The 64,127-nt window shown below is 42.1% G+C and overlaps 1 protein-coding gene and 1 pseudogene across 1 annotated transcript; both read right to left on the bottom strand.

Moving 5' to 3' along the window:
* Positions 1-6,875: 6,875 nt before the first annotated feature.
* Positions 6,876-37,358, bottom strand: LOC133028170 (vesicle-fusing ATPase-like; annotated as a pseudogene).
* Positions 37,359-50,527: 13,169 nt separating this feature from the next.
* Positions 50,528-52,213, bottom strand: LOC133028344 (tripartite motif-containing protein 16-like). Its single transcript, XM_061095540.1, has one exon. It carries the CDS (start codon positions 52,211-52,213, stop codon positions 50,528-50,530), a length of 1,686 nt encoding a protein of 561 aa, XP_060951523.1.
* Positions 52,214-64,127: the final 11,914 nt, after the last annotated feature.

The following is a 64,127-nucleotide window of genomic DNA, read 5'->3' as shown; positions in this document are numbered from 1 at the left end:
ACATATACACATACTACATATTACATTCTTAGGGGTTCTTACTGTAGACTGCCGTATGTTGTTGCTGAATGTCCCACCTGAAGAATAACTGTGTGTCTTGGACAGGAGAAACCAGTCTGTATCCACCCACAAAAAGGGGAAGAGCTTAACTACATATTAGCCTGCACCTTAACCCAGAGTGATAATAATAATCATGATCATGAAATCTCCAACTTTTCCACATCGAAATGAATGTAATTGTAAGTGTTGTATTATGAAAACATTTTGCTATCGAAATAGTCAATAAAAAAATCCTATAGAGACACATATTGAGGACTGTATTGAGCACAGTGTTATGCTCATATAAAGGCCATTATAACCCTGGCATGTCACTTTAATATTTTTATATGAAGTTGGATGTTTAAATCAATTCCAGCCTATGGCTTAGATAATGTAAGAACTTAAGTCCTCAATATGTTGCAACACCGGGGAAAGAATTTATCCATTGTGGTGGAAATTGGTAAATAAACGTGGTTCTAAGACAAGCTGTGTTTGAAAGTGTAATTGCAAAGCTTTCTTCAGAAAGGATCACACAGTCAGGGGGGATCCTGAATGAGATGCAAAAGTGAAGTATCTGTGCGTATTTAGCGAACCTGACCACAAACAAGAGGTGGTTGAATGCAAAGGTACATTCATTTATTCCACTTAAAGAGGACCAACAGTTTACAGAGGTACAAAGCAGATGAGTAAGCAGTTTGAAATTTAAACAGGGTTTTATTTACTTCCAGCTAAAGCAGCATTGACACTGTACAGTATGTTCCTCCTTCTACCAAAATTTAAAGTTCTCTTTATGTGGAGCTGAGGTTACAGATATCAAGGGCTTTCATATTCAAATTAAATCAGCATGTCAAACCATGAATAATTTTTTTTAAATAATGCACTAGCTAGTCTTTAAAAGAACACACACATCAAGCGTATAAAATGTTTTTATACACAGATTACTAAGTACGTGAAATAACAATATTGTAAGAATATTGAGATGACTTTATTCATCACTCATCATACAGGATGTGTTTCCTCTTGTGAATATAATAATTATCAACAAGTGAATTATTTAGATTTGTTGTTCAACTAGAATCAAACCAACCCAATGATTTTTTCAAATTGCCTTTACCTTCTGTTCTCAGACAACATTTAAAGCTTGAACACCTCATTAAGGCCACAAAACTGCATCATCAGCACAAGTTCAAGTCACAGTAGCATCACATCTACAGTGTGGTAGGAAAACCACTGCAGTCTGAATATCTGCAGAAATAAACTGCTGATTGGTAATGTACTCTCTTTTGTTTACAGGCAAAAATAGATGTTAACATTATAACATACACAGTGTTTCCCCTAGGTTTACAGCTTTGGGGGGGGGGGGGGGACAAACACGGACACAAAAACTTAAAGGAATCATGATGTTAATGTGTTTCTTTTAATGATTTTGAACTGTACATTGGATTACGGCGCTGACAGGCTATTCTGTAGTGCTCAGACGTCATGTGTTTGTCCAGTTTGTCCCTTCTGTAGGACTGGAAGGGAGACTATAAATGGCCGGGTCTGGTTTCCTCTCACAACTGCCTGTTTATGCTGTCTACGTATTCGAGAGAACATTCCTAAAACCAGTGGTGTATAAAGTACTTGAAAGCCATACTTGAGTAAAAGTACAGATATCTTACTTGACAGTGACTCCGGTTAAAGTAAAAGTCACCCGTCAGAAAATGACTTGAGTTAAAGTCTTAGAGTGAGTTGCTCATATTAAATGTACTTAAGTATCAAAAGTATCTGGTGTTGAAATGTACTTAAGTATCAAAAGTAAAAGTACAAGTACCAAATTTTATTTCAACTGACTAAAAAATTATAACAACACTATATATATAATGTATAATTTTACAAATTTTGAACCCGAGATGCTGAGGTTAAAATAGTATTGGACAATCGATCTGAACTTCTAGCGACAACAAAGAATCAACACAACAGAATAAACAAGTGCCTCTTGATTCTACCTAAGAACAAGAATAGACCAAATTAACCTTTTGTGTCTATTAGCTGTATTTTGCATTTTAACTGCCTGGATGTTAACCTGCCTGTAATCCTGCCCGCCAGCTTGTCCACGCATCTACATGTAAGCCTGTTTATTTATCATTAGACTATCTTCACTGAATGGGCCTGGGGTTGTGTTTGCATTTGTTTCCAGCAGGGTGACAATACACCTGTAGGGTATCTTGCCTGTAGGGACGACAAAGTGAAGACACTCTAAGTTGGGTTGAGTCAGCACAAAGGGCGTCTAAGGATTGGAATTGGCAATATATAGATATATAATATCTTTGCAAAAATTATATTGGCATTATAGTGAGTGGAAAAAATGGGCCTGATTACCCAGGGTTCCATTTGGGAGGTCCATTAAATAAATGAATTGTGTGCGTGAATATGCAGTAGTAGTAGTCCATGACACAGTGTTTGTTTTTGGTTGTGTTGGCTGAAAGTTGTTTTTGCGTTTGCTTATATAATTGGTTGTGTTGTTTGTTTTTCCATCTCGACTTGTTTTAAATCTGTTTGTTTTGTTTACGTGGACGTGTAAGACTAAGTAGACACAGCCAACCAATGATAGTCTATTTGCCAACAGTTTTTGTTTAAACCAACTACTTCCAATATTTTCTTTAAGAAAAGTTAACCACTTGCTGCTTCGAGCTATGTATTTATGTGCAGATGTTGACACGAAGCAGGAAAGGGAAAACGAATGTGAATTGAAAAAGGAATACCTTCAAAAAATTATGTAAAGTCACCTAATAAAAGCCCTCAAAAAGCCAATTCATTTGCCTGAATAATAATCCTTACATTTTCAACAGGGCCACATGTCTGTCAGTGCCTGGGCCCTAATAATAAAGACTGAACCGAGCTCCTGCAGGAGCAAGAGAGCGAGAGAGAGGTGCGCCGTGCGTAAAGCTGCACGTTCCGCCAACCTCCGCTGCTCAAGTAACGAGCCAGTTTTGAGAATGTAAGAAGTAGAAAGTACAGCTATTTGTGCTCAAATGTAGCGAGTAAAAGTTAAAAGTCGTCAGGAAAATAAATACTCAAGTAAAGTACAGATATGTGAAAAATCTACTTAACTACTTAAGTACTTCCCACCACTGCCTAAAACCAAAAAGAAAACTGAAATAATCCCCAACTAATTCTCTATGAACTGTAATTTATCTATCTATCTATCTATCTGGCTATCTATTTATTTATGCATGCATGTATATATGTATTTCTTTCTTATTATTATTATTCAGGCAAATGAATTGGCTTTTTGAGGGCTTTAACATGCTCAACTTCTTACCAAAATTTGCAGAAAGTTAGAAAGTGGTGAAAATTTACGTATTCTGAACGAATTTTCAATGGGCGTCGCAAAATGGCTCAACGGTGCCCCCCGAGACCCCCGGAAGGTGTTCACATTGACCGGTCTTCACAAAAATCGATATACAGGTGTATCATGACCAGACAAACAAAAAAGTCTTTAGTTGCAATTGGAAAAACACAACAGGAAGCCTGCTATTTTGCATTTAGTGGCCATTTTGGCCATATTCCACATTTTTACTTTGATACACTTGTACCAGGGTTTTCATCGGATCAACTTCAAATTGAGATGAGTGTCATCACGACAAGATGGAGATAAAAACTGACTGACGGATTTTTTTTTAATCACACGGTGTGACCGTGGCGTGGCGTCAAAGTTTGATTACACGCCATTAAAACACGATGTTCTGTAACGCGGACATACATGAACCATGAATCCTTTGATTTCAGTCTTCCTAGATCAAAGGAAACTTTATGTCTTGCAAAGGTTACGTCTCTTTCAGACAAAAAGCATGCAACGCTTCATTATTTTTGTTTTTTCAGACAAAAAGCATGCAACACTTCAAAATGGATGTGCTCGGGCCCACCCAGTGCTGCTTTGCAGCCCTAAAAAATTTATTTATTATTATTATTATTCAGGCAAATTAATTGGCTTTTTGAGGACTTTAACATGCTCAACTTCTTACCAAAATTTGCAGAAAGTTAGAAAGTGGTGAAAATTTACGTATTCTGAAGGAATTTTCAATTATAATTAAATTTGTCATGTGCGAGTTAAAGGTTCAGTCTGTAAGATTTATGTTAAAGGGGTCTATTGGGAAAAATTGATTATAAATTAATCCCAGGGATGTTTTCACTTGTGTGTTTCATCTAAATTGTACATTTACCTTTAAATACTTTATATTTTATTATTATTATTATTCAGGCAAATGAATTGGCTTTTTGAGGGCTTTAATTGTTGCTTGTAAGTTGTTATAAGTGTGTATGTAAACTTACATGGTGTCATTAGGCCAGTTTGGAGTGATGTCTTGAAGTTCTGGTTCTGGTTTTGAACTTTGCATTGGTGAATAAATCTGTATATTATCGGCATCACAAACATTACAAAGTATTCCAATCTTCCACGTGGCTACTTTAAAGGAATTGTTCAACACATTTGGGAACATGCTTTTAAGCTTTCTTGTTGACACTAGGACAAGAGTATGAAGCTGGCTCCATAGATTAGTTTAGCATAAAGACTGGAAACAGATAACAGATTATATTTATTATTATTATTATTATTATTATTCAGGCAAATGAATTGGCTTTTTGAGGGCTTTAACATGCTCAACTTCTTACCAAAATTTGCAGAAAGTTAGAAAGTGGTGAAAATTTACGTATTCTGAAGGAATTTTCAATGGGCGTCGCAAAATGGCTCAACGGTGCCCCCAGAGACAGCCCGAGACCCCCGGAAGGTGTTCCCATTGACCGATCTTCACAAAAATCGATATACAGGTGTATCATGACCAGACAAACAAAAAAGTCTCTTGGTGCAATTGGAAAAACACAACAGGAAGCCTGCTATTTTGCATTTAGTGGCCATTTTGGCCATATTCCACATTTTTTCTTTGATACACTTGTACCAGGGTTTTCATCGGATCAACTTCAAATTGAGATGAGTGTCATCACAACAAGATGGAGATAAAAACTGACTGACAGATTTTTTTTTATTATTATTATTATTATTCAGGCAAATGAATTGGCTTTTTGAGGGCTTTAACATGCTCAACTTCTTACCAAAATTTGCAGAAAGTTAGAAAGTGGTGAAAATTTACGTATTCTGAAGGAATTTTCAATGGGCATCGCAAAATGGCTCAACGGTGCCCCCCGAGACAGCCCGAGACCCCCGGAAGGTGTTCCCATTGACCGATCTTCACAAAAATCATTATTTCTTATTATTAGGGCCCGAGCACTGATCAAAGGTCAGGGAGGACCCTATTGTTATTGTAAGGATTATTTATTCTTCTTATTATTATTATTATTCAGGCAAATGAATTGGCTTTTTGAGGGCTTTAACATGCTCAACTTCTTACCAAAATTTGCAGAAAGTTAGAAAGTGGTGAAAATTTACGTATTCTGATGGCATTTTCAATGGGCGTCGCAAAATGGCTCAATGGTGCCCCGAGACCCCTGGAACGTGTTCACATTGACCGGTCTTCACAAAAATATATATATATACAGGTGTATCATGACCAGACAAACAAAAAAGTCTTTAGGTGCAATTGGAAAAACACAACAGGAAGCCTGCTATCTTGCATTAAGTGGCCATATTCCACATTTTTTCTTTGATACACTTGTACCAGGGTTTTCATCAGATCAACTTCAAATTGAGATGAGTGTCATCACAACAAGATGGAGATAAAAACTGACTGACGGATTTTTTTTTAATCACACGGTGTGACCGTGGCGTGGCGTCAAAGTTTGATTACACGCCATTAAAACAGGATGTTCTGTAACGCGGAGATACATGGACCATGAATCCTTTGATTTCAGTCTTCCTAGATCAAAGGAAACTTTATGTCTTGCAAAGGTCACGTGTCTTTCTCTCTCAGAACTGGTTATTTTTGTTTTTTCAGACAAAAAGCATGCAACGCTTCAAAATGGATGTGCTCGTTGTGTTTTTTATTTCATTTCATGCAAAAAACAATGCTCCCAAGTTGCAGTCTGCGCTTTCTCAAGTAGGAGCAGCTTTTTTATGACAATCCACAGAGTCCCCTCATTAGGTGGTGAAGAGTGACGCTGGACAATAGTGTCTCGCCGTCCAATCACATCAGATCTACTTAAAGGACAGATCTCTCCACTCCTGGAGACATTTTTTTTGTTTTGATTGATGAGATGCTTCTCTGTATTCCAGGTGGATAATTGCATAACACATGAAGATTATAAATTCAGCCAGGGTGTAGAAACACAGGGTACATATATGGAAGCTGTAATTACATGTTTGGTAACATAGTTTTTCTAATGATAGAAGATTGATTGCAGTAAGAACCTGGATAAACAATCATGTGTCTGTAAACTGTAAAGGGTCCTCACCCTCTTCTGCTCCTCCTCAGCGTCTGCAAACAGCAGCCTCACATTGGCCTCCGACCCACTTGTCTAAGATCTCGGGGCCGTTGACGAGCCTCACATTTTTTATCCCAAGCCTGCTGCCTTTTACCCTGGCAATTGATGTCTTGCCACAGCCTGGGGGTCCGTAGAGCAGGACCCCCTTCACATGCGGTCCTCTAAAACTATTTTCACCCGGTCGCCCCGTTGTGGACGTGAAGTGATGAGTGAGCCTTGCTTTTCACATTTTAAAGACACCCATGTCAACTTCACCTTTTCTATCGCAAATCACATTAGATTTATATATAAAAAAACATCTCGGAGCCTGTAAATGTGATTATTGGACTGACGCACGGTGGTGCCTCAAGCTAACGTCAACATGCTAACATGCGCTCATAGCATGCTGATGCTTAGCAAATATAATTCACCATCTTCCTTTAGCATCTTAGCACCATCATCTGCTGAATAGTGCAGACCTGGCAACCCACCAGGTCAGCGAGAGCCCCTGTCAGGCCCCAAACCAGCAGAACAACGACTGCCATCACTGCAGCAGGTTCAGGAAACACAGCTAAAACCAAAGAGATGCTCTTTCTCACCACCTGCATGGACATTCTCATTAGAAGGATAAGTTTTTTTATCCCAATCCATAGAAGAGTTTTTTTCTGAGCATTTAGCAGAACCTGGTCCTGATGCTTCTGGAAACTGCCCAGCAGCTGTGGGGAGAGGGCAAAGAGAGAGGGGGCACTTAAACCTGTGAATTCATTAATTCAATTGGGAAATGCATTTAGAAATTGCACATTTAAAAGGATAAAAACTATAGAACTGTTGCCCGGTCTGAACAGCATCAGCAAGTGTTCAGCGTGGGCACGCGTCGGTGTGTGTTTTGCGCCTGCTTCTGTTTTGGTGTGTGCACAGTTTGTCTCGTTACCTCCAGAGCCTCCACCAGCTGCTCCCCACTGGAGATGTTGGGAATGTGGATGGTGGTGCTGAAAGCATCCAACATTCCCATTTCCTGGAGGACGTCTTTTCGGCTGGTGGTGCCAATTATGAGCAGTTTATGGCCCTGAAAGAGAAGCAAATTAATTTATAGATTATTCATTCATTCATACACTTCAGATGTTCTTTCGTCAGGGGTCGATGTAAACTGGATTATATGCCAGCAGAGTTACGTTCTTTACTGTCATGGACTCATGGAGTTCTTAGAAACCAAATACACTGTCGCACAGGAGAAGCACGTCTTAAACAGAAGAACAACTTCTTATACACAGAATCAGTTTGTGTTAAACTGCTGAACCTTGACTGAGGATGTGTGTGTTCATGTCCACGAGTTCTACCTTCCAGGAGCACGGAGACGAGGGGCGTGCGGTCACTGTTCATGGCTTGCTTCACGAGCAGCTGCCCGTCCTATCCATTGGTTCAATACTGATTAGAGTTATGTAATAACATGTCACAGCAGCTAAACTTGAATATACTGCATTTTCTGAAATGAAAAAGAATTTCTATATCAAACATGGTTGTTTTCGTGTTTACAATGAATTTCAATCTGTCAATCATTTCCGTGGCTCAACTCCTGGTGGTGTCCTTCCGTCAATTCCTTAAAGTTTCAGCTTTGCAACCATACTCCCCCCAGAACCCAAAGACTTTACAGACACCTCTTTCTGCCACCTGAGGACTAGCAACGCCTCAGAGGGTAGAAAACAAGAGTCTATTACCTTAGGAGGAGTTTTCTTGATCAACACCAGCAGAGCTTGTAACACCAGGTTGGAGAAAATTGGACCAATTGGTTCATAGTCTGATGACACATATTAACAATAAATCATTATCTTCCACCTGGACAAGATAAAATACTGTAGATGTTATTGGCAGCAGAATATGAAATGTGTTTTTTCACTTACCCAACAAGCGTTCGATGTTGTCCACGACCACACAGCACATCTGGCACCTATAGGCATCTCGGAAAATCTCTGATGGCTTGGCATTTGGCGATCTCTGATTATCCGATCATTTTGTCGGGGGAGATAAACATGATTGGAAACTCAGAGTTTTCAGCAATCTTGGCGGCCAGCGCCGTTTTGCCGCTGTTAGGTGGATCTGTGAATGATCAAATAAACTAGGACATACTGCAGTTCAGTTTGTGTTAAACTGCTGAACATTGACTGAGGACGTGTGTGCTCATGTCCACGTGTTCTACCGTCCAGGAGCACGGAGACGAGATCCTGCGGTCACTGTTCATGGTTTGCTTCACGAGCAGCTGCCCGTCCTTTCCACTGGTTCAATACTGATTATAGTTATGTAATAACATGTCACAGCAGCTTAACTTGAACATTTTCTGAAACGTGAAGTGATGAGTGAGCCACCCATGTCAACTTGACCTTTTCTATCTGAAACCGTATCACATTTATCATAACAAAACATCTCAGAGCCTGTAAATGTGACTTTTAAGATGTACTTGGCAGTAGAATGTGAAATGTGTTTTTACTATGGCTGTGAAATGATTACAAATTTTAATCAAATTAATCACAGGTTTCTGTGGATTAATCATGATTAATCACATATTACCGATTTTCACGGTATATTTTTGTGAGAACAAAAAGATTCATGACAAAAGACAGATATATACATTTAACATGTATTCTTTTTTTATTCATAAAAAAACAAGCAGTGGTGCTGCAACTCAGCAGTACTTTAGCAGTTCTCTTTTCTATTCCATATGGAACATTAATATAATCTTCATCTTAAAGCAGAATTCGGGCTTCTTAGCCATTGTAAAGTTGAACTAGAAAATTCCTCCTGCCGAGAAATTTCGAATGGGTCCCTTCTGCGGCCGGGTTGGAAAGTGACTTTTTTTTTTTCTGGGGGAAGAGAGTTATTCTGAAGAGCACATTTGATTTATATTTAAAACAATATAAATAATGTTGTATATTAAGGAGAAATTAATCCAAACAGAGAAAAAGGAATGATTTCTCCTCCCCAAATATATATAGGCCTAGTTATATCATTTACATAGGCTGACTGTTCTTCATGCGAGGTGGGGTGGCTCTTAAAAGAGCCGTTTTGTGGTCCTTACAAGGACCGTTACAGCTCGACCAGGGCAGAGCGGATGTTCTCCAGGAGCAGACGGTTGCCTGCTGCAGAGAGATGAACCCCATCACTGCAAAGGTGACGCAGGGTAATAGCTACGTGCTCGATAGAGTGCTGCCCCAGATCCTACATGAACCCGTGCAGGCTGCTTTTAAGCCACCGTTGGGTTCTGTCAATAGCGTACCCACTGGCCGCTCGCTGTCCCCGCCACCATCTTTGCGGGAGGATGTCGGAGAACACCAGCCGAGTGCTAGGCAAGAGAGCCGCGACCTGCCTGATGTTGTCCTTCATCAATAGCATAAGCTCCCGCCTCCCCCCACCGCGGGAGCAAATGCTATTCCCTCCAAGATGGATAACGAGGACGTCTGGGGCAACAGCACGCTGCGCCCGCTGCTGCCACAGGAAGGGAAGAAGGTCTTCCCACCGCCGACCTCCTCTCCCGAACCAGGACACCTGCAGACACGGTGCTAGGTTCGGGTCCCTCTGCTCGCGCTGGATATGAGCCCAGAGCCGCGAGATGATCGAGCTTCCTGCTATCCAAACGGTAGTCCGTGCAGCCATGGTGAATACAGACCTCAGCCATTAACCCTGTTATTTATATATCCCGGTGGAAGCGTCAACCTGCCGCGCAAATGTGTCTTATTTATAAATATGTAGACTCCAGTGATTGGTGGATTCGATTCACTCCCAGTGATGGTACCTCTATGACAGCAGCGATGTCTTCTCTCGCTCCCTCTTGCTCCGAGTGTCAAATGTTCACTGACTCCTCCGCCTCCATTAACAGTAGTGCTACATGTAATAAATGCAGTGTGTTGGTAGCGATGGAAGCGAGAGGCTTGGCGACCTAGAAGCTCGGCTCCGCAGCTTAGAACCTCCGTTAGCTTTAGTTAGCCGGCCCCCGCTAGCCGCGGAGTCACCTAGCTTAGCACGTAGCTTAGCAACAACTAGCAGCCCCTCGTCTTGTCCCGTGCAGCCGGGAGCCCAGGGAATATGGGCTATACAAATACATTTTGATTGATTGAATGCAAAGCCCCTTTGGGGAATCACTTATCATTTAGTGATGTTGGTGTGAATGTTTACTTACACTTACTCTGTAAGGCTTGTCCTTAATAGCCCTGGATATATTTGTTTGCAAGGTTTGTATGTTGTAGCTATAATCCTGAATTCTTTGGAACTATTTTCCTTCCTCAATGACCTTTTGTAGGTCAGGTTTTTTATATTATAAATTATATATGCATGAACTGAATTGATGTGCATGGAATGAATTAATTTGTCTGAACAGAAATAATGTTAATGAGCTGAAATTAACTGAGAAATATTTATTTTTGTTGAACCTTTGTATTACTGCTTTTTTGTTAAGTACAAATACAAATTATATTTAAAAGCTACCTTTGTCTCCTGTATCTTGACATTCATACATTGAGCTCCAACAAAACCTAGTAGTGCGCAATCCAGTGTTTCCCCTAGGTTTACAGCTTTGGGGGGGGGGGGCGCCACGGTGGCGGCAGAGCGTCACGGGGGGGGGACACAAAAACTTAAAGGAATCGTGATGTTAATGTGTTTCTTTTAATGATTTTGAACTTTACATTGGATTTCTAACCGGCGCTGACAGGCTATTCTGTGATGCTCAGACGTCATGTGTTTGTCCAGGTTGTCCTTTCTGTAGGACTGGCAGGGAGACTCTAAATGGCCGGGTCTGGTTTCCTCTCACAACTGGCTGTTTATGCTGTCTATGTATTCAACAGAACATTCCTAAAACCAAAAAGAAAACTGAAATAATCCCCTATTCATTCTCTATGAACTGTAATTTATCAATCTATCTATTAATTTATGCATGCATGTATATATGTATGTATGTAATGTATGTATTTACTGACTTCCATATGTAACCTGGATTGCCGGAATCCGGAAACATTTTTGGATCGGTACTTATGTTTATCGCGTTTACACGAAGCCTTGTCACGAAAACACGGAAACGCTCCGCACTTGAGGTCATCCTTTGTTGTCTGTAGTAGTAGGTGTTCACCCAGCGCTGTAGCCAAGTTCAATATAATGTCAAAAGACTGATCCAGTGATTGAAGAAGAAAAATAACGTTTGTCAACATTATTTGTTTAATAATAAAAGATTGATTGAAGTAAAAACCTGTATAAACACTGATGTGACTGTAAACTGTAAAGGGTCCTCACCCTCTTCTGCTCCTCCTCAGCGTCTGCAAACAGCAGCCGCACATTGGCCTCAGACTCCCCAACATATTTGTTGAGGATCTCGGGGCCGTTGGCTATTACACTTTACGTGCCTGGCCTTCAGCAATTTGCCAATAACCCTGGCAATGGTTGTTTTACCACAGCCTGGGGGTCCGTAGAGCAGGACTCCCTTCACATGGTTAATGCCTGGAGACAGACGAACAAGGGAGAGACACTGATCACCGGGGCAGCAAATGTTTCTACTCATCATAAAGCTCCAGCAGTTCTGAAGCAGGACTGAACTTGAAAACTTGTTTCCACTGGTTCAATACTAGTTATAGTTATGTAATAACATGTCACAGCAGCTTAACTTGAACATTTTCTGAAATGAAAAAGAAAATCTATATCACACATGGTTGTTTTCCTGTTTACAATGAATTTCAATCTGTCAATCCTTTCCGTGGTTCAACTCCTGGTGGTGCCTTTCCGTCAATTCCTTTAACTTTCAGCTTTGCAACCATACTCCCCCAGAACCCGAAGACTTTGGTTTTGCTTCTGTTGAGATATCTATGTTTTGTTCTCTATCTTATGACTATATTTTACCTACATTTATATCCTGTGAATCAATATTAGCTGTATAGTCTGTAGAATCAACAATACAACTGTTTCTTTTAATTGGAGTGATGTATAACTTCTTGACTCAGATGCAGGGTCAGACACAGAGCACAACCACACAGAGCACATGAGAGAGGACGTGCCAGAACTAACACAATGAACTATTTCATGAAATATTATGAGAAAAAGATATGAAAACCTCCTCTAAGTCTAATCTGCTGTGTCTCTCCACTGTGAGAGACTCCCTGTTTGATAAGGGCACAGTGGTGGGACACCTGGTGGAGTGGACTTTCTCTCAACAGTGATATGCTTGCAAAAAACTGCACTTTGAGGAAACAGTATACATCTGGCCAATTGCTTATTTCCATCAAAGAAAATAACCACCTCTGTGTTGCACCCTGTGTCTTGATAAATACTGTGGACTTAAGGCAAATTTATGCTTGTAAGTATTTTTTAAAACGGATAGATAAGACCGCCCTATCCGTCGTGGAACGCCCTCTCCGTTCGCCTCGGACAGCTTTTCGTACACCTCTGATTTTTCTAACTATCCGTCTTCATGTCAGAGACCCCACGGACAGCTCTTGGCTGTGATTGGTCCGCGGACGACATCATTTCCGTACAACGTCATTTCTGTTTGACGTCATTTCCGGACCTCAAACTTCCTGTTTACTTCCCTGTAGCATCAAACCCAAACACAACTACGATTCTACGATTAATGTGACGTGTGTGTTAAGCCAGCGGAGTTGTCCGGCTGACGGTGGCTCGTTAGAGCACTGACGGCATGTGTGCACGGTCACATACGGTTAGAACGAGCTTTCAAAACGGCGCTAGCGGGCTAGCCACCATGCTAACTGCGGTGATAACAGTGCAAGAACCCGCCGTCACGACTTTAATTCCACTTCTATCATGACAATGTTTCTATAATACCGCCAGGTTAGAAGCAAACACTGGGTAATAGTTAGTGTCGGGAGTCCCTGCTGTCACGCCCAGTATATCAATATATAAGCTATGTACGCACTTTGTGTAAGCGCCATTTTTCCCTGAGCAGCTTACTGCGTATGATTAGTGGTCCATGCATGACCATTTGCTGGACACCGCAATTTTCCTGACCTGTGACCTCTGAATAAACCTTCTAAATTTTACCTTGAGAACGACGACTCCTGCCTTTGATTTCCACCCGCAACAAGATGAAAGGTTGTTGACCGATTCGGACGAGTAAGAAACACATTTCCATGTGTCCTTGAGTTTGTTGTTCACAGTGACCGGTCTGATAAATCAGGTGAGGAGGAACCCTTTTCATAAAATCCTCTGTATTGAAGACTCTAAAAAACTGTGAATAATCAACGAAACAGACACGTAGTCAAAACCAAATTTATAAGATCAACTAAAAGCATTGTAAAGTGTTCAAAGGTTTCTTGAATGGTCGATTCTTCGGTTAAAGTCCGATAGTAAATGGTCAATTCTTGGGTTAAAGTCAGATAGTTAATGTTTGATTCTTCGGTTAAAGTCCGATAGTTAATGGTCGATTCTTCGGTTAAAGTCCGATAGTTAATGGTCAATTCTTGGGTTAAAGTCCGATAGTTAATGGTCGATTCTTTGGTTAAAGTCCGATAGTTAATGGTCGATTCTTCGGTTAAAGTCCGATAGTTAATGGTCGATTCTTCGGTTAAAGTCCGATAGTTAATGGTCGATTCTTCGGTTAAAGTCCGATAGTTAATGGTCGATTCTTCGGTTAAAGTCCAATAGTTAATGGTCGATTCTTGGGTTAAAGTCCGAAGTGAATGGTCAATTCTACGGTTAAAGTCCGTGTGTATGGGAAAAGAAATGTTTGGGTGGGTCCTGTAAATTGTCGGTATATTACCAACACAAAGAGTGTAAGACAGGGGTCTTCAACGTTTTTCAGGCCAAGGACCCCCAAACAGGTGGAGATGGAGCAGGGACCCCCTACTATATATATTGTATAAAATTGTGTTTTATATTAAATTGGGCCTAGTGCCATGTATAAACATAACTACCCTGATATTGTGCATTCAATACTAAGCTATTCAAATATTACACGGGTTCATATATTCATGTTTTTAATTTAAAAATTTAAAAATTAAAGATAATTTGAAAAAAATGAAAAAACGATAGCATACTCAAGGTTTTTAGGAAATTCTTTTTTTTATCTGACATACTTCTTGAACTTACAGCTGTAGGGATTTGAAATTAAAAATACATCTATAAAAGTCTAGATATAAATATCCAATATATTGACAAAATATACTTAAACAAGGTGACATTGATTCATGCCTTTCATAAAAAAAAATTAAAAAAATGGACTCACAGCTTGTTACCTGAAAAGGTCATACATGAATAATTTATTTTTGGAACATAATTGACATTTTGGAACACAGACACTAACAGACCACAAATATAATAGCTTTTATGGACATCTTGAATTTTTTTTCAACATAATCATAATATTTCCTCAAACTTGATTACTTGCTATCCAACAAAGAACTCGAAAACAGGGGTTTCAGTGACCTTCAATTTGGGTTTCCTGAATCTTCAACTGCACAGGAGTTGATGACTGGGGTTTCAGGCATGTCTTCAACTGGGGTCTCTGGAATCTCCTCCTCTCCTCCTGGTGGAAGAGGAGTCTCTTCAACCTGAGCTTCCAGAATCGCCCACCATCCTCCTCCCTCTTCAACCGGGGTTTCTGGAATCTACTCCTCCACTCCTCTGGGTGGAAGAGGACTCTCTTTAACCTGAGCTTCCAGAATCTCCCCCCTTCCTACTTCCTCTTCAAACAGGGTTTCTGGAATCTCCTCCTTCACTCCTTCCTCTTCAACCGGGGTTTCTGGAATCTCCTCCTCCACTCCTCTGGGTGGAAGAGGAGTCTCTTCAACCAGGGTTTTCACAATCTGCCCCCTTCCTACTTCCTCTTCAACCAGGGTTTCTGGAATCTCCTCTCTTCCTCCTAGGGGTGGAAGACGACTCTTCTTAAAAGTTGACTTCAACTTTTGTGCTCTTCCTCCAACCTTCTGAATTTTGCCTTTCTTTTGTTTAAATAGAAGTTTTCAAAAGATCTCTTCATCCGTTCCACTGACACAAAACACTTCGAAGGTGAAACTACCACAAGATGTGACATCCTTTTTTGGACTGAACAGTCGGTTGAGAAGTCCAACTTCTTATTGGACTTTTGACTTGAAGGAGCTGGAAAAGATGGGGGCTCATCCTCTGATGATTCGTCCTCAGGTTCAGAAATCCCATAAAGCCTCTTGTTTCTTCTATTCATCAATGTCAACTTCTCGTCAGAGGACAATGATGAGCTTGACTCAGGTGCTTCATCAAAGATGACTTCCTCATCATCTGAGCTTGTCTCCGGTGTATCCTCAGATTTGTCATCTGGTAAGGCTAAGGAGTCATCAGTGTCATTGTTAACTTGCGAGGATTTAGCAAAAGCCTCCTTGAGGGCTTTCATCCTCAGTTTTCTGGTTTGGTATGCAATTTCTTTGTCTGGCAGAGCTACATATAATTTTTCTGCTGTAGTGGGGTCTTGGCACATCGCATGAGCCACCTCCTTCCTCTCCTTCTCAGTGAGGTGATTCTTGGCCTGTGAACCCAAATGAAGAAATATGTGTAACATAATCTGAAATTCCAAATTCCCACCTACGACATACAGATTCAGATCAAACAGATGGAAATCTGGAAATTATCGATGAAATTGTGAAATACTTGGCTATACTTCAGGCACTCCTAACACGTATCACTTTCCTGAGTACTTACACGGAGACGAGAGGCTTGCGTTCACAGTTCATGGTTTGCTTCACGAGCAACTGCCCGTCCTTTCCACTAGTTCAATACTGATTATAGTTATGTTATAACATGTCACAGCAGCTAAACTTGAATATACTGCATTTTCTGAAATGAAAAAGAAAATCTATATCAAACATGGTTGTTTTCCTGTTTACAATGAATTTCAATATCAATCTTTTCCGTGGCTCAACTCCTGGTGGTGCCCTTCCGTCAATTCCTTAAAGTTTCAGCTTTGCAATCACACTCCCCCCAGAACCCAAAGACTTTACAGACACCTCTTTCTGTCACCTGAGGACTAGCAACGCCACAGAGGGTAGAAAATAAGAGTCTATTACCTTAGGAGGAGTTTTCTTGACCAGCAGCCGCAGAGCTTGCAACACAAGGTTGGAGAATTGAGGACCGAGTGGGACATAGTCTGATGACACATATTAACAATAAATCATTACCTTCCTATTACTATTTTAATCAAATTAATCACAGGTTTCTGTGGATTAATCATGATTAATCACATATTACCGATTTTCACAGTATATTTTTGTGAGAACAAAAAGATTCATGACAAAAGACGGATATATACATTTAACATGTATTCTTTTTTTATTCATAAAAAAACAAACAGTGGTGCTGCAACTCAGCAGTACTTTAGCAGTTCTCTTTTCTATTCCATATGGAACATTAATATAATCTTCATCTTAAAAAAGAATTCGGGCTTCTTAGCCATTGTAAGGTTGAATAAAACAGCAGCTGAGGATTCTGAACGTTAGATATTGCCTTACTGTCTGGACTGGGCAGCCCTAACCAGACCCTCCAGTTTGGCAGCGGTGAAGTGGTTCGTCTTCGCGACCAGATCCTCAACATTCACGTCCTCCAGCATGTTGTTCTTTAACATCAGTGCTAGGTGGATGTTGAGGATCTCTCTTCGGCCCTTTTCATCCGGTAACCTTGACAGAAAACGATAATGGAAGTTTAATTGTAAATTGTACTTGAATTGGTGCATTAGGTCATTGTTGTTGCCTGTCTAGATTATAGACTGTAAATAAAGATGGATGTTGAATCCTCCTGTTGTACATCAAAGAAAAAATATACCAATACAAGTGCTGCCATCTTGAAATTGTGGTTCTTTTCTCACCAATCTCTATTTGCACCTCTAAACGGCCTGGTCTTAAAAAGGCCTTGTCCATTTTATCCATCCTGTTGGTCATCCCTGAGGCAGGAGCAGATGGACAGATCGGGAAAAAGAAGGGAAAGCAGAGGGGAGAAGACGAATGAGACAGAGGAGATAAGTGCACATGACATCAGAGAGTCTTTGTGTGTGTGTTTGTTGAGCACCTATGACCAGGATGTTGTTGAGCTGCTCCACTCCGTCCATCTTGGCCAGCAGCTGGTTGACCACCCCTTGTCTTGCCTCGCTGTTGCTGCTGACCATGCTGCGCTTCCTGCAGATCGCATCGATCTCATCGAAGATGATGAGGTAGAGGTCGCTGCTTGCACCGAGCTGCTCAGCAGAGAGACGAGGATGATAAAGATAATAGTGACTATATGCAACATGAAAACATGTGTTTACAGCAGCCACAGAGCTTGAAGCATGACTGTTGACATTGATGACTGATGACCCAACAAGCCCTCAATGTCGTCCATCACAATACAGCACAGCTGGGATCTGTAGGCATCTCGAAATATCTCTTACAGGAAAATAAAAGTTCAATCAGGTCTAAATCAAACCAACACAACTGGAATTATGTATCATCAGGACGCACAAAAAGTAATGGTTTTAGTAAAGATTTGTTAGTTATGATTCCAAAGCTGTTTCTATAAAAAAAAAACAACGTACGTAAGATATTTGTCTTTGTGGCCTTTTCACGACTCCCATATTTAAAAAAAAACCTGAACTTTTCTAGACATTTGTTTCAGGACTTTCAGGAGAACATTTGAAAAATATCCAGGTGTCAAGTGTTACCTCTTCCATGGCTTGGCATTTTCTGATCTCTGAGTATCAGATCATGTTGTCGGGGGAAATAAACATGATCGGAAACTCCGAGTATTCCGCAATCTTAGCTTCCAGCACTGTTTTACCGCTGTTCGGTGTACGTGTGAATGATCAAATAGAACAGGACATACTGCAGTTCAGTTTGTGTTAAACAGCTGAACATTGACTGACGATGTGTGTGCTCATGTCCACGTGTTCTACCTTCCAGGAGCACGGAGACGAGGGCCGTGTGTTTGCCAGATGATACCATTCATGATATGTCCGCCAAAGTCCTCCTGGTTGGTACCAAACGCCTGGAGGAGAGGAAGACGTGTTGTTAATTTAAGTTTTCCTCGGGGCCATTGACAATCTTTGGCTCTCGGATTTTGAGCATCTTGCCAATCTTTCTTAAGCTAAACCTAGAAAAATTTAAACTGTGGCCGAATTCGCCCGTACAGATATTAACAGGTTGCTTTTGTTTGTCCGGTTCTTTTTCCTCACTCAATAACCCCCCCCCTCAAAAGAAACTTTCAATGCGTAATCTCAGAGTAGCCAGCAGCTACGTGCCAACTTTGACTTATTTTCCATTCTAACTTCTGTTAGCAAGTAAACAAAGCAGCTCTCTGGATATCAAAATGGTGGCTGCACTCTGAACTTTAGATTGACAGCTCATTCGACCCAATTGGAGAAGGCATGGGTTGTCCACAGCCTACAATAGCCAATGAGACCCCTCGTTGACAGACAGTGCGCGCCCCTCTTCTTACGTGTAAAGGCTGAGCCAATTGCAACCGATTGTTCTGATGACTGGCGTATCGTTTAGCCAATGAAATTCCCTAAATAATGATGTGCTGTTTGACGGGGGTAAAAAAAGTTGACACCACGCAAATCACTGCGCAATAGAGTCCAGCTGGTCCCAGAGCACCGTGCGTCAGTGTTCCGTCCCCGTCGTGACTGTTAGATGTTGCTAAAATATATGAAAGATGTTTATTTGTATAAATTTGAAACCATATGACCAGTTTTGTCTCCTTTATATAAAAGTATGATTTTGAGTGTAAAATTTGCCTTTTTAGCCTGGTTGGTTACCATGTTTACACAGGGTCCTTTGGAGTCTCCAAATGGCCTTTGTGGAAACGCTTAGACATGCGCTTAGGAAAAAATCTTGTCAAATATTAATTTTCTGTGGTATTGTTATCAAATTTAAACTTGGACTAGTCAAGCTTCATGCTAGGGTCCCATTGTGTTTTCCATTTCATAAGTCCCAGCTAGAGTCATCTGCAGGCTTCTGTTTACCAAAAATATTCAGGCGAAAATAAAAACCTTCTACCTCACTGTGTGCCAACTGCTATTACTCAATGCCAATAGCACTAAGAGTGATTCTGACTGTTGGGGGGGAAAGATCAGAATCTTACCTTTTAAAAGAGACCAATATTATGCATGTACTCCAAATGGTTCAAGAACAGCTTTCAATATAATTTGGGTGTCCTCAAATAGGCGTTTTAGGCAAATTTCACCCGCCTCTTTAAACTCACTTGTAGCTAACACCATTGCTGCCATTAGGTAGCTAGCTTGGTGGCTATTTGCCTTGCACACACAAAATAAATGTATGATTTATTTACAAAAATCTGCTCCGCACTCAAGGTCATCCTTTGTTGTCTGTAGTAGTAGGTGTTCACCCAGCGCTGTAGCCAAGTTCAATATAATGTCAAAAGACTGATCCAGTGATTGAGGAAGAAAAATAACGTTTGTAAACATTATTTGTTTAATAATAAAAGATCGATTGAATAAAACCTGTATAAACACTCACGTGACTGTAAACTGTAAAGGGTCCTCACCCTCTTCTGCTCCTCCTCAGCGTCTGCAAACAGCAGCCGCACATTGGCCTCAGACTCCCCAATGTATTTGTTGAGGATCTTGGGGCCGTTGGCTGTTACACTTTGCGTGCCTGGCTTTCAGCATTTTGCCAATAACCCTGGCAATGGTTGTTTTACCACAGCCTTCACATGGTTAATGCCTGGAGACAGACGATGAAGGTTGAGACACTGATCACCGGGGCAGCAAATGTTTCTACTCATCATAAAACTCAAGCAGTTCTGAAGCAGGACTGAACTTGAAAACTTGTTTCCACTGGTTCAATACTGGTTATAGTTAAGTAGTAACATGTCACAGCAGCTTAACTTTTTTTCTTTCATTTTCTGAAATGAAAAACAAAATCTATATCACACATGGTTGTTTTCCTGTTTACAATGAATTTCAATATGTCAATCCTTTCCGTGGCTCAACTCCTGGTGGTGCCCTTCCGTCAATTCCTTTAAGTTTTGTAAGGGAAATATAACAGCTGACCATAATAATCATGTTTATTTCCCCTTTTGATTGATCATGATTGAATCTCTGTGTCACAATGTAACCTTTATCACGCTGCCTCTTGTACTACTGAATGTGTATTGGCCTGATTACCATAGCCACTGTTTATATCCTGTGAATCAATATTAGCTGTATAGTCTATAGAATCAACAATACTACAACTGTTTCTTTTTTTTGGGGTGATGTATAACTTCTTGACTCAGATGCAGGGTCAGACACAGAGCACAACCACACAGAGCACATGAGAGTGTCCCGCAGTTAATGGTCGATTCTTCGGTTAAAAGTCCGATAGTTAATGGTCGATTCTTCGGTTAAAGTCCGATAGTTAATGGTCAATTCTTGGGTTAAAGTCCGAAGTGAATGGTCAATTCTACGGTTAAAGTCCGTGTGTATGGGAAAAGAAATATACTTATGACCATGTGATATTTCAGTTTTTCTTTTTTAATAAATTTGCAAAAATTTCTACATTTATGTTTTTTTCTGTCAAGATGGGGTGCTGAGTGTACATTGATGAGAAATAAAATGAACTTTTTAGATTTTAGCAAATGGCTGCAATGAAACAGAGTGAAAAATTTAAAGGGGTCTGAATACTTTCCGTACCGACTGTATGTTAAAATTAAAAACATGAATATATGAACCCGTGTAATATTTGAATAGCTTAGTATTGAATGCACAATATGAGGGTAGTTATGTTTATACATGGCACTAGGCCCAATTTAATATAAAACACAATTTTATACAATATATATAGTAGGGGTTTGGGGGTCCTTGGCCTGAAAAACGTTGAAGACCCCTGGCCTAGTGCATCCCACATTTTTCAACATAAAATTTTAATATAACATGATAGTTATAATGGCCTTTAGTAAACTGTTTTTTTTTGGAGGAGGTGGGGTAGTCCACTAAAGGCCCCTGAGACGCGGCTGAAGAGTTTGTCCTTAATGGAAAAAAAATTCCCCTTACATTACTTTTACTTTTATACTTTAAGTAGTTTTGAAACCAGTACTTTTACACTTTTACTTAAGTAAAAAGCTTGAGTTGATACTTCAATTTCTACAAAAGTATTTTTAAACCCTAGTGTCTATACTTCTACTTGAGTAATAAATGTGAATACTTTTGACACCTCTGGTGGTTGTTTTTTTCTGTCAAGATGGGGTGCTGAGTGTACATTAATGTGAAATAAAATGAACTTTTTTGATTTTTGCAAATTGCTGCAATGAAACAAAGAGTGAAATATTTAAAGGAATACTTTCCGTACCCACTGTACATCTTGCATACAACACTGAGCTATTCAAGTAATTAACTATTAGCTATTCAACACAGATTAATGTTTTTATTTTTAACATACATGTAGAAGAGACAGTGAATCCTCAAGCTATCTGTGGATGGCAATCATACTCCCACATTAGTGAGATGTCGAACCCTGCTGGGTAGCAAACAAGTTATCTAATCTTGGATGGATGGAGGTTGTTAGGCAGAGGGTCAAATCAGCCTCACAATATGTTGGATGCATGTTAATGTGTATTGAAAAACATTTAAATTCGTGAAATAAAAAAATTATAAAATGTAAAAAAAATTGTCTAATCAACCAAAGATTCCGCGACCCCCCTGCAGTACCTCCGCGGAACCCCTAGTGGTCGCGGACCCCCTGTTGAAGACCTCTGGTGTAAGACAATTACAGTCCTGTATTGAGGGTTGGAATAGATATTGGCAGAATATTAATAGATTGTGGAAAAGTGTGCATTTTGGTTGTGTTAAACACCCAGAGAACGGGCGCTACTGAAACTATTTCTGTAGTAGAAGCTTCCTGTTCTGACCAAGTACACATGGCAATGCGTCCTCCCCATCTAAGTTCTGCCAACAGTATTTGAATAAATTTGAGAAAACAGTAGTTAATAAAGCAAGCATAATGACAACTATTGCAACATTTCAGGAGGTGATTCATTTGGCTATTTTAAAAGAAATACAACACAGTGTGGATCGGGATAAGTCTAAGAAAGAGGCAAATAAACGCATCCATAAATGGATCACTCAAAAGTGGATGATTCCATTCGAATCAACTGCAGATCCCATCCCTGCATTTACCGCCAGACTGGCTCTGTTAAATGGGAGGATCCTGGACGTCTCGGGTAAAATAGAAAACTGTGGATTTAAGAAAAAACGGTTGAAGAAAAAACTGAGGCGCGTCCATAAACAGAAGCTTGAACTGGCGGAATTTGCAACAATCGTGTGTTCAATCATAGGCTCAGACAAAAGACAAAACAAGCATACATCACTTTATACAGACTAATAGATCTGTTCAGGTCAAAAACACTCTTTTCTCTTTTCAGATCATATAAATATTTCACCTTTGCATCTAAGACATCAAAAGAATCTAACACCACTGACACTGGACATTAAAGCAAACTTACATCAAATAATTATTTGCTTAATGAATCCTTTGAAGTGTTGTTTTATATAAAGCCTTGATATAAAAGTGTTGTTTTATATAAAGTAGGTCTTAAGGTTGAATATCCAAATGAGTCAGGAGCCTCTACTTTTAGACCTTCATTTATTTCATCTCTTGTTATTTTGTGCTCAAACCAGGATGTAAACATTGTAAATAACACTCAAGCATATTATTTAATTCAGATGTGAGCTTCCTCACAGCTTCCTGATTACCCCCCAGTCACAGTTTGTTGTCTGCAGGCCATCAGACGACAGGAACCTTCTCTGCTCTGTCAGCTCCACCTGGAAACTTCAAATCAAACACTTCATCCTCACACTGCAAACTGATACAGGCTCTGTCACTCAACACCAGGAGCCTTTTAAACATCCATTAAGTGAGAGTCAAGATGATGAGGTGAAAAAAACACTGGAATTCACTGAATGAAATGTTTCCTGTGTTGTGATGACCGTTCATAGAGGAAGAGAGAGGAGAGTGTTCCAGGCATAATCCCACTGATGAAATCATACTGTGGCCAAGGCGACAGGGATACATGGTAACTTTAATTCAATTCTTTAATTGAATACATTTTAAGCCTTCCCCTATAGAAACTTATAGTTTCACTTTCTATTTACGTCACACGAGCGTTGAGAGGCCGACGCCTGAGGTGGATGTAAAAGTGAATTCATGGTCCACTGGTTAAAATTTGACGCATGTGATGCACAATAATTCATGTGCAGTACAACAGTAGGTTTCTGAGGAGCAGACACATGCATCACTGCTCACATTATTCTTCAATAAGGTGAATATAAAGATTCTGTAGCAGCAAACGGTCGTAAAATCTAAATATATATTTGCTGTGTTTTTTAAACCTCAGCTACAACTAAAAAACTCAGCTGTCTTTCTCCACTAGAGGGCAGCAAATGGTCGTTGTCGACATTAATCTGAAACGACATCCAGCCGCTATAAATAGGAATAAAGAAAAGAGAGAGACCATCAGTCGTCTGCTCTCGTCTTTTTGTCCAGAGGCAGTGAGAAAACTGGCTCATTATGCAGATCTACGACCTCATGCAAATAACACTATTTCTTTTTCCTTTACTGTTTGCTTTCTATGAATGAGTTCTGACTTTGTGCAACACTAAACTCGTGACCCATAAATGTCATCACTTGTACAGTGAGCTGAATATATGACTCTCAAGTACAGACGGGGGGGGGGGCAAGTGTGTTTCTGTTCACTCATAAAACGACGAAAAGAAGTTTACTGCAGAGACGTATTTATTCAGATGTGTCCACAGCAGCTTGTGTTTTAAGCTGTTAAATATGCAAACGGAAGGAGAAGATTTAGAGGTACAGCACGTGTGCACAACTTTATATACAGTCTGTGGTGCAGTGGAATAAACCATTCATATGAAACTGGGCTCAAACTGGTCTTATCTATATTAAAGTTTAATGAGCAGCAAAAGGAAAAACACAGTTTCTCTCTGAGATGATTTCTAGTGCAGTTTATTTAATTCAGAGTCCAATGCAAGTATCAGCCGGACTATTGATGAGGTTTCATTTTAACTTTGCAGAACCTTTACTTCAGCCCCTGTGTCAGTCTACATTTTTTTCCCCAAGCCTCATATGTGTTTATTGTGGCCTTTGACCCTTGACCTCTGAAATTTATTCATTACTTTTTGACAAAGTGACAACTAGTCAATATTTTAGGAATATCTCTGAAGGTCAGATGTGAGATTTCATGTTCAAGGGTTCAAACTCTCCCTCAAGGTGATCCTGAGATTTTCACAAGAACAAAGACATATTTGGTAAGGTCACAACGACCTTGAACTTTGACCTTTGACCAACAACATCGAATCAGTTCATCCTTGAGTTCGACTGAATGTCTGAACCACATTTGAAGACATTTCCTCTTGGTGTTCTCGAGGTATCGTGTTCATAAGAGAACCAAAGATTGACAACCTGAAACAGACGATGTCTCCGGCCTCTCGCTAAGAGGAAAGAAAACTGATCTCTCCTTTATACTTATGATCCCAGATTTGAAAGATAAACGTTCATCTAATGGCTGTTTGTTATTTTTCTCTTTCTTCTCTGAGAAAAACACAATCACGTGTCAGCCACACAGCCGACATCCGTCAGAGTGGGAGACTCCCCCTCCTGAATGAGCCCTCAGCCGGCAGGAGAACATGTGGCGGTGCCATCTTCTCAGCTTGAGGCTCTGAAATATGCATGCCCCATGTTGTGCGGCTCCAACTGCGTGCGCTCTGTTTTCCTGTGGAAAAGCGTCCGTCCGCTCGGCAGCCGACCTGCTGGGACACCGACACAGTTCGACCTGATAATAACGAGCCCGGTCATGAGAGCCGCTCGCTTCGTGTACGAGGGAAGACGAGAGGTGTCGCAGTTCGGAGGAGGGGTCGACTATAAATAGAGCCAAACAAGAATTAGATCAATTACTTATGAGCTCTGGCTGCCCTGAGGGGTCTTTGAACTAACTGGGAAATCCAAGGGCAGAGCTGATGACAGGAGACAGTGGCCCCTCCGAGCGGCGGCGGCGCTGTCAGTGAAATGCATTGTGGGGCCTCCAGAGAGCGCCTGGGGCCCCTCTTAAGGTCAGTGTGCTGCTTTGAGAGTCTGCTCCGGCAAATGCAGGCAAATTATTTATGCCATTTCGACTCTTTAACGGAGGAGATGGTGAAAACAGAAATGGGGTTTGAAAGCACATTTCAAATCTGTTCTCCAAGAAGCTGAATTGCGTCACTACCATTAGCATTTAAATCAGTTTTGTTCTTCTTCTCTCTTCTCTCCTGTGGCCGAGGTTATCTCCGCGTGGAGCGTTCACTTTGTCCAGTTCATGAAAATTATCATCGACAAAATCAGGCTTAAATTGATAAAATATATCATCAGTTGTTGGCGCTTTTAATAGAGAGGAGGTGGAATTCTGTACGAAACAAAACACACACTTCAACATACCTGATGAAGCACATGAGGCTTTTTCATTTCCTTTAAGATTAAGATTAAGATACATTTATTTGTCCCAAACACATGCACAGACATGCACAAGCACACTCATGCAATTGTAGGGAAATTTAACCTCTGCTTTTAACCCATCTGGTGCAGGACACACAGAGCAGTGAGCAGCCATGTACGGCGCCCGGGGAGCAGATGTTGGGGGAGTAAGGTGCCTTGCTCAGGGGCACTAGACAGGGTAGGGAGAATACTCTTGGATTTTTGGACAGATCAATCCAGGTTCGTCTTTTTGTTGTTTCTCCGTGGAGTCGAACCAGATACGAACCAGAGACCTTTTCTGCCCATAGTCCAAGTTTCTGCCACTAGTCCACCACCTCTCCTCTCTTAATAACAGCAAACGTTTAATCTTTTATGTCGCTATCTTTCCTTCTTTTTTTTATGCCCCAGAAAACACTGGTCCTGTGGGTTGGGACGTGCAGCCTGTGGACTTCCTGAGGGGTGAAACTCAGGGCACCAAATCCCCAGCAACCGCTCGCTGCTGCTCATTTGGCTTTTTCCTGTGATGAGCGCCTAGTCGTGTGTTTAAACTCCACCCATCATTTTGAATCGATTCAGAGGTTGTGACACCTGATTCTGGGGGAAAATGTTACTTTGAAAAGTGACTCTGTGTCCATCAGTGGGTTGAGATCATCAAACCACTGATGGTCAAGCTGTTGCAAAGCTAATGTGGGATAATGGATCCTTGTCCACATCCATATGTTCCTGGGAAGTAAAAGATTTTAAGTGTCGTAAACACACTGTGGTTTAAAGCTGCTCAGAAACTGGTTTCAAATATCATGTTTTTCTTTGTAACGTTGAATATTCATAACAAAATAATCAATGATTAAAATGTTAGTCTTGAAAAAGGCGTCCTTAGATATTATTTATCATGAGTTAACCATGGCAGCTGTCGACAGTCTGATTTACAGCACGGACAAGCTGTATCTCGATTTCCCCCTGCTGGTTGACTGCAGTATAGGTCATAAACCCTGCCTCCTCCATGTTAGTAGATTGGGCATCGACCAAATTGAAAAGTTAGAGTCGCCGTAAAATAGATATTTCTCAAAGATGATTTCCTGTCATTTTAGGTCGTTTGTATCACAGTGATGTAGAAACAACTGAAAAAGACTCAAACTGGAATAAAAGCGTCCGATGCAGAGATCTGGAAGAGTTGGAAAGTGTTTGACTCGAGTCTGAGAAGCACTTTGCTGATGTCGCAGTGGACGCGTTGAGATGAACAGCTTTTAAGAATGAGCCGTCTTCCCAGGGGCGGAGCATTAAGCCAACTCATAAAACCAGACAGGAAGCATGAATATTCATAACCTGCTCTTGTTTTACATTATTAACACGCTCATTCCACTCGCTAATAAGATTCATGATCGCTCGCTGACATCCGCAGTTTAAAACCGACAGAATAAAAATGTTCTGGTCACCGTGGCGATGCTGCAGATATACACACTGAGAAAATGCTCCAGATACGCAGCCATAAATAAAACACAGAATGAGATACGGGCCTAATTAGCTTTCACTTCTCTGCAGTTTAGCTCTGCACTGCTGGGTATTAAGCCATGACTGAATCTGAGCGGTCTTAATTAATTACCTGGGGCTTACTGAGCATTTTGTGCTGTGCTTTGTGTTATTTTTCACATGTTGTGTTGTTGTTTCGTTTCCCCTCTTCAAGGACTTTGGGCTCCGTTGTTTTCCAGCAGTGTTTGTCTCTGGGTATGTGGGCGGTGCTAGCAGGGGCCCCGGTGCTGTTTTTCTAATTATTATCTCACTCTGTGTGAGCGCAGGGGGTAAAGAGAGGAGGACGCAAACGCCACAGGGAGGAGACGACGGCGAGGAGACAGGGGGACAGCGTGTGTGTGTGTGTGTGTGTGTGTGTGTGTGTGTGTGTGAGTGTGGATCAGGACTGGGAGATCGAGGGGCAACAGAGAAATTTATATAACTTCACGCTTTTGTTTATAAAGATACATTTCTGAAATGAGTGTTCTTGGTTTGTAGACGTTTATAAAGATGGACGACACGACGGCTCCCCAATAGCGAAGCCAAAGCATCTTTATCGCCTCCTGGTGACGAGCTGCAGTACAGGTCGTCATTCTCAACAATGGTTTCTGTCATGATCAAGTCCAATACCTCATGATTGACAGCAAAATAGCAGCAGTCATATCTGGGAGGTTTTATCCATAGATTTATATATAAAGGCTAGATGTCTCGTTCGACGGAGCCGGACGTCCGCACATGGCGGCCATCTTGCCAGAGGTTGCTCGCTCACCCATAACATTGTGTTGGTAGTGGTAAATAACCACTACTTGCTCAATTTTCAACCGGTTTTTAAACGATCTGGTTTGTTATAAACGTCAGAGATGTAGTTATGACACTGCATAAATTATTATTATTTTTTAGAAAATAACATAATTATTCATAAGTATGCAGTGTCATATCTACATCTCTGACGTTTATAACAAACCAGATCGTTTAAAAATTGGTTGAAAATTGAGCAAGTTATGGTTATTTACCATTACCAACACAATGTTATGGGTGAGCGAGCTGCCCCCTAGCAAGATGGCCGCCATGTGCGGACGTTCGTCTCCGTTTGCCCGGCAACGCAGACGAGACATCTAGTCTTTATATTTAAATCTATGGTTTTATCTCCATAGGTAGTGGGAGGAAATGTGTCGTAGTAAGTTTGGACAAGATCTTAAAAACCCTCCACCAACCAGCAACGGTCCAATCACAGCCTAGCAACCGTAACCAGGCACAGACCCACCTGTTACATCGTTGTATAACGTATCATTGTGTATTAAAAGCTTTTATGAATCGCTCGGATGCAGCCGTGTGTTTGTTTGCCTCCGGAAAAACCAAAACACTCGACCACAAAAAGGATTAGACAGCGAGTCTGATCCGGCGAAAGCCACAATCACAAGCATGTGTTGCTAACTAGCTTCTCACAAACAAGGTCAAAGAGTGCATACTGTACCTACACTGTAATTACACTCATATTTATGGGTTTACAGATTAAGTGACACTGTTAACGAGCAGCACATCTAAATCTAAATGTGTCCTCCAACAAACCTGGTGAATATCACGTTAGATGCTTTTGTTTCCTAGACGTGAGTTAATCGTAACCTTTTGTCCTGATTGTCAGTTTTCATTTAAATTCTCACATTACAATATATACGTTATGCAGGGATGTAATAAAAGAACAATGCTGCGGTCACGTCTTCTACATATATCATCATCCAGGCTGAGTGTTTGCCTGCAGGGTGCAGCTTCACCCTCATGATATCATACTAAAAGACTTCTTTTTACCGGGTTGTTTTAAAACGAGTCAGCTGGAAACAGTAATAAATCTCCCGTACACAGCGCTGGAGCTGACATGAGCTTGTTACTGATATTTTGCAGACTAAATATCCTTAAATCTTGTTATTTTTGGACAAAACGTAGAGCAAAACACTGGATTGGGTACGTCTCCCCCTAGAATTACATCTTGCTTTTAAAGAGCGTTCAGCAGGATCAGATTTACAGAAGAAATCATTTTCAAAGTGTCGAATTAATAAAATAAAAGTTGGGAAATTCTTTTGTGTGTGTGTGTGTGTGTCTACTGACATCACTACTTCTGGGACTCGAGTGCTTCACCACTGGAATTCAAACCTGTAAGTGCTCCCCCCCCCCAGACTCTTGTCTCGAGTGCCCTCTGAAGGATGCGGAAATTTCATCTGCTACCACAATCACATTACCCTCCTTCCACTCTGAGCCTGCTCAGGGATGAAAGCCTCTCATCAGGCATCAAAGGTGTTAGTCAAACATACAACACACACACACACACACACACACACACACACACACAGACACACACGTGTCGCTCTGACTGACAGGCTTGTACCCACCTGACCTAAACGTCTTTCTAATCTCCTTAAGGGGTCGGAGGTCAAGCTCCTGCTGGATCAAAACAAGCTTCTCCTGGAGAATCACCTCAGTGTGATTCATTCTTAACCCGCTGCCTTCGTATAGAACAGTTATCATTGATTATTGATTATGTTGATTCCATATTTGTATGAATATGGAGATGTGTGCGGTTCAAAGGGAAGTGCAAAGAACTCACTCCCAGTCGCTGACTCCACTGTGATGACAGCAGCACTAATTATTGATCGATATGTTCACGATACAACGTGTTCATATGACGTTTGTCTGCTTTTCATCACAAATCGTGCTCTGGAACTTTTTGTGCCCGAAAAAGTTTTCATCGTCATCACTGAATTGTGCAGCACAATATATTCTCAGAAGCTGAATGAGTTTTGTCCATCCATCTGTTCGTTCATCTGTTCAGCAAATAACCCAAATTTATCAGAAACATTAACACTTAACATAAATGGTCCATGTCCCGTCTACTTACATGGAGGAGGCAGGGTATATAATCTATACTGCAGCCAGCCACCAGGGGTCAATCTAGACGTCTTTTTGGAATCACCTGTTGGTGAAACAGGAACAGATGGAGAGCTGGTCAACGAGGCGATGTTTGTTGGCGCATTATTCACAGATTATAAAAACAAAGACGATATTAAAAAGGAGATAGCGCTGGTGTTGAGGAGGAAAGAGTCGTGACCCGACGCCTGATGTCTCAACAAGCGCTCGGGGGTTCATCACGACTCAAATGCTTCTCGCTCCTCGCTCAGTCGCAGCAGAACGATTGAAGCCATTTGTCAGCCGGCGGTTTGAGACCCGCTCACTTTTGGAGGAGCAGAGCTGTGTGATTTGGGATTTCTTTCAGGTCCGAGGCAGCAGATTGAGCTCGGGTCTGCCGGGTGAAGACGAAGAGGCTCTGTCAGCAGGAGGAGGCTGCGCAGAATGTAAAAAGAAGCTAATGCCGAACAATTTCCTGCCCATTCGGATGAAATGGCAGCTGAGTGTGACAGGTGTTTGGAGCGAGGACTCGGTGAAAGTCTTCACGGCTGCTGTTCCTCCCTCTGACACCGACACTGTGTTTGTCAGGCTGCAGGCGGCGCTTCTCCTCACCATGTGCTGTGGACACGGAAATAATTGAAGTGCAAAGTGGCAGCGTGAGCTAAAGGTCAGAGTCTGATTTGGCTCCACTTCCATCGGGGAGGTGGCCTTTTTAAAGATGAGAATCATCAAAACAAATCACAGGAAGTCACCTGAGTCCCAGGCGCCGCCCGGACCGTGTGAGACGAGACAAAACTGTGGTGCAAAGACTCTGAGTACATTCACTGTGAGTAAACGTGAAGTACTTGAGTGTTTTAAGGATTTTAAACACATTTTAAATCTCAGCTCAGGATATTTTTATATTCTGGGTTGTTGCTAATTTTAATTAAAAGTTACATTTCTTTAAGCTGTATTATTTAAATGAACTGGTTTATTGGACGACTACAGCTGCTTTTTAACTGTCTTATTTTAAACAATATAATAAGATAATTTTCCTTTTAAATATCAGGATTTTGTTTGTATTCGTTGTGTTTGTAACATGTAAATATCCCAAAAATGACTATTTAAACACATCAAAAAATCACACACACACATTTACAGAGTATTTGACAGCAGATTATTGTTCCTCTTTCTCCTGCTTAAGTTTAAAAAAATACATATTATTAAATGAACCTTGGAGGCATTAGAAACATTAATGTAATATAAGGTAGTTGTCTGGATGAAAAAGCTAATATATATAACATTTAAAAATCAAATAATATTTTTTTTTCCTATTTTTTATATTATCTACAAAGATCAACAATTTGCCCCCCCAACCATATGCAACTAAATCCCACATGTATGTTTTTCTGCTGAATCGATCTTGTCTCTTCATCATGTACAAACCTCAACCTCTAATAATCCAACGCGTCAGTTTAGCAGTAATTTGATTTAAAAGAAACATTCCTATCAACTCCCCCGAAGCAGATCCTGGGACTCGGCCAGAGTCATTTGTGGTTTTGCACGTCTATTTAAAATGATAGTTTATATCTGACATTTATTAACAGCAGTGCGTCCCTAGTTTCGGATGTTTCACACAACTTGAACATGCACATTTCTCAACGCGGCCTCGGTTATTAGGCACAGCAGGAGCTCCGCGCTCAGGAGGGGAATCTGAGAGAGAGACGGGGAAATGGAGCCGCTGACCAGAATATTACAGTCCATATAAAATGAGATTAGACTATAACTCTGCTCTGCGCTGCCAAACCTCCAGGCCTGAGAGCCTCCTTTAATGTTTCACACCTGGATCTGGTTTATAATGACTACTACTGAATAATCACATTTTAATGAAATACGCTATATATAGTCTATACGTGGTGGGTGCACGGCAGCAGTAAATACTGGGGGATGCTAACGTGACCTTATGTGGACTGTGCTCCAGGAGACATCTCTCTGGCTGATGGGATCATCCCGATGGAAACTGACCTGGTGCCAGTTCTCTTTGGGTTATTTTTTTATTCTGTGGGACCTTTGGAAAACTGCGAGACGCCTCTAAAACCATATGTGTCTACTCCTTTATATACATTAACTGTTTTTAAGGCTTGAAGTTAAATGATTCTGCAGAAATCTCTTAGTTTAACCACATTCTTCAGGTTGGATTTGAAATTCTTTGAGATAAACTGGACGTAGACTCCGGGTCAAGAGAGTGAAGCTGAAGCACCTGAAAGCACAGCCTTTAAAAGAAGTCCGTTTCCATGAGGAACTTATTCTGCGTCTCACTGGGTTTATAACCTCAGTAAACATTTCATTAAAGGAGTTTATGGTCTTTAACTCAGCAGGATGTCGTCCATTTAGAGTCAAATAGACTGTAAAGCACCATGGGGCGTGGTTACCATGTGACTGACAGTTTGCATCATCCAATGGGTGCAGCGAGCAGGAATTAGATTAGATTAGATTCAACTCTATTGTCATTACACAGTACAAGTACTTATACAACGAAATGCAGTTTAGCATCTAACCAGAAGTGCAAAAAAAGGCAGTAAAAGTGCAGAGTATTGTACATATTAAAGTGAAAATGTAAATAAATAAGATCTGTACAGTAAGAAATATATATGGAATATTACAGTTTTAACAGGAATTGTAAGATATAAGGACGATGAATACACTATGAGCAGGATAAAAATATAAATATATATATAAACATGAATACACTATAGGCGGGATAGTACAGTAGTAAAAAAAGTAATAGTTAGTGCAAATGTACAAATGGTCAAATGATCAGTGGTTGGAGGAGGGGGTGTGGCAGTCCATGACATACAGATACTTCTGGTTTCATAAAACACGACAGTCTCAAACCAGCAAGTGATGTCACGTGACGCTTTTCCACATCTGAAGTTGAACGAGGACTACAAAGTGTCTCGATCGCCACCTGATGACTCATCAGAGAAGCTAAAAGGTCCGGTTTCGCAACCTGGTTATCGGATGCTGCTGCCTGTGCGCTCAGTCATCAGCCTGTTTCTGTTCCCGCTGCACTAACCAGCTGTGGCACAATATGATCTAGTGTCTCACTCAGAAGATGATTTCAAAGCTCTCTCGGCTCATTGAGGAAATAAACATAGAGGCGATGGATCCATTTCTTTTGTATCTGTCCCATCGATCGCTGCAAACAGCTCCTGGTTGTATTGATGCTTCCGTATTGATTTTCCAGAGCTTCATGCAAACAGGTGCAGTGAGAGTTGATGTTTTTATTTTGATCCCCGGAGACAAGTTTCACCTTCTTCGACACATTTGACGAAATGAATAAGAGACGTTTCACATCTGCCCTTTAGATTTTAACGGCCGTGAATCACGACGGCGTTTTCTGAGCCACGTCTTCTCGTGACTGACCTCCAAGTCAATGTCTCCCCGCGGGGAGCTCACCCCCATCCTTTATGGATCATCAGACCCACAACTCTGGCGTTCAATAATTCATAGGTGATCGCATGTAAATGATGAGCGAGGTAAGTCACCCCGGACGAATGTGGTGCTGCGATGAATAATGTAGACGGCGGCGTGATCCCAGGACGCCAGACAGAGCTCTCCCCCGCCGTCCATTCCCCCCCTCCCCCCCCATTTCATGTTCAGTCCCTCTTTCATCCATTCCTCCTCTTTACTCTGACTTTATGTATCATCACGCTCTTCCTCCCTCTCCTCTTCCTCTGCGTCCCCAGTGTCGTCCGTCTCGCCATCATCCATTTCTACTTTTCTCTGTCTCCCTCCCTCTTTGTCGAGCTCTTTTCTCCCCCTGACCCCTTTCTTTCACCCCCACCCCCCCACCCCACTCGTTGCTCCTCAGTGAAAGCATTAAGAAATTATTCACAGTGATTTTTTTTTTTTTCCTCCCCGAGCCCGGGCCTGAGTGCTTGGCTGATTTGCGAGGAGCACCAAGGTCAGCCGCTGTGGCTGCTGCTACGAGCACATCGCTCCCGTTCCCTCTCTCCAGCCTCCGTGGAGGGAGAACGGCCCGAGTGCTCCCACGGCTCGGAGAAACGTGCGCGGCCGTTAAACCCATTTCGGTTGTTTGCTTGTCATTGGAACTCGTTTTCTGTCACATTGGCCACAGCAGCTTTTTGTTCACTCAGTGTTTTCGCCTCAATAAGGCTCCTCTGAAGATGTGGAGGAAGAGGAAGAGGTGAGTGTGTGTCACAGGTACGGTTGCAAAGGGGCGGAAAGTTTGCGGTAAATTTCCGGAAACTTTCCGGAAACTTTCCATGTGAAGTTAAGCACGGAATTTTGGGAATTTTGAAAAAGAAAAAAACTACGCTGAGCAATAAAAACATCATTCAAAACTCTATTTTAAAGATGTATGGAACGTTGAGGTTCAACCCTCCACTGAGCATTCTTCCATCACATGCACAGATAACTCCCAGCATGCTTCACTCTACAGCAGGGCTATTGAGGCCTGCTGTAGTGTGAAGGACTAGTCAGGTAAGTTTCGATGATATTACTGGAGAAAATATATAAGCATGCTGATTGAGGATTGTTCATCTGTTCATCTAGCATATTTCCATTAATTTATCCATCAATTATAAAATATTTTTACAGACGATTCCAATTGTTTGGCTAACTATTTATATCTCTGGCATTGCATTAGTGTTTTTTTAAAAACTTTTTTCTCATCTTATTCTACAGAACAATGCCACGTGCACTATCTCATGTGTGGAGACATTTCACCCCAGCCAATGTAGAAGGAAAGGCTGTGTACAAAATGGTAATATTTATGTCTGTATATGACAAGGTAAATACAGTTAGTCTAAATTACCCACAACATTTCCAGTTTATTCCTGTTAATTCCCGTATATTCCCGTTAATTCCCATGGAAAGTTCCAGCTTTGAATATACCTGGAATTTTGCAACCCTAGTCACAAGTCCCCCCCCCCCCCCCCCTGTTTGTTTGTTTGTCTGTCTGTCAGCAGGATTATGTGAAAACGACTTCATAGATTAACAAGAAACTGGAAGGAAACAAGGAAGGATTGGACAAGAGCCAAGAAAGAAGCCATTCGATTCTGGTGCAGATCCAGGAACATTGTGAGGAAGAGCTCTCATCTGCCATTTTAGGAGTTATAATACTAATGCATGGTTCTGGCTGAAAAACATCATACAGCATATTCAGGGGACTTATTTCTATTAGTTTGTGCCATGGTCTGAAGTCTCTTCCTCCCGCTGTATAGTCAAATAACAACTTCTGAGAACCATGAACACTTGAACCTACTTCAGTGTGATAAAACTACCTAAAATGTCAATTTTTTATGTGTAATCTTATTTTAGTTTGGTCCATGTCCCATCCACTAACATGGAATTGAAGGTGAATCCTGACCAGCCCCCCCCCCCCCCAGACTCACACTCAGACCTGTGATCCCTGAAACTGGTTTGAATCGGACGTTTTAAGTGTTAATGCAGCAAATATCCAAACACGAACCATGTGAGAACTCCTTGTTTTGTCAAACGAGGGAGAACCAACGTGAACATGTGATATCGGCAACACACGAGGTCTCAGATGTTATTAGAACAGAGGCGAGGTCAGTGAGGTCACCCTGTCATGTTTAATTAAGAGGAGTGAGAGGACCTGACCCCGGATTCTCTGCTGGGTCATGTAACTCTAGTGTCTCTCCCTCATACAGTGGGAGATTGCGTTTCATTTAGATTGGCACCAGAAGCGTTTTTCTTACAGTAAGTGCGGCAATGATATAAGCTTCACTCCCCAGATCCTGGTCATTACAAGTAACCGGTTTATGTTGTAGGATGTGTAGGAGCTCGTCCGGGTGTCGGGAAACGCTGCTGGAGGGGCGGGGGGGCGGGGAGAAGAGGAACAGAGGAGGAAACGCTTTGGTTTCTGAACCAAAGTTTCTTTTGATGTGAATTAGTGGATTATTTGACTTAAACCCCTTATAAATATTCAGATAAACCAGATAATTAAAAGTATAAACGTGAATAACTTTGCTTTAAGCTGAACGGTTTAAAAAATCATTTTGTATTAAATAAATGATTAAATAAATGATCGACATTCTTCTGGGACCATCTCAGTTTTCAGTTGAAGATGAATTCCCAGATGGTCCGATCGATATTCAGTCCTAATAATACAAAATAAATTATAATGAAAAACAAGGAATCGAAGTTGGAGCTGCTGCACAGTTCTAAGCTAATTTAATAATGTAGCTCGATTTTAATATAGTTGCTGTGATTTGATACCAAGATTAGGTGATGTTGCATTTGTGTACTGGGAAAAAAAAAATATATATTACCCTTCTGCATGATTGATTTTTGCTGATCTTATCGGTCACCTTTCCAATATTGTGGCGAGATATGATCAGCAGACTGCTTTTCTGCCTGATTGCTTTTTATACAGTACATTACCTCAACTAAGTCTAGTATCACCTCCACTATTTAGTCAATAAATTCTTAAAAGCACGTCCAAATGCAGATAATCTATAGTTGTGGGTCGTTCATGCTGTAAAACCAAAGATGCCTCAGCCCTGGAGGAGCCGTGCGTCCGTACAGAACCATGACCTCAGCGCCCGTCCCCTGTGGGGGTGGGGGGGTGGGGGGGGGGTGGACGCAGGACACAGAGTGTAATGCACAGAATGTATGCATGACATTGAGCCGAAGCAGGATGGGGGATGGGGTCCACTGTGCAACACATGGCCCGTCGGGCTATTAGCCGTGGCCCGACCGAGACACCAGGCACGGTGCGGAGACGATTACCTGACCATGACAAGACGAGTGGCCCGTCCGCTTGGCCTCCGTACGGCACGTGGACCGGCCGGGGCTGTGCTGCTTGCATTCGCCGCCCCATTAGGGAATCAGCGCTCGGTCATATGTCTTGGATCGGGGTCGAGAAGATCGATGAAACGAGACGGACCTGCTGCCAACAGGCCACTTGTGTCTGAGTTGGCCCGTCTCTCCCCCCCCGCCCGTCTCCCCTGGTCTGTTCAGACCTGGGGAGAGCTCGGCCTCTGCCTCAGGGTCCAGGGCGAGAACTGGTGATGAGTCACTTCCACAAGTTGTGTATCGATCGTCCGGGGGCATCGTGACGTCGGCTGTCTGCTCGTCTGCTGATTTGCAAATGGGAAAGATGATCTTCCTGCTGTGGAATCGGTTGTCAGGGCGTCAAAGGGAAAGAAAGGAAGCGGATAACGAGGGAAGTTTTAGAGTCTGTGAATTTGGCCGATGCGTCTTGTGTTCTGTTCCAAATCAGTTTGGGTTTGCAGGAGATAACATTTTCCTCCGGCTGACGTGGGAAAGTGAATTTATTTCAGGCAGAGCAGTGTGTGTGTGTGTCTGTGTGTGTGTGTGTGTGTGTGTGTGTGTGTGTGTGTGTGTGGAGATACAGAATTGAGAGGTTCCTATTAAAATTCCAGATGAACGGCCACACACTGCTCCACCATCACAATCTGCTCGGCCCCTTTGTGCCATTTGCACGTCACCTCCAGAGATTAGCCGTTTGTTTGAAAAGGCAAATCTCTTGAGGAGAGTGAGTGTGAGGAGACATGAGCGAAATTTAAAAACTGTTTCTCACAGACACTCGATATCACTTCAGATTCTTCAACACTGAAGCTGATGCAAAAGCGTGTGTGCCTTTAATTTCCTGTTCCTTTGATTCTTCGTCCTTTTCTTCTACCTCTTCATTTTCATCTTCTTTTTCTTCCACTTCCTGCTCTTCCTGCTCTTAATCTTCTTTATCTTTGTCTTTGTCTTTGTCTTTTTCGTCTTCGTCCTCTTCAGCATCTTCCTCAAGATGAGCAGGCGTCCAATATCTGCGCCTGGCTAAAATGGTCCATTTAAAAAAAGAAACTAAATCAGGTGGATGATGCTGCAGACTCATTTCGTTCTGTAGCTGTAATTAAAGTCTGTAGCTCCACTCCACTCAAACCTGAGTCAGAGTAATCCTCCTGGAACCTAAACGTGATTCCACATTCTGTCTAATGCTGAGAACATGTAAGTGATGTAAGTGAGTTCGGACAGGAAGTGGTTAATGTTCCCTCGTCTGTACCGGGGAAGAACACGTGGCCTCTTCTCAACGCTTCCCTCTAATCTTTGCCTTCAGTCATTTCTCCAGACTTTGCTTTAACATGTGGCTTCCCTGAGGAACACGTAGGACGTCCACAGCTGCATAATGGGACTGAGGCGACAGGTGACTGTGGGATGACAGCACATGTGTCCCGCGGCTTAGTGACGCTGTGAGCCGCTGTCGGCAGAATGTGGATAATGTGTTATTTCCTCACATTAATACAGCAGAGGTGGTTTAATGTCGGAGCTCACGTCTAGCTGGATTCATTGCTGTGGGTTAAACCAAAGGTCATAAACTGCAATTTAATAAAGAATACAAAAAGGCCTCCTTACACATTAAACACTTATGTTTCTTAAACACGTATCTACGACTGTGTGTGCTTGTTTTTATTACCTTTTAATTCAGGGTCTGAACTAGAAAAGTGGTTTAACATAATATAATATCAGTTTATCCTAGGATAAGAGGAGGAGATGTAAGGAGGTCTGGTGTCGTCACGAGTCGCCATCTTTCCCATTAGAGGTCTTTATTTCACAGGATGGTGGAACCCGGCCCACAGTGTGTGTGTGTCTGTGTGTGTGTGTGTGTGTGTGTGTCTGTGTGTGTGTGGTCAGATGTACAGTATTTTTTATTGTTGTATCAAGTGCATGCTTCAGCTGTAGGTGAATGTGAGAGTCACTGGTGAATAGCAGTGGGTGCAGGCCGTGAATACATTCCACTTACATCAGAATAAATAAATACATGATGTTTTCTCTCCGTGCAGAATGAAAGAAGCATGTCGCTCGTAAAAAAAAATCCACGAGCGTGATCTTGAGCGAGTGTCCTTGACCCGAGCAGAACTCGTCACCTCCTTTAAATGTTTATATGGCTTCACGCTCGCTGACAGGAACCAATGAAAACACGCCAGTCCTCGTGGAACAGGACCTTTAATAAAGTCGTGTGTGTTGCTTTGATCTGTATCCAGATTAAACAAGGTGATGTCTTGTTTTGTCTGAATAATAATAATAATAATAAATAATAAATACAATAATAATTTGAGGTCAATGCAAAGCAGGGAAAAGCAGAGTGGCAGCGGTTCGCCACACGACATTAGCTGCGATGCATTAGCAGCAGATTGCATCAGGTTGCATCAGGTCTTGTAGCTGTGGCTCAGCGGATGATAAGCAGCATGTTCGTTCAGGCAGGTTACATCAGTCACGCTCCAGCTGCATGGAGTGAAACAAAATAACCATCTGCCACTGATCCATCATTGTTGGTCCGTTCAAGGCGTCGCCAACACGAGCTGTTTCTCCTCCGTGGTAAAAAACACAATCTGTATTAATCTCTGTTTTTAATTTGATTTCTCGTAGATTCTGTTGTATTAGTTGTTGTAAAGCAGCACCTGTGACGTTGAATCGCTTCAGATAATAACTTAGTTCAGTGCTCATGTCTGATTCTGTGGAGCCACCGGCCCGGCATCCAATTAGTCCAGTGTCATCCCAGAGCTGCTGCTGCTGCTGCTGCTGCTGCTTCTTTAAAACTCAGAATAAATTGGTGTTTTAACTTGTGAATCTTGGATACTGAAGGTTTTCAGGACTGTAAGTTTAACTACGCAGCCAGCAATCGCCCCCCCCCCCGGTGTTTGATTTAATCTCTCCGACAATTAGAGCTGTGCTGCGGCAGCTCTGTATAATCTGAATGTTAAACAGATTCAATATCTGCCCGGGTGCTGTGATCTCCTCTGAGAAGAAGGGTGAAGGTTTTAGCTAAAAGGGGTTAATTCAGATGGTTTCACCTCAGACTGTATTAGCATTAAATTTAATAATATGCTACTTGTTAAGCTGGCGGTCTCTTCACTAACGGCGTGATGGCCACCTGCTGCTTTAGGCTTTCTATAACAGCCCACATTAGCTTTGCTACCAGCGTCTCATTCGCATTTAACATAAACACTAAAGCTGCGAGGCTGCAATCTGCATTTGTCTGAAGAATACTTCAAAATCTCTGCTGTAACACACTGGTTCTTCAAATGCGGCCTCTACACTACAGTTATTGACTTATGTTCTCGTCCTGCACATAACTTATTTGATGCTAAGCGTAAAAATGTACATGCAAATTACACATCTGTTCATTTTAACATAACACGTTTCACATCATTTGTCGGCCACTGACACACCCGTCATAGGCTGAGAGCATTTCTGGTGTTTCTTCCCCATTGCTGTACTATTATAATACTATAATACTCACTGAAGTGTATTTTTAAATGTCAAATTGTGTTTTAGTTTAGATCATGTTTGCTCTTTCTACATGAATGGATTATTGGATAAATCGCTTACATGTGCATCCAGTAGATTATTACATTTAGTTGTGAAAAATATCTATGAATTTCTTATTCTAACTCAAACAATGCACTTCTGACGCCATTTGGAGCCAGAGTCTGCCGGAGCTGTGGTCCATGTCCCATCCACTAACATGGAGGAGGTTGTGACCTATACTGCAGCCTGGCACCAGGGGGCGATGGAGACGCTTGGGCTGTCATGTGGTCCATCTTTACTTACAGTCTATGAATCAAAACACTGGTCCTATTGTGCAATCGCCTGCGCTCATATATAATATATAAAACATTAACCGTATATCAAGTAACATGTTTTTATATCGACCCACCTCCTGATACACAGAGAGAGAAAAGAATGTGAACGTAAACCGTCCTCTCTTGCATTATATTGTATGAGTTTATCTCTCACAGGAAATTAATTCTGCAACAGTATTAAACCGTCTTAAGATCCACGGCTGAGATACGTGAATGTTTAATTTATGAAAAGATAATTCGCTCGTAGAAGACGTTGCATCATGTGAGGTTATTTGATGCAGTGACGGGAACAATAAGCGCCGGAGAACGCAAATCCCTCGTCGGAGAGAAATGTTTGAGGTAAATGGTTAAAGCAAAGATTTCAATTTTTTTCTAAGAGCTTTTCACAATCAAAACCTCGAGGGTTTACATCAGGGGGGGGGGGGGGGGAGAGCAGAGAAGAGTCAGAGAGAAGCCGCTGTAGCTTCACATGCGTTCAAAGTGGAGCTCTTTGATGGGGTTTGCATTTTTTAAGATGTTCGCAATCACAGAGGCCCTCTGAATTCATCCCAAGGTTTTTAGCTAGCTGCTGTATAAAATATCACCCCACGCCAGTTAGCCAGCACCATTTCCTTTAAAGTTAAAGTGGCAGCGGGCAGGTGGGTGGCGAGCCGAGCGTGAATATCTACACGGAGACGCAGTCGTTGCCGCGCTCCTCCTCCATTACGGAGATTGCATTTCTCATTCCCTTTCTGCTGCTGTGCTCGCGCCTCTGCCTGGCCTCTTCTTCCAGCTGCTGCTTTGATATTAGCTTCATGAAATCTGTGTGAACACCATCGACGCCAGTAATCTGCCCCACTGTGAGGGGCTCGTTCTCTCTCTCGCTCGCTTCTCATCTTCTCGCGTCTTTCATCCTCCCACCCTCGACAGAATACAAGAACTGTCACTCGTTACGCTTCTCCTTCCTCTTCCCCCTCCGTCTTTTCATGACTCGGAGCAAGCTGGGTGAGAGGATGTAATGTTTTTCATCATTATCTGAGGACATCTGAGCTGCGATGAGGCCTCGTCCAGGAGTTTTGTCCTCCGCTCACCCGTCACGTACCTGAGGCGAAAAGAACAGAAATTCACATCGTGTGCATCGGCCAGCGGCTTGGATACGACAACTGTCCATGAGCCAATCAGACGTTAATTATATATTACCTTTAAATATGATTAGCTTAAATAAATTCAAAAGCCTGAGGGCATCTGAACCCCTGTGCGAATTTAATGGTGTATTTTTTCAGCTTTCCCTTGTAGGACTGTAAATTAATTAATGACTTCATTAAATAATTAGGTGATCACTGGTAATGTTCATGACTGTAAAGTTTGGGCACCAAAATCAAAACTTTTCAGTTAGCACAGCAAAAGAGGTTTAATAGAAATGTAGCCACGTGCTAAAGTGCTCGAGAAGACGATGACATAATGTGAAGCAGGTTTTGTTTGTCATGGTCATCATCATTTTTTTTCTTGATTTGCTAATTAGAGCTGGTGGCGCTGGAGGAAACGTCTGAACTTCACCTGAGTCAGCAAGCTTCATCCTCAGGGGAACGCAAATGTCTCTACGAAGACGGATCAAAGTCGTGCGCCAACAAACTGACGGCGACTCAACGCTAACGCGGCAGCGACAAATCACCGGCTGCTTCCAGAAGCACGGCGAGCTCCCGCTGCCGAAAGTGCTATTGATTTAATTGTGAAACCCAATAATCCTGCCCCTGAGCATCTCCCAGTTCACGACCCATTGAAAGCTCTAACAAGTCTGTTTACAGATAGGAACCCCCCCCCCCTCGCTGTTCCAGACACTTTTCTCCGACGTGTCAGAATCAAAGTATCGACGCGATCCATCGACGGGAGAGTTCAGCTGCTTCCAATTTTGACTGCTAAAGGTGTTAATGAATGGGGGGGGGGCTTCAGACCTCATTATGGTATCGAGCATGAAGCGGGAGTCGGCTCTGCCCCTGCTGATGGAGAGATGATGAAGTTGAGCCGGTGCAAAATAGACCAGGCTACAGTAACCGAGGCTTTAAGGAGCAGGATTCACCGCCATTGATTTGGTCTCGCTCCACTTATGGTGTCCATTAAGTGGAGTTTGTTTAATTCAAGTATTCGGTCCCGGCAGTAACAGAGGCCTCAGATTTGTTGATTGGACGAACTGGACTTGCACAGACACGCTAGATTTCTCCAGATTTCACATTAGGAATTGAACCCAGCTGATGTGACTGAGATGGAAATGAACTCATTTAAAAGCAGCGCACAGACACCGTAACTACACACTTTTCATTTAAGATGAAGCTTTGCAGAGATCTGGACAGATACATCCAATATTCATATGCATGTGATACTCTGCACATGAAAAATCAGATTAGGGTGGAGAGGGATGTGTTGCAGAGACATCCGCCTTCGAGATAAAATATAGAGCTGTTTCCCACGAGGGAATTGTTTCTCATGAAAAGTAAGTATTGTATGCTCAGCATTTAGAGGTAATTCCTCCTAAATGTCATTAATCCTAAGAGATGAGTCACATTGTTCCTGTGAATATATTGAATTAGTGTGTGTGTGCTGTGCTGCAGCAACCAGCAAGAATCTGAATCCAGCTGTCAGGGATGATGACTGGCTATCATCAATATTACTAAAACTTACATTACAGTCATTATCAGCACTAAAAACTTTATTTAATGTTCTACAAGATCTGCTCCAGTCACAAAATAAATGTGTTGTTCCCCAGAAACTACTGGAAGTACCTCGGTAGCAAAACGGTGTCAAGAAGACACACGAGAGCTCGGACTCAGACTAATGGAGTCGACAACGGGGGATCCGCTTCCTCCTCTGGTTAAAATACCATAATTTATCTGTATCGGAAGGATTTTTATCACCATCGCTTTTTTAAATCAAGACCAAACGATGAGATCAGAATCACAAACCTTCTGTACACAATTTGCTAAGGTAAGATTCAGGTTTCTTTTGTTGTTCATCAAGTGAAAACCTTTCGACGTGACCATGGACTGTTTATAAAGATCGGACAAAGCTTCTCTACTCCCTTAAGCCAAAATATACCGGATACGAATGCTGCCATCTTGTGATCATCGATGTGTCACCCTGTTTAATAATCAAATCACTAATTAAAAACTAACAGCCGGACATCGGTGTGATAAGAACTTCCTAAATTTCTAGTCGAGTATATTGACTTTTTAGTCTGATCCATGTCCCATCCGTTAACATGGAGGAGGTGGATATATGGCCCAGTGATGCAGCCAGGGGGCGATCAAGGCTTTGGGTTGTATGTAGTATTACAGTGTGAGTTTAAAGCAGAGCTGAGGTCATGTAAAATAGATCATTATGTGAATGTAAGATATGTACGGCATCAATGTTTTATGATCTCATCAGTCCCTACAGGCAACACCAGGCAACACCAAACCAAATGACTTGATGTGATGGTGGTGGTGGTGGTGGTGGTGGTGGGGGGGGGTGTAAAGACAGTTGAATTGGAGGAATACGAAATATTGGACAGCAGCTCTAACAGCAAGAGAACAACGTACTGTAGCTTCCAGATGAGTGGGAGTCTGCAGAGTGAGAAGAGCTCGACTACACTGCCGTGATCAAAGGAGTGTGTGAAACAGTGCGTCGGAGGAGTTGTCGTGTTCGTGTGTGAGTCGAGGGTTGCAGCAGACTCGGGATGATGATACGTGTGAAACAAGCTACAGGCTAAGCTTCGTTATAGTAGAAGTGCTGACTCAGGAGACTTGTTGTAAACCTTTAGAGACGAGTCTGGCAGCCGACTTGAAAGTCCGCCACCATTACTGCGGAGATGGACTTTCTGGTTGAGAGTTCTTAGTTCAAATTAATAACTTTTGTAAAATCTCCGAAATAAGCCGCAGGGTTCCACAAGGATCGATTTCAGGGCTCTTTCCTTTTAATCCCTACGTGTGACCCCTCAGTGACGTCAGGAGACGCAGTGTCTCCTAAAGACATGTTGACCCTGAGTCCCTTTTTAAACATATTTTAGATATTGATGTCTGAATGTCTCGTAACTTTTTACAGCTCCGTTATGACAATACAGACATTTTATTCAAGGACTCTAAAGCTCAAAGAGAGAAATTTGTCAAAAACTAAATTACCTCGGATCCCCAAACCAAGCAAGATGTTTTTTTTATCGCTTTAAAAACTGCAGACAAAACTCCAGAAAAATACTTGCAGCAAAACATTAATCAGAACAAACAAGCTCTCACAGAAAGCAAGCGAGTCTCAAAAGGAAATTACTGTGAAAAGAGGACACTGGGTGCTCGAGACATTTATTTGTTGCACTCAGCATCCTCTTTTCAAACTGCATAATTTGCATCATTAGTAATCCTGGTGGAGTACTGTATGTAGGAAAGTACAAACATTTAATTTACCGACACAAAGACGAGTAAACGCTGACGAACAAACGATTAATGTCAGATCATTATGAGACTAATCAGCTCTAACGTGAGGCTCATTATATCTGTCTTTGTTTAACGCTTGTTGGACATCTTAAACTCCCATGTGTCCAAATCTCAGGTATTTCTCTTTGAGGCAGTTTTCCTCTCGCTGAAGCTCGGGTCGGATTTGAGCGGGTGTGTTGTTTTGGAGGGGGGGGGGCACGTGTTGAGGTGGGTCTGAGTCAGAGCGGCAAGTTTTAACACTGCAAGTAAACTACAACACAAACTAGGCTGGAGATGCCTTGAAGGAAATTGCACTGGAACAGACGGATGAGACGGAAACACCACACGCGAACATGTTCTGTGAAATCCAGCTTCATGATGTGCGATGTTTCATTTCAACATCATGCACCACTGGCAAATACCAAACCAGAAGCAAAGAGGCGAACAACACCCCCAGTTAACACATGCATGTGCAGTGTGGGTTCTCAATTCTAATGCTTTTAAACGCACAGATTAACACATGGTCCTGGCACTAGCTGCAGCTTCCATCATTTATCATCTTGTATTTAAGGAAATGTGTTAAAGAGCTGTTGTATCACATTATGCAAACTGTTATATCTGTCGGTTAAGCCTCGTCGATTTTAGTGGCTGTCAACGCCGTGCAATGCAAGTTCAGTAACACCTTCCAGAATAATCACACTGTTTAGAAACACCTCTCTCACACTGCTTTTACTAAATCTATTGCACATTTATGTATTCGCCTTATCTAGGTGTTCGTAGGGTTGCAAAGGGGTGGAAACTTTGAGGAAACTTTCCATGGGAAGTTTAGCTCGGGAATTTGGGGATTTTTGAAAAAAAAAAAACTACGCAAATTAAACGCTGAGCAATAAAAACATCATTCAAAACTCTATTTTAAAGATGTATGGAACGTTGAGTTTCAACCCTCCACTGTGCATTCTTCCATCACATGCACAGATAACTCCCAGCATCCTTCACTCTACAGCAGGGCTATTGAAGCCTGCTGTAGAGTGCAGGACTAGTCAGGTAAGATTCGATGATATTACTGGGAAAATATATTAGCATGCTGATTGAGGATTGTTCATCTGTTCATCTAGACTATTTCCATTCATTTATCCATCAATTGTAAAATATTTTTACAGACGATTCCAATTGTTTGTCTAACTATTTATATCTCTGTCATTGCATTAGTGTTTTTTTACAAACTTTTTTCTCATCTTATTCTACAGAACAATGCCACGTGCACTATCTCATGTGTGGAGACATGTCACCCCATCCAATGTAGAAGGAAAGGCTGTGTACATTTGCAAATACTGTGAAAAGACCTATGTTAAGAATGCCACAACGATGCAGGAGCATATAGTCAAGTGCCCAAAGTTTCCTCAGGGCTCAAATCAGCCTATGACAAAACAAAATGTTTATATTTATGTCAGTTTATGACAGGGTAAATACAGTTAGTATAAATTACCCACAACATTTCCAGTTTATTCCCGTTTATTCCCGTATATTCCCGCTTATTCCCGTTAATTCCCGTATATTCCTGTTAATTCCCTTTAATTCCCTTTAATTCCCGTTAATTCCCATGGAAAGTTTCCAACTTTGAATATTCCCGGAATTTGCAACCCTAGGTGTTCCTAATAAACCGACAACTAAGAATATGTATCGATGTTGAAGGCTTTGCTTCAGGGTTTCGTTGAAAAAAAAGTATTTTATATCAACTGTGCACACAGAACAGAAAACTACTTTACCAGATATTGCAAATATGATAATATATAATATATGTAAGATATCGACCTGAAGAAATATGAGACACACCTGTATAAATGACCTGTATGTGAACTCAGGAAAGAGACAGCACATGATCTACTGTATACACAGGTCTGATTGTTATCACATGTACACTATAGGGGCGTGGAGCAGGTCGCCCGAGTGCAGGTGATACCAGCTGAATACATCCAACTTTAGAGCAGAATGTAAAACCAGCTGCACTCTGGGTAATTAACCTTCGATAGCTCATCAGTGTGTAACATGGAGAGATGAGTCGGTGATTCACGGGTTAATCTGGTGCAGGTGAACCTTGTTGTCCTGATGAATGTCTGCTTACGTTTTCTACGTCTTCACTGACGCTGATTCCTGATCCCAGCTGCCACAGCTGCAGGGCCTGTATGTCAAACAGTGCATGTTCTCACGTGTACAGTACAGAATTCATTGGCACCTCCACAGTATGTGAGGAGAGTTAAACCTCTCTTGACGTCATGTGCTGCTCTGTTGCATGAAGTTCACATGGGTGCACAAGAATCGTCCTGCACTGTAACAGATGCAGAATGTAGATATCTGACTAAATAACAGTTTCTCCCTCCGTTGGGGGTAATGACGTGCAGAAACTGGTCCGTCAGCCGGGATTTGAACCACAGCCAGTGAAGTCTGCACCTTAACCATTCCTCTGTCTGTTGCCCACATTCCCTTCATTTTAATCGGCTTCTTACCTTTACCGATTCAGTTTCTGTCGTTATCCTTCTGCCCTCAAACTCGATCGGTCTCTTCCTCAAACGGAGCTGACGTTGGAAATTGATCCGGGACTGATTGGTTCAACAAAGCCAACTGACCTGAAGCAACCCCCCCCCCCCATTTCCCTTCTGGGCCAAAGCCGATATCGAAGATCCAGTGAACGAGAGCGGAAAGTCAATTCACCAGCTTTAAGGGGGTATGGAATTCAAATTCAGGCTGATTTGAATGATCAGATACTAGATTTTACGTTTTCTAACCCCATAGACATAGTCCCAGCAGCAGACCTTGGACCCATTGGATCCCAGTAAGAATTTGACTCTATATGGGAGATAATTTACAAAATGAACATCATGCTGTTTCCTACAAGACGTAAAACTAGAGACTGAGAAGTAAACTGAAAATGTTTACTGATGTTATAACTCAAGTGAGAAGTAGAATCATTTCCTCAAAGACTTTCAAAACCAGTAGCGTCGCCCCCTGCTGAAAATCAGGTTTCATGCACTTGCATTGGCTTCACTTTCCAGACTCAGGTCTCAGATCAGTGTGCAGAGCTTAGACTGGATATACAAATGGAAATAGACTCTGAGATATGAGGCCATTTAAGTCCAATGAACAGTGTGTGGACTCTACATCATTGAGCCCGTCTCTGGGCCCGGGAGCTAACAGCAGCTAACATGCAGACATCAGGCTAATGTCCTGTCAACACAAACAGTGCAGATGAATGAGTGAGCAGACGTTCAGGCAGTGATCATTAACGTCCCTGCTACCGACTGTCAATGTGCAGCTGCGTGGAAAAGCATTTATTTTTGAAAATATCCATAACGACAGCGACTAAGTGGTGCAGAATATTTATTATTCTTTGCACACGATGGCCCTAATAAAACACAAAGTTCTGTGTGTCACGCTTGAGTCGTTTGCATTAACAACGGAATATAAATCCATGCTCCTCAGATTAACGGCCGAGAAATGTGTTTGCAATTTGGATGATCATTTTCTTTTATGCAACTTTACACTGAAGGCAACAACAAAGTCCAGCACTGCCCTATTATTAGACATATGGAGGCTGAGTAATGAATAGACGACACTTTATGTTCGTCGCTCATAACCACAGATATGATTCTGAAGATATTTCCCTTGTAATGGAAACTTTCTCATTAATCCATGTAACACAGAGTACAGTGAAGGAAGTCGTTAAGGACGTCATGGATGATTTTTGAATGCAGATTCAGATGTGGAGAGAAGAAGCTGATCAGAAACGACCTTAACGTCACTCCTGATAAAATAGTTTAGAGATAATATGTTTTCTATATTTTAAGTTAAATATAAAGTATTCTCAATTCTTTAAAATTCTTGTACGCTGTCACTTGGATGAACTAATTTGATTTCAGTGGTCAGAGGTCAAAGGTCACTCCGACCTCATGTCTTTGTGAACCTGGAGGAACTGCTGCTCTGGTTGGAGGAGCCGTGCAGCCGCAGGGCCGCAATTCTACTCCCATCTATTTATTGTTCTGTCTCTGATTAATCAATTCACACAGTGAGAGCTGCAGTGATTTCTCGCTCCTCCACACATCACAGGGCCGGTGCAGTGGCACTCAAAGCATCTCGTCTGAGCCATTTTCCCTCCATAGGGTGTAAATTAAAATCAGAGGACTGATGACAGAGTAAAGTGTGATGGACTGTGGCAAATCAGCATCGTCTGAGCCACGTGTGAGTCTGTGTCAGAACAGAAAACTCAGACTCGGAGCATCGCAACATCAAAATACAGCACGAGGAGAATTTGTGTGTTTTGTCTGTTTGTGTTTTAAATGTATTCATTTACAACGAGTCAACTGAGCCACTCGTGCAGATCCATCGTTCTCAAGGGAACTCATATCCCCCATGAAATACGTCATTAAACACTAAGTCCTGCAGGTGGCAGCGTTAAGAGGTGACCGGGGAAATGTTCTCTCTTCTCCAGGGCGTGCAGACGGTAATTCTGAATTCCGAGCTCGCCTTCCTGTTTGGATGCTGGGGAGAAGGCGTCGGGTGAGAAATAGATGGGGAGGAAGTGATAGGAGACAAACGAGTGGCGGTGCAGTGTGTTAATGTAAATACGGCCCTGCCAGTAAAGCTGTTTGACACAAAGCCACTGGCACGTATAGCTTAATAGCCTCGTGTTTTATATGCGTTTTTATGTGGAATTTGTGTAATTATCAAATATTTCCTCACGTTGGCTTCAAGCTATTTAATGTCCTCAGGGATGCGTCTGAATTATTTTAATGTTTCTTGTCTCGCAGGCGTCCTTGTCTGCGCTTTATGATCGTGGGTAGAATGCCGCGTACATCACAGCTGTTGCTACACACATGTAGTTTGAGGGGGGTTGAACCTCGAACACCGAAGTTACAGCGATTTTCCCTGAAAAAGCCCAAAATGGAAATGCAAGTCCTTCTAAATACAATAGGGCCCCCCACCGCTCGGTGCTCGGTTCTTTCAAACACATTCATGTCAGTGTGATTATAGATTTCTCTCTTAACAAAGTGAGAACTAAATATGTGTGATAAAGGAAGGTCAGTGTTTGATTGACAGCTGATCTCTGTGCGGATCAGAAACGTCACCATGACGAACTTTGATCAACAAACATGGAGAAAAAAGAAGTTAAAGATTTACACACAGAATCTAAATCACTGATTTTAATGACTCGAGTCTATTTGAGTTTACAGAACTCAGCTGTGGATCCATGATGATGAACCCTAACTCCAGCATAGAGAGGCTGAGTGAATGTGGTCTGGAATCTGCGGAGGAGAGTCAGAGACGTGTCAGAGACGCTGTAGAAGGACAGAATACCTGCACTGTGATCCAGGTACACTCCTACTCTGGAGGAAACAGGACCTGACACTGGAGTGTCGATGTTGTTGTAATAAAAGTTATATCTGGATCCATTAAAAAATAATGAACACGATTTATCATTGCATCCAAATTTACATTCATGTGAGTATCCTGCTCTTCTGATATTCTTGTATGTGACTGCTACATGAACTTCTCCCCACCACCCCATGTTCATCTTCACCTCCCAGTAACAACGTCCAGTCAGACTCTCTCTACTGAGGACCTGAAGGCAATCAGTGAATCTGTCTGGGTGTTCAGAATAAGACTGACCTCCATTCATACATGTTACTTTTCTGTTTCCTTCAGATAATAACAGACCTCTGTGTGCTGTGTTTGGATCCAGTGTGATTTCCTGTGAATACTCTAAGAAGTCAGCTCTGGTCTCTGGCTCTGGTTCTTGCAGTAAAACATCCACTCGAGACACAATATGTAAAATCTTTGTCCCTGTCTCACTCAGAATGTCCTGTAGTCGACCTCTGACCTGGGACACAGCTGTTCTCACGTCCTCAAAGTACCTTAGAGGACGAATCCTGATGCTGGATGAGTGTGTAGATTCACTGAGTGGTGACAGTGAGGGGTAGTTGTGTAGATGCTGGTTGTGATCCTCTGTGTCTGAGAGCTGCTTCAGTTCATGGTCTTTCCTCTTCAGCTCAGTGATCTCCTGCTCCAGTCTCTCCTGAAGCTCTCTGACTCGACTCACTTCAGTTTCCTGCTGGGATCTGATCTGCTGCTTCACATCAGAGCTTCTTTTGTCCAGCAGGCGGCTCAGCTCAGTGAAGATCTTCTCACTGTGCTTCACTGCTTTATCAGCAGAGCCATTTATGGCCTCCTCCTCCTGTTGAAGCAGCTTCACGTCCTTCTCTGTGTCCTGGACTCTCTGGTGGATTGTTTGTCTCCTCAGCCCGAGCTCTCTCTGCCTCTCAGTCCTTTCTGCTGCAGCTGACACTGTGTCGTGGTCTTTATGTTCCTCCACAGAGCAGAGATCACAGATACACTGCTGATCAGTGCGGCAGAACATCTTCATCACCTCGTCGTGAAGAGAGCAGATGTTCTCCTGGAGATTCTCCAATGGCTCCACCAGCTTGTGCTTCTTCAATGCAGCTGACTGAAGATGAGGCTGGAGGTGTTTTTCACAATAAGAGGCCAAACAATTCAAACAGGACTTGAGAGCTTTCAGTTTTCTCCCAGTGCAGACATCACAGGCCACATCTTCAGGTCCAGCATAGCAGTGATCAGCAGGAGCAGCTTGGAGTCCAGTCTTCTTCAGCTCCTCCAGTGAAGCAGCTAACATGGTGTTTGTCTCCAGGACAGGCCTCGGGGTGAAGGACTGGCTACACTGAGGACAGCTGTAGCTTCCTCTCTCCTCCTCATTGTCCCAGTGGGTGTTAATACAGCTCTTACAGTAGCTGTGTCCACAGCCAGTAGTCACCGGATCCTTCAGTAGATCCACACAGATCGAACAGCAGAATCTTTCTCTGTCCAGTTGATTTTCTTGCTGCTCCATTTCATCTGCTGCCAGAGACTGTAGAACAGATTCACTTCCTCTGAACAGAAGCAGATCTCTGCTTCTGTTTAACGGCGGTTGCCTTTAAACAGTTGGTTTAAAGGCAGTTCATCAAAGTATAAAACATGTCACTTCCTGTAGCCAGCAGGTGGCGCTGTGATTTTAAGTCGTGATTCCTTTGTAGATGTCATCAGGTCGCGACTCTTGTCTTATGTGTCTAGTTTGGACTTGATTGGACCAAATATGCCAGAGATACAGAAGCTCATGTTTTGATGGCGTGTAATCAAACTTTGACGCCACGCCACGGTCACACTGTGTGACGAAAAATTGAGTCAGTTTTTATCTCCAACTTGTTGTGATGACACTCATCTGAATTTGAAGTTGATCTGATGAAAGCCCTGGGACAAGTACATAAAAGTAAAAATCGCCAAAAAGGCCAAAATGGCCACTAAATCCAAATGGCGGGCTTCCTGTTGCGTTTTTTCATAATTCTCCTCGTGACTTTTTTCATGATTAGTCACGATACACCCGTGTCCCGATTTTGGTGAAAATCGGTTATGTTGAAACCTAGGGGCTGGGTTGCAGGGGGCGCTGTTGAGCCATTTTGCCACGCCCATCTAAAATACCAGAGAATACGTACATTTTCACCACTTTCTAATTTACTACAAAGTTTAGAAACTTTTTGATCACGTTGAAGCTCTCAAAAAGTCCATCCTTTTGTCGGGAGAAAAATAATAATAATCCTTACAGTTTCAATAGGGCCTCTCACCATTCGGTGCTCGGGCCCTAATAAGGAAGAAGATGGACAAGGGAGCACAGGAGATGAAGGAAGGAAGAAGGAACACGAGGAAACATGAAGGAAAAGTTTAGGCACGGCAGCCATGACACTTCTGAAAAGTTATCCCATGCCTCAAACACTGCATATTTAATAAAGGTAAGAATGATGATGGCCTGACCCAAATCAAAAGCTTCTTAATGAAAATCAACCCCAGCGCACACACAACCACACACACACACACAGACACACACACCTGAACCTTCCTCTCCCCTCTCCACACCTCTCAGCCGAGCCGTGACTAGAAGCTGTGAGTCATCGCTGGAGGTTCAGAGATCAGAGAAGCTCCTCATATCAGTCTGGTACCAAAACACCGTCCTATTGGCCGAGCTCGTCACATGACAAAAAAAACGAATTAATCAATATAGAATTCATTATGTCTCAAGCTTTTTGGGAAGTTTTCTCTGTTTGCTGCATATTAATCCCAGAAACGTACCTTGTATATTATCATCATCATTGTCTATCATTAATCTTTTGGAAAACAATCAAAATTCTGACTTAAGATAACATCTATTTACTCATTTGTATGAGTAAACACATTTAATAGGAAGCATTATTCAACCGGTCAACAATTTTAATAAATTGAAAATAAATGCTGATTCAAATCATGAGATTCAAATATCAAATATTCAAATATTAAACCAAAACCACATTTATTTCTCAATTTAAGTCAGATCTTAAAGATGGACGACATGACAGCTCCCCCTGGTGGCCGGCTGCATAAACCTGTGCTCCATGTTAGCGGATGGGACATGGTTTCTGTCATTTTAGGTAGTTTGTCACACTGATGTTTGTTCATATGTTTATGTTTCTAATAAGTTTGGTTTTAATGATGATATACAAGTTGGTGAAGGTGGAAGTGGAGACGTGTCATCCGTCTAATTTACAATCTTCTCTAAGCCTGAAGTTTCATGAATAACAGTAAATGTTTTTTCCCTTTTAAAACCTCTTCCAGCGACAGATGTTACATTTCCTGATCGTCATGTATCTCACCTCTCGTTTCCTTCCTGCGTCTGAACGTTTGTACCGAAGCACGTTAGCAGATACAGCTGGTGTCTTATATTATTTAGCATCTTTCTCATCAGGGTTGAACGTCTCTTAGTTAATCGACTGCAGCTGTTTGCTTGGACCAACTGGATCTTCAGTCTCCAGGATAAACATTCTCTGCATCGGGACCTCGTAGATCCGTGTAAACCGAGGCTGTGCAGTGAAAACAACCTTTTAATCTGGGAGAGATCTCCGAGTATATATTATTGATGGTGAGTGGACCAGCAGCAAAGACATGACCCCCCCCCCCACTCTCCCTCTCCTCATTACTGGCTGATGAGAGCTGGAACATCCCTGCAGGGCGGAGGCAGAGCGCTAATAGCTGCTGTCTGGTGACGGAGCGGTCTGCTGCCGAGCGCCGTCACCCAGAGCACGCCAAGCCCCCCCCGCAGCAGCACCTCCTGTCAGCAGACGTGTGTTGTATTGCAGGAAACACAACATGTATAAATTATTATATCTACTTAAGTATAAGAAGGCATAAATGGTGGAGCATCGCTAAGATTAGCCTGCTGGTCTGCAGCATATCGCTCCCTGAGGAGTAGAAGGGCACGAGGTGTAGTGTTTACTCAGAGTCTTTACAGGTACAGTACACACAGTACACACAGTACACTAAGTACACACAGTACACACAGTACACACAGTACAGGAGGCTCATCAATGACTTTAAAGGCTGCTGCTGCACACTAGAGGATAATCGGGCTGATTTTAGATCAGATCAGACAGTCGCGGAGGGGATTATCTGCCCAAATAATAAAGTGTGAGGGATTTAAAAAATAATCTTAATGCCAAATCTAGTTATCTCTTGAAATCCTCTCTGTTCCAGTATTTGGTGCAAGACGGCAGCGTTCAGGTCGAGGTTCATTCGGCTTCATTTGTCGACAGTGCAAATGAATCGTCCATCTTTATACAGTCTGTGTCTATAAAGACTGCAGTTTTAAACTTTAAACAGTTAATTAGTAATTAATTTACGGTAGTTTGTTAGTTTTAATATTCAGCTACAGTTGAAATGGTAGATAGCAGGTGAAGGGAGTTCTTTCCCTTTATTTTGTTGAAACTAAATAACGTTAAATAATCCTAGAAAGGAAAAAAAGTCATTTGTTGAACAGCCTGGAAATCGAAGGGTCAGGAATCACACATTTTAAAGTAATCGTTTATTTTATTCTGGCCACTAGACATGAATCTGTGCTTTTCCTCTGTTATGATTGGTATTGGATTGAACAGGTGAAGCCTCCCACATCCTTATCTGCATATCTACCATGCTGACAGCCTCAGGGCAGTAAATTATGATTCAGCTGCTGCTTTGTAAACATATATGAAGCTGCAGAAAGATACTGGTCATAATTTAACCTGAGGAGAAAGAATGTGCGAACACAGATCCTATCGATGAGCAGAGTAATGTGAATCTGTGCTTCAGACATGATGTGGCTGTTAATGCATGTTGAAAGATGACTTCATGTAAATCTCTCGTGGCTAAACTGCTCAGATATAAAGAATTCGCCTATAGTTTAGAAAGCAGGGTTTATAAAATGACTCTTTATTCTGTTTGCTTTTCTCATGCCCACCGTTTGTTATCATGTTTATTCAGCCATACAATAAGCTGATAGCAAGGGGAGCCGCTTGCCAAGTTCCCACAATGCAATGTGCTGCCTGGGCCATATGTTTTCCTGCGTTTGTTGACATGATTACTTATTTCCAAGGAATCATTTCCTGATATTTACTTTGTCCTGCAGACAGAGAGCAGTCAGCATTACATTTACCGTTGTTCTTCGCTGCAGCAGCAGCAGCAACATGGAGGAACACGCTCACATGTTCGTGTTGCAGCAGAAGCTTTGTCTGAATAACCTTCAAGGAGGAGGAGATTTATTTTTTATTATTTGTCGTCTTGTTTATCTCCCTCTGATCTTTTCCTTCCACCCGACTCGTTTACAGAACATGAGGAATTGTAAAATCCTTAACTCTAGAATGTGAGATTTTTATATTTAAGTGAACAACCACTAAATTCAAGTTCCCGCCAAACAAGTTAACACAATTAAATGTCATCGCCGGGGAAATTCTGCATATTGTTTGAATTTCAGAATGTTTGTAGTGTCACTAATGAAGCATCAGCAATGATTGTTTTAATGGAGCCGAAGATGCCTTCATCAGAAAAGCGTCTCCTCTTCCTCCCTCTATCGAATAGAGTCTATCCTGAAATGAAGCCATAACGAATAAGAACGCTGCCATCTTGGGCAGAGAAAGTAATTTGGAGCCAGAGTCTGTGGGTTAGGGATCGTGAGGGATCAAGGTTCCATCGATGTGCTCAACCAATCATGAGTCAGTCTCACCTGTCAATCATGATATTTCACCCTGTTTGACGCATACTTAGACTTTTTAGTTGAGTCCATGTCCCATCTGCAAACATGGAGGAGGCCGTGTTTCTGACCTCTAGTCCAGACACCAGAGGGCAATCCAGATGTTTTTATATACGTTCTGTTTAATGATAACAAACCAGTTGGATTTCCTGCTGACTCAAGGACGGAGGATGTTCTTCTCATTGTCGGCTCATTGTTTGAAGAGTTTGATAATTACTGCAGGTTATTTTTAATCCCGACACATCGAGACCACAGATCCTTTTAAGATATAAATAGTTTTCCATATATAACTCGCCACCATCATGGAATTAATGAGTCATATTTGAACCGTGTGTTTAGTGATGAATCCAGAATCACAGACTCCGGCTGCTAACAAGGACAAACCATCTCTTTTAATGTCTGGCTTCTGCTTCAGCCGTCTCACGCTGCATTTATCTAATCTAATCTTTATTTATTGACCAGCGACTGATGAATCACGTGAAAGTGAATACCTTAACTATAACATGGTCACTGGATGTTTCCTAACAATTATCCAGGCCGCGGTGGCTTCTGGGAAACTCGAGGACTGCGAAGGACAAAGTGTTATGTCCTCCAACAGTTTGTTTTTTTCCAGCTGCATTAAGAGGAGCATTTGGAATGAGCCTGGCCTTGTGGAGCACTGATGGTGTGTTCAGTCTTAGAATGCAGACATGGAGCCCCTGAACCGGGACAAAGCTCATCTGTCTTCAGGTAGTTAGAGGACGGAGGAGGAGACAAACAAAGCTGCTGAGACTTCGCTGGAATACATCATCCAGAGGCGACCTCCGTGAAGTTAAATGAAATCTACAGTCACATGCATTGTGTTCATTAGGAAAAACTTCCTCAGTGCCTGTTTGGAACGGGGCTGTTTGATCCGTCCTCATGTTCAAACTCAGAAACAGATGCAGTTTAGTAAAAGGTGTGAGTCGGTTTGGACGAACATGGAAGTTCATCGCGTTGTGAATTAGCAGACGACGTTCGTCACTTTGTGTTTTTCTCTTCTGCGTAAACACACAAACCGCAGCGCCGCAACGATTCACAAACTATTGACGTGAACGAGGGCTGAGTTTTGCATCTCTTCAATATCCACTTCATGTTTGTTCTATCGGAGCCATTATCCGTGACCTTCAGCGGGTCGCAGCCTGAGTGGGCCGACATAAATGATGCACTACATAAGTATACAGCCGCCGTCTAATCGATGCTCGCTCAGGATGCTGCACACACTGCGTGGCCGGAGGCTGCGGTTGTGAAACTGTTGAGGGATTTCCTTCACTTTAATGAGACGTTAGACATGCATGAGAAACCAGATGATGCACATGTAAATCAGAGGCTGCAAACCAGAAATCAGAGGGGTTTTTAAAAAATGGATACGATCGCTGTCTGAGCAGCTGATTGGACGACACTGATAAGCAGCCGCAGTGTGATTTGTATAATAACTCTTAAAGAGGTAAGAATTCTGCTTTATTTTCCTCAATAAGTGAATCCGATGATATTTTTTACACACGTGTCACGATACAACTTCTGGAAAGATGGAAAACATTGATCTGATATCGGCTTCCAGATGTCTCGTCCATTCCTTTTTAAGTTGTTTGCATTTTTGTCCAGAGTTGACAATAATGTGGATGGATGTTTAATATTTAATATGAAGGAGTGTGTGTGTGTGTGTGTGTGTGTGTGTGTGTGTGTGTGTGTGTGTGTGTGTGTGTGTGTGTGTGTGTGGGGGGGGGGTAATGTAGCCGCCGGCCCCCGGAGACGGACCTTCCTTTCCTCTTCCTGTGCTGTGCTGAGTTTGCAGGATGTCCTCAGCCACTTAGCCACTCAGTTACCACTAAACAGCTGTAAGGGCTCGTCTCCTCCAGCAGGACACATAGAAACACACCGGTCCAGTCAGACTACACACATGAATTGGACGGACGGGAACTCAGAGGAGACACACACTGTGAGATGAGCCCGTTCACGTCGGTTCTGCCCGACACACGGAAGAAACACCGATGTTTCCGTTGAAGCAGCAGATTCCCATTATTTTTTCCTAATGGAGACATTTGTGGCAAAAGCTTTTACATTAAACTAACAGTGTTGAAGATGAGGAGCTGCCGTTAAAGGAGAGTTATTCTGCTCATATTTCAGTTGATCATTTGAATTAGTGTTTAATAAGTGTGTTTCGTGCTCTAATGTTCAGAAAACACATCACTCTCCTCTCACTGTCCATCGCTGCAGCTCCTCCTTTCAGCCTCTGTCTGAAACACTTGATCAGCCTGATGCTGATGAAGCTGAAACAAACTCACGTCTTTAATAAACGGAATGAGGCTGATGGAGAAATGGGACAAACACTCCACCAATCAGGACGCTGCATGATGGCGGGAGAAAGGATGGAAGTTGATTAACATTTCCTTCTAATGGAATTACAGATTTTAAAGTATCACTTGTCAGGGACCTGCCTCCTTGGTTTCCTAGTAATGCTTTAGGATTAACTTGTCATTATAGATCTCCCATGTTCTTATATGTTATCGATATCATATACTAGATATGGACCTAAATTAATTTATTTCATGTGTCTTCTCGGAAGAATTCTGGCCGTAGGACAAATGGAGTTTATGACTCCAGATTCAGAGCCAACTGTCGGAGTGATGGAATAAAAAATACAAAAAGGGATTTCTCAGAAACTGGGTTGATTTTAATCAAAACTGAAAACCATGACTTTTATGGATATTTTAACCACATTATTTTTTCTTAAATGCTCTCCTTCATTCTGCTTTTTTCTTCCTGAGATCCTTCATCTCAGCCTTTACTCACACACACACACACACACACACACACACGCACACACACACACACACACACACACACACACACACACACTGAGTACCTGTAGACGTAAGCTGACCCCACTTTCTGACAGGGGCACTTTGTGATGTTAGGCAATAACAAAGCGAGGCTTCTGTGTGGAACTGCGGATCACCGGAGCTTTGGTTCTCTCACGGATCTTCTCTGGAATCATCTCCGGAGCCAACAAATCCTGCTGGAACCATCAGCGTGGGCTTTGATCAGGAAAGAGGAGATATTGAAGACGGAGGACGAGGAGAATAACACCGGTTATAATGAATCGTCAGAGTCGTTCTGTCAGAGAGGAAGCTCTGGAGCTTAGGTGTGAAATGTCTTTGATTTGGGACCAGCTGGCGTTTTCTGCATAATAGTTGTTTTTTAAGCACGGTCTCCCAGGACGACACAACAATGGAGATATTAATCAAGGATTCAAGGCTTTTTCTGAAGACACTTATTGTCTGTGTTTTACTAAATGGCAGCAAAGACGTTTGGCACCGACACAAAGGAAGAAGAAGAAGTTTCTCGCTGAGGATTGTGTGTTTTGACTCTTTGATAATATGTAAAATCAGTGATGCAGGGACAACTTTAAACTCAGGACTTTTAATTAGTCTTCCTCCTCTGGGAAAAGCAGCTGTGGAATCTGCAGCACTGCTTCATGGAGCCGGGAACCAGAGACAAAGCTCTTTAGTGATCACTGTTTCCATCCATCTGCCCCGTTCTCATCACAGCTCCAGAAAACGCATGGGAGTGAGAAGCCTGCTTGTGAAGAGGATATCTCACCTCCAGAGAATTTCTTCAATTTTGGTACAACTATTTTTCTGGGACTCAAGGATGAAGTGATTCAAATTTAGAGGTTAATTGTCAAAGGTGAAGGTCACGGTGACCTTGCAAATCTCTTTTTGGCCTTGTTAAATCTTTATCCTAAAAAGGCCTTGAGAGAATCCTTTCAAATTTGGCACAAATGTTCACTCACAGATCTGCTGATTAGATTTTGTCACAAAAACATGGTTTTGGCCTCTTGAACACAACATTTCAAGTCAGACTCAAAGATGAATTCATCAGATGTCAAAGGTCAGAGGCCAACATGAGCTCACATGAGTTTGGAAGATAGACTGAAGCTGCTCTGGTTGGTGGAGGCGACTTCAGGAGTGTATTTCTCTCTCTGCATCTCTTCTTTTCTTCTGTCTTTCATTTTTAACCTGTTAATCTTTTCAAATGATTGACAACATTCCGTTACCTCGTATTCTTCTTCAAGTTCTGCACAATAGTCGCTTCTCTTTGGACACTATTACATTATTTCACATTCAGAAGCTGTGAACACTTTTATTTCGGAGCTCTGTTGCTTTTCAGACGTGCACAACACATGTGTCGAACATCCCAGCATCTGGTCTCATTTCACTGTGTTTCATGCAAATCAGATGGAATGCCTTCTGGCTCATTTGCATTTAAATTACTCACAAATACGCAGCTAAATTGACAGTAATTTCCAGTAAAAGTCTCTAATACGAGAATCCTCTTATTACTTGACCGTGCTGTCATCTGCTCCTTTTTGTCAAACCTCCTCTCTTCCTCTTCCTCTCTTGCTCTGTCTCTTTTCAAGATGGTTTACACTTAGCATGCATTAGCCACAGGCATGTTCCCAGTCCTCCCTCTAATCACTAGCTGGACCTGCTCCAGAGCAAGAGGCCTGCATGCTACCAACCTTTGAAAACGTCTGCATTGCAGAAGAGTCAGAGCGCTGCTGAGGGGATGTGAGGGAGGGAGGTGCATTTACAGTATGTGTGAGGAGAAAAGAGATTTTCTTTTCTTCCCTTTGGCAGACTGACATTTCCATCGGTGTGATTGGAGAGCGGTGCAGCAGCAAAGGTTAGGGCTGCTCGCCGAGACCGGCTGCTGAGACGCTGTCGCCGTGCCAACAGTCTGCAGCCGTGCCGGTAAAAAGACACAACAGAGGCAGAAGCAGCAAACTGTCTATAGTATATAAATCAGACCAGTGTGAAGGAAACAGAGAGACGACCCCACGGAAGGTTTGAGCCATCACATTGTAAAACATCTGGTTAGTTTTCAAAATTATTATCAATTCCTTCAGTGTTTTTTATGAGGACGGCTTCATTAGATTTAAATCATCGTTTGAATTAATGCGATGCCAAATAAATCACATTGCCAATATATTTATATTTAATTCATAGAGATTCCTACACCATCGATTATCATCCAACAAGAATGTGAGGGACTGTTACATTTCTATATCATGAATTCATAATGACATCAACTGAAGTGCTACTAATTGTATATGTATATGTATATGTGTAGATATAGATAAACGATGTGAGTAAACCTCCCAAAATTTCATTTTTAAACCTGCAAACACAATCCATTCAGAATCAGAATCAGAATCAGAATCAGAATCAAAAGGTATTTATTGCCAAGTAGGTTTACACCTACCTGGAATTTGCTCTGGTTATTGGTGCATAAAATGAACATAGACACATTAAAACACAATAAATACACCACACATAAGAAAAACAATAATAATAATAATAAAAAACAATGTATATTTACTCAGTATTTACTTATTATTTACTCACTTTTTATAATATTTATACAAGGTAGCATTTCTTTAGACATAAACATATCTATATAAAAAAATATAAAAGATAAAAGATATAAAAAGTGAAGTAAAAAGTGAAATGCAAAAAGCAAAACAGTGAACAGTGTCAAATTGCAATATGCAATGTAATGCAGTGTAATATATATAATATAATATGTGTTAATTTAACACATCCTTGATGTGCAGTCGGGAACAAGCTGGTCTTCTCTGGAATTCAATCTTTCTTCTCAGTTTTGAAATGTCCTGTTGAGTGTTCAGACTCAAATCAGCCTGTGGACGTGTTTGTTTGCTCCGAGACATTTTCTACTTTCTTCGTGTTTCTGTCCTGTAGATTTTTTTGTTGTTGAATTTTTGTGTATGAAGCAGAAAACACTGAAGCTTCTGAAACGCACGTGAAGTCAGACGCTTCCCTCAGAAAGAGGTGGAAGAGATTCGTCAGATCACCTCCGGAAGTCGACAGATAACTTTTCCTCTTTTCCTTTGACAAAGACACTGATATAATTTGGCCAATCAGCACATCCACTTAGTCACTCGGTGGATTTATGAATATCAACTGGATTCATTCAGTTTAAATGTCACAAAAATCTATTCAAGTGCACGGGGGAAATCTGAGAGATCAGTTACAGTTGGACACATTTTCTTTGTTGACGTTCAGATCAAGGACACCGGAGTGGGAGGGGCGAGGTAGGTGAGCTGTGGGTTGTGGATCAGCGGGGAGGAAGTGAAACGCTTGAGTGGGCAAAAGGGGGGATAGAGGTGCACGCCGGGGCCGAGGGTCTCGCACCGTGCACAGATATGACCCGTGCACACGCTGGGCCCTCTGTCCGCTCTGAATTGCTGATGTCTTTCTTTTCCTGGGGTTGTGCACACTGAGGAAAGTCTTCAGGGGACAATTCAGTGTCAGCACATCTGAACAATATATACATGTGTGTGTATATACAGTATACTGTGCTGTATGGATTGTCCTGAGTTTCTAAGCAGGTTTTTACAAACCATACAAACTGTGATTTTATCAGAGCAGCGATCCCAGGTCTCGTCTGCTCCCTGCGGCTTCTTCTCGAACCCAAACACAAGCCTGTGCCAAGCGAGAGGTGAGAATCCTGCGCGGCTTTGCCTCCAGTCAGATCCGAGCCGCGCTGTTTTTTACCAGAAGCGTTTCGTCGCATTGGTATATTTGATGATAATTAATGAAATCTCCGCTGGAATCGCCGAGAGCTAAACAAGCGAACACTTCCCGAAAACAAAGACATTTGGTTTGGCAGCGGCACGCATGAGAAATGAGATCTCACATTCTTCCTGCTCGCATACCTCTACGGCTTTTTCCTCCTCTGCTTTCAGACCCTTGTTTTCTCAGGCTTGTGCGGAATACGAGACATCTGGGGAGAGACGGGCGCACGGCAAATCTAGCGATGGAGTGGTAGAGGCCGTGTTTGTTTTGGCTTCAGGTCGTCGGCGAGGCTCGTGACAGCTGCGCTTCCAGTCAGGCGACATGATAAGGCATCTTATGAGTTTCAGGCAACATCAATGGCAGACGGATTCACAACGGTGAGGAGGAGGAGGAGGAGGAGGAGGAGGAGGAGGAGGAGGAGGAGGAGGAGGAGGAGGAGGAGGAGGAGGAGGAGGAGGAGGAGGAGGAGGAGGAGGAGGAGGAGGAGGAAGAGGAGGAGGAGGAGGATGAATGGGTAAGGTTCACTTTCACGCTCCGTCCTGAGTTTGAAGTGAGATTGCAGCTGTCATTGCATCACAAACTCCCCCCCCACCCCTTCCCTTCGCACACCCAAGTTATCTTTTAATGCGTTTTACATTTATTTGACACAGATGGGAAACGGAGGAAGAAAGGGAAATGACATGAGATAACATTTCCCTGCTCGACTCCGACTCCAGGGACACTGACACACGGACAAAGTGCAAGTCCATCTTTTCATGTCACTGCTTTGAAACAGCACAAATGTACATGAGGGAAAGATTGGAAAGAGTAAAAAATAAGGAAATTGATCGATTGAGTGAAATAAATCTGGCTTTTTCATCACCTTGGTATAAAAACCAAGAATGAAAATACACATTCATGAATTCTTTACATTAATAACCACATTAATAGAACATTGTGCAGGATAAGAAATAGGAAATAGTAATAAAACGTTTCATCGTGTTTAGAATCACTGTCTTTTGGCCTTAAAATGAGAAAAAATCACCCTTTACTACTTAGAAGACTACTTTACTATACTTTAC

This window comes from Limanda limanda, chromosome 21, assembly GCF_963576545.1.
Source record: "Limanda limanda chromosome 21, fLimLim1.1, whole genome shotgun sequence".
Classification (NCBI taxonomy): Eukaryota; Metazoa; Chordata; class Actinopteri; order Pleuronectiformes; family Pleuronectidae; genus Limanda; species Limanda limanda.
The sequence above is the reverse complement of the archived record's forward strand: the minus strand, read 5'-3'. Positions and strand labels throughout refer to the sequence as shown.

What these genes read in the sequence shown, in the direction of transcription:
- LOC133028344 (XM_061095540.1), bottom strand. Translation starts at nt 52,213, where the DNA reads ATGGAGCAGCAAGAAAATCAACTGGACAGAGAAAGATTCTGCTGTTCG.